Raw genomic sequence first — 72,089 nt, 5'->3', positions numbered from 1 at the left:
CCCCCCCGACACAGAAACCCTTCCACCACCCCAGGTAAAGAAATCCTTCCACCACCCCGGCACAGAAACCCTTCCACCGCCCCCGGCACAGAAACCCTTCCACCACCCCCTGGCACAGAAACCCTTCCACCACCCCCTGGCACAGAAACCCTTCCACCACCCCCCGGCACAGAAACCGTTACACCTCCCAGCACAATAACCCATACACCCCCGACTCTCCATGATGCATACGCACCCCTCTCACGCTACACATTCTGTATGTACACAAACAAAGGACCTTGCATAATTTCTGGGACCTTATCTATTCGGCACATACCCGGAAAACTAAAGCATAAGCAGCAGGGCACATAGGGAGGGGGGGGGGAGGAGGGACAGTGAATCCCGTTACTGAGACCCTCAGAAAACGATTCTCTTCCACGTGTGAAGAGGGCTGGAGAGTGGGTGGAGGGGGAGGAGGGCTTCAAAGTGGGTGGGTTGGGGGAGAGAGAGAAGGGCTGGAGAGTGGAGGGTGTAGAGGGGGAGGAGGGCTGGAGGGTGTAGAGGGGGAGGAGGGCTGGAGAGTGGGGGGGAGAGGAGAGGGAAGAAGGGGGGGTGTGCTCCTTCAAGAGCACAGCATGGAATATCTAGTCTATAAATAAGCCACAACGTATACACCCAGGAGTAACCCTTTCCCTGCCAGTCAGACCTGCAATCCTTCCAGTGAGTTGTTAAAGGAGCGGTTTAGCAGGGCCTCTCAAATAAGTGTGCCATACGTAGCGGCGTTTAGTAAATACAGCCCTCGCTGCCTTATTTTTCTTGATTTTCCTGTTTCGGCCACAGATCAGATCTTGCTAAAGGATCAGACTTTGCTTTCTGGTGCATTTTCCAGCGGACATCACATTCCCTCCCCCCCCCTCACTGTATTTTCTCCCTCCCCCCATTGTATTTTCTCCCTCCCCCCATTGTATTTTCTCCCTCCCCCCATTGTATTTTCTCCCTCCCCCCCCATTGTATTTTCTCCCTCCCCCCATTGTATTTTCTCCCTCCCCCCATTGCATTCTCTCCCTCCCCCCATTGTATTTTCTCCCTCCCCGCATTGCATTCTCTCTCTCCCTCATTGTATTTCTCCCCCATTGTATTCTCTCCCCCATTGTATTTTCTCCCTCCCCTCCTATTGCATTCTCTCCCTCCCCCCCTTCCATTGTATTCTCTCCCTCCCCCATTGTATTTTATCCCTCCCCTTCCATTGCATTCTCTCCCTCCCCCATTGTATTTTATCCCTCCCCTTCCATTGCATTCTCTCCCTCCCCCATTGTATTTTATCCCTTCCATTGCATTCTCTCCCTCCCCCATTGTATTTTATCCCTCCCCTTCCATTGCATTCTCTCCCTCCCCCATTGTATTTTATCCCTTCCATTGCATTCTCTCCCTCCCCCATTGTATTTTATCCCTCCCCTTCCATTGCATTCTCTCCCTCCCCCATTGTATTTTATCCCTCCCCTTCCATTGCATTCTCTCCCTCCCCCATTGTATTTTATCCCTCCCCTTCCATTGCATTCTCTCCCTCCCCCATTGTATTTTATCCCTCCCCTTCCATTGCATTCTCTCCCTCCCCCATTGTATTTTATCCCTCCCCTTCCATTGCATTCTCTCCCTCCCCCATTGTATTTTCTCCCTCCCTCATTGTATTCTCTCCCTCCCTCATTGTATTCTCTCCCTCCCTCATTGTATTTTCTCCCTCCCTCATTGTATTCTCTCCCTCCCTCATTGTATTCTCTCCCTCCCTCATTGTATTCTCTCCCTCCCTCATTGTATTTTCTCCCTCCCCCCATTGTTTTTTCTCCCTCCCCATTGTATTTTATCCCCCCCCCCCCCATTGTTTTTCTCCCTCATTGTATTTTCTCCCTCCCACACTGTATTTTCCATCCCCCAGGCTAATATATAGGGGCCTATTCTAGTAGCTTCGATGGTATCACTGCCAAATGGAAGGGTGTGGCCTGACCCTTCCTCCCGGTCTGACATTTGTGTCATCGCGAGTCACAAACCGTGAGGCAGGAAATGCCAAAACCGCTCGGGACAGCAGTGTCCTTATCTCAGCCGCGTTCTACATTCTGCCCATGCGATCTTCCCGCAGTCTGTGAGAGCCGCACCGAGAGAGTGCTGCACCGAGAGCTCCGCACCAAGGGAGAGTGCTGCACCGAGAGAGAGCCGTACCGAGAGCTCCGCACCGAGAGAGAGCCGCACCGAGAGAGAGCCGCACCGAGAGAGCCGTACCGAGAGCTCCGTACCGAGAGCTCCGTACCGAGAGCTCCGCACCGAGAGCGCCGTACCGAGAGCGCCGCACCGAAAGAGAGCCGCACCGAGAGCTCCGTACCGAGAGCGCCGCACCGAGAGCGCCGCACCGAAAGAGAGCTGCACCGAGAGAGCCGCACCGAGAGCGCTGCACCGAGAGAACCGCACCGAGAGAGCTGCATCTCCCTGCACAGCTCTTAGGCTAAGGCCCCAGTGCGCGCTCGTTCCCGGCAGCAGCACAACCTGGTGGACTCCAGGCAATGCGCGAGGTGGAGGTGTGGTGTGCGTGGCCATGACGGTTCTCCCTCATTGGCTGAACGGCCGTCGTGATGTGGCCAGTGCTCCGTCTCCTTGTCTTTACAAAATGTGGAGCGAAATCACATTCATTTCAGCCTCGGGGACACCCTGCTGCTCGAGTTACAGGCACCGCTATGGGGTGCCGGTATCTCCTGTCCATTTAAATCTCCCGGTCACGTGACGCAGGAGATTCCCAGACCTGAAATTAATGAGGTTCTGCTCCGGAGACCCCCTGCTTCAATAATGTGTTATTAAAATCAAATAAAAACAGCTTCATTAAGGTATTGAAGGGGTTAAGCCAGAGTACCTGGTTTCTTGGGGGGGAGGGGGTGGGTGAAGGGGGTAGTTGCCACAGGGTGGGTGGTTATGCCTACTGGGAAGGATGGGGGAGGAGTTAACCCCTTCACTACATAGCAGTGGTAAGCTCCTTTTGCCACCCACCCGAGAGGTCTAACCACCCACCCTGGGGCAACTACCTCCTTCACCCAACCCATCTACCCCCAAAAAACATTAAGATACAACAACCCTACTACCCACCCTCTCTACCCCCAACAACCCCCAGCACCTATCACCTGAGATCTGACTCCAAAAGACTGCTCATGGTCCCAAGGCTCAACAAAGTATCCGGACGTTCCTCCTTCTCTTACCGTGCACCCCAAAACTGGAACAACCTACCAGAGACTCTCACATCCACCACCAGTCTAAATTCTTTCAAATCTAAGGCTGTCACACATTTTAATCTGGTCTGTAACTGTTTCATACGCTCATAATATATATTATCTCTAACTGTGCACGCAATGTCTTGTTTATAATGTATACCCTGCTCATTTATGTAACTGTATTTGTAAACATGTATTTGTCATTATAGCTGTGTGCCCAGGACATACTTGAAAACGAGAGGTAACTCTCAATGTATTACTTCCTGGTAAAATATTTTATAAATAAATAAACATATGTACAATAATGGGCAAAATCCCTATTATCCAGATCTGGATAATAGCGCATTTGCCCATTAAGAATAAACACTATCCAGCCAGCATAAAACAAAAATTAAAGTTCTACTTACCCCTGCCAGGATGAAGGTCGCCCTCGTCCTCATCACCGTCTTCCGCGGCTAGCAACATTAAAAAAAAACCTAACTACTGGCCACTAAACCCTTAATCACCTTAGCGGTTAGTAACCATTATGGTAATTAAGGGGTTAACACCACCTCTCCCCGCTACCCACCGGAGAGGCTTAACCACCCTCCCCGGGGCAACTACCCCCAACCCCCACCCCATCTACCCATTGATTGTCACTGTGGTAAACCATGCCCCCAATATGGACATGGATTGCCACAATGGCAATGAATGGGCAAGATTAAAAAAAAAAATACATAACAATTAATTAAAAACAAGCATTTGCCAAAAAATATCTATACCCAGAAAGGGTTACTAACCGCTAAGGTAATTAAGGGGTTAGTGGCCAGTAGTTCGTTTTTTTTATTTTAATGTTGCTGCACAAGGAGGACGGTGATGAGGACGAGGACGGCCTTCACACTGGTAGGGGTAAGTCCAACTTTAATTTACTTTATACTGGCTGGATAATGTTTTATTTTTAATGAGCAAATGAGCTACTACCCAGATCTGAATAATAGGAATTTTGTCCATTACTGTATGTGTTAGGGGGGGGGGGGGATTGAGGGGTGGGTAGTTGGGTGTCCATTTATGTCTATTGGGGTTTTTTTGCTCCCATTGACAGCGAACCACACTGGCAATCAATGGGTGTACTGGTGTTTGTATTGTATTTTAATGTTTATTGGGGGTAGAGGGGCTGGGTGAAGGTGGTATTTGGCCCGTGGTGGGTGTTTATGCCTACCGGGTGGGTAGCGGTACAGGTTAACCCCTTCAATACCTTAGCGGTAGTAACCCCTATATAATATATAGGGGGCATTGCAGGACAATCTAATATATAGGGCGCATTGCAGAATAATATAATATATAGGGCGCATTGCAGTATAATATAATATACAGTATAGGGGGCGTTGCTTTATAAGGGATTCACAGGATATTATTTCATGATTTTTGCCATCAATAAAACTTACTGTCTGCCTAAAATAAAAGCTATGTTTGGGTTCAGTGCAGGTTGTATTGCCTTTTAATGGACCGACCGTCTAGAGCAGGGGAGCGCAAACTTTTAGTTCTGCGCCCCCGTCTCTCTCCCCCCAGCTCTCACGTCCCTCACCTACCTTCGTCCGCGTCAGATGACGACATGTCACAGAGCTGTGGAATCACGATAAGTTAACAGTTGCAGAGGCCTCACGCGATCCCCCGGCATTAAATTAAATGTGAGAGGAAGTGAAGTAAAGTTTGCAACTACATTCAATTCACAAGCGTGAGGTGATAAACAGTGATGAATAAAATAAATACGTGACCTTGTGGACACTGGAAAAATGGAGCGTCTGCAGCCGTGAGACCAGGGATGGCTCAAAACACCCCCTAAACGTTTAGACAGAATACACAAAACCATTGTAATGTTGTTTGCTTGATTAAAGTTATTATTGTTGTTAATGTTGTCCATAGCGACAGTATGTTGTGATACATGGGGTCATTGACTCCTCCCCGCTATCTCTGTATTGGCTGGAGGACCCGACTGGCGGGCCAATCAGATGATAGCGTGGGGTATTTCAATGCCGCATGTTTTAACCTTTCATTATACCCTGATGAAGAAACCGTGAGGTTTCGAAACGCGTTGGAAAGGTTCTATGTGCTTTTTTCAACTGGACAATTCATCCTACTATTGCGGGCTAAAACTCATCTACCGGAGAAGAGATCGTGACGCGAGTTGCGGTGTCGCTATCCAGTGACGTCACAGATCCGTAGTGTAAAGGATTGGAGGGCTGTGAGCGTGTACCCAGCCATCGCAAGAGTTTTACCTGCTCCAACGGTTACCATCCTTGTCTACCACGAGTCTGCTGGACTTTCCATCTATAGGAGTGGGACTATCCAGGATCTACACACTCTGACTTGTGACTGAGAGTTCCAGAGACGGGAAGCTGCTTTTACCACTACTGATGACATCTTATCTGGCGATTTGTCTGGCGCATGGGTAACATTAACCCCTGACATGCCTGTTTATTTCCTTTTTGATGTACGCACAATACTTACCTGTACTGCTTGCTATGAATAATATCTCTTTTAATGCACTATGAGCGTTGTGCGCTGTGTTTTTGTGTATTCTCATTAAATTAAATGCCTGGGGAAAGAGCGTGGGACCTCTGCAACTGCCCACGACCCCCCAGAAATTTTTTCTTTCTCCAGGACGTATACAGCCGTGAGTATTGTCAGGGCCGCAGATGGATTTCCTGGGGGCCCAGGACTAGAGTTACATCCCCCTCTCCCCCTCTGTGGTCTTGCGAGCCCCTCCCCACACTCCTTCACACCTCACAAGCCCGCTCTATTTCCCCCCCCCCCTCTTCCCATGTATCTCTCTCGTGTGTGTGTGTGTGTGTGTGTGTGTATAGAGAGGGACAGGAGAGAGAAGGAAGGAGAGGGGAGAGGAGGGAGAAAGGAAGAGGAGGTGGAGAGAGAGAGAGAGATCCGCGTGGGGTGATGTAAGTTGAGGGGAGGGGGGGAGGGGGTGATGTGAGATACAGGAAGGGTGATGTTTAAACCAAAATCATTACAAAATATATACACATTGTTTATTCAATAGAGGAGCTGTGCCGGCAGCAGGGGGGACGGGGGACGACACGTATTCAATATTACATTCCCCGGGCGAAGCCGGGCACAAAAGCTAATATCTCATAAGGGGAAAAATACATTCCTTCCTGACTGCCAATTCTTGGAATCAGATTACTCCCTGGATCAGCCTCCTTCCTGTGTTTACTTATGTGGTATATCCCTGTATACCTTTCCAGGGGAGAGAGACAGCCACATCTTTATACCTGGAGAGTGGATAACCCGCTCCCCCCTCCCCCGCCACCTGCCCCCCCCTCCCCCGCCACCTGCCCCAGTAACAGGGCAGATCTAACTGTAGGAAGACCACTCACCTTGGCATATGAATCCGCATCTTCCAGACAAGCGTGTACCTGAAAGTGCAACAATGTAACAATAACGGTGTGATCTCACATGTACAGCCCTGTGACTGATTAACACTGGCACTGCCTGCTGTTACCAGGACTGCCATGCCAGAGACATATACTGCAGGGGGCTGCACAAACCAGCACAGGGTGTAACCAGAGCCGAAAGTAAATGAGTTGCTCACTTTGCAACGGCAGCAAGATGCCAGATCGCAGCATTGTGGGAACAGGAAGAAATTCCGCCCATATCTAAAATTAGACACAGAATTTGGTTTGTGTGCCAGGTGGAAAAATTAACGAGTTTGGTTAATGATACTGGCGCTAAATTCCAAAAAGTCTGGCTGCCGCGGCTGCCTCGGACATCCCGGGGCGAGTAACACCACAATCCCGCTGTGATAGTAATAAATACTTTCTCCTCTGACTGTGGGACGCTCAGGAGCGGGGTAGGATGGGGCAGACCTAGTAATAGAAGTAACAGAACAGGACAGCATTGGGGAGATGAAACGGTGAGCAAGACATAGGGAGATGCAACTCCAAGAAAGATAAAATACCCCCCCACTCCCCGCGATGTGTGTTCCTTATTTGTTGTTTGATGTTACTTGTTGTTACCAGAAGGAGGAGATGTAATGTTATTTGTATACGGTACTGAAACTCAATAAAAGTTAAGTTAAAAAGTTTTTTTTACAGGCAGCCCTGTCTCAGAGGCAATGATGTCACAGAGGCAAAAATGTCACATGAGGTCATAATGCCAGTGAGTGTATATAACCTGGCTGTTGGTGCCCTCAAGTCAGAAGTCACCTGCTTCTTGACTGGTAACATCAAGAAAATGGCCTAAAGTAGCAGGAGGCGCGGCCCGCGGCCCAGAAGCAGATCAGCCACAGGAGCCATAGAGGAAGGATACATGTCGGCAGAATAGGTACCAATCTATTTAGTACCATTATCTCTTACCAATACCAACATAGTTCCCCTGTAAGCTTGGGCGTAAATAGTAGATATTTTGCCAGCGTTTTGACCCAACAGTTTATTTTTGCAAAGCCTTGTTGATTTGTTAGAAGACTCCTCTTTAGCTCTCGCTAATTTTCAGTGAGTCTCACTTAACGACAGCCTTCACTCATCGCTGCTCCCAGACATCAATGGGGTCTCAATCATTGAAGGCAACACTTCCATTGACATGTCATTTTGGTGTTCGGAAAAACCCCCAATATTACTTGCTGTGATGATTATAACCAAAGAGAATATAAGCTCAGATCAGCTCTTGCTTCTGGTATAAATCTTTGCTTTTCTCATTTCTCTCCGTAGGACGTAGAAGCAATCGCCATTAATACAGTGTTTGAATGGACCTTAGCTGCCCGTTCCTGCTGCCACGGTGCTTGGTGTCCCGTTCCTGCTGCCACGGTGCTTGGTGTGCGGTGACACTGCTGCTAAGCTGATGGGCATCAGTGGAAACCTGAGCAGCTAGATAAAGATCTTGGAATGGAACGCAAAAATCAAAAGGAAGAAGCAGAAATCGTCCTTATGGGCATGCCACGCCCTTGGTGCCATTCCTATGGGGCATGCCACGCCCTTGGTGCCATTCTTATGGAGCATGCCACGCCCTTGGTGCCATTCTTATGGAGCATGCCACGCCCTTGGTGCCATTCTTATGGAGCATGCCACACCCTTGGTGCCATTCCCATGGGGCATGCCACGCCCTTGGTGCCATTCCTATGGGGCATGCCATGCTCTTGGTGCCATTCCTTTGGTGCCATGCCTTGCCAATGAGTATATAACCTGGCTGTTAGTGCCCTCCAGTCAGAAGTCAAACTGTTCCTGCTTCCAGACTGGTAACATCAAGAAAAGGCCCGCGGCACAGAAGCAGATCAGCCATAGAAGAAGGATACATGTCGGCAAAACAGGTACCAATCTATTTAATACCATTATCTCTTACCAAAACCAACATAATCCCCTGTAAGCTCGGGCATAAATAGTAGCTATTTTGCCAGCGTTTTGACCCAAAAGTTTATTTTTCCATAGCCTTGTTGATTTGTTAGAAGACACCTCTTTAGGTCTCGCTAATTTTCAGTGAGTCACCTATTGAAAGCCAGCCCTTCACTCATCGCTGCTCCCAGACATCAATGTGGTCTCAATCATTGAAGGCAACACTTCCATTGAAATGTCCTTTCCGTGTTAAGAACCCTCTAATATTACTTGCTTGTGATGAATATAACCAAAGAGATATACGATCTGCTCAGCTCTTGCTTATAATAAATCTGTGGTTTTCACATTTATCTCATTAGGACGTAGACGCATGCGCCATTAATACAGTGTTGGAATGAATCTTAACAGCCCGTTCCTGCTGCCACGGTGCTTGGTGTGCTGTGACTGCTGCCACGTTGCTTGGTGTCCCGGTCCTGCTGCCACGGTGCTCGGTGTGCTGTGACTGCTGCTACGCTGATGGGCATCAGTGGAAACCTGAACAACTAGATAAAGAACTTGGAATGAAACGCGCAAAAGTCAAAAGGAAGAAGCAGGAGGCATCAAGCCTGAACTTCAGATGAAACCCAAAAAGCAAGATAAGAAAAGCAACCCCGTCTGAAAGGCAGGGTTTCCATTTGGTATTCAGGCAGGGCTGGCTTGGGGGTCCAGGCGGCTAGTATGTGTTGTCTGTGTGTATATATACATAAATATACATACATATACTTATATATATGTATAATGTATATATGTATATATAACACACACACACACCAGATACACACCCCACATACAGACACCACATACACCCCCACATACACACACACCCCACAACCACACACGCACATCCTGCTCTCTTGCCCCCTCTCTTGCATGCCTGCTCTCTCTTGCTCCCTCTAGCCCTTTCTCTCTTGCGTGCCTGTTCTCAGGCCCTCTCTCTTGCGTGCCTGCTGTCTCTTGCTCTCTCTTACCCTCTCTCTTGCCCCATCTCTCTCTTGCGTCCCTGCTCTCCGGCCCTCTCACCCTCTCTCTTGCCCTTTTTCTCTCTCTTGTGATCTATATATCTATATTTTTATATGTATATATACACAACCCACGACGTATACTTGCCCCCTTGCCCCCAAGCCAGCCCTGCCTGAATGTCTAATGGAGACCCTGCTGCCTTCCAGGAGGGGGTTGGCTTTCTCATCTTATTACCTCAACCTCAATTTAAACTGAAAAGAAATTATCCTTGTTTGAAAATACAGATTCTTTGTATGTAGTTTACAATTCATAATTTATACTAATACTAATACTAAGCTTCAGGTATTACAGACTGTCACAGGAGACCAGCGCTTTTAAACACCTTTACCTTCCGGGATCAACGTCACTAGGCAGGACAAGGTAGTGGAACCAAATGGGGTTTATTCTGGTAAAAACAGCAGGCATACAAAGTGACACAAAACAGGGAAATACACACCTAACTGGGGCCTGGGGGGAGACACTACCCTCAACTAGGTGCAGGGCGCCTGCTTCAGGAAGGCTAAGGCTGCGCTTATACAGCCGGCGAAGGCAACGCGGCCGATGACGTCACCCGTCGCTGTTGCCATTGCGACGAGTTGTATTTGGAAGTTTAGGCGACGTCACTGGAAGACGTCATAAAGGGGGATGGCAGAGGCACGGAGAAGCTCCCGATTGGCTGCAAGGGGAGACCGTCGCCGAAAAAAATCAAATATCAGTGACTACCAGATTTTTGGTAGCACTGTCGCTTTGCCGCTTTATCGCCGTCGCGTGCACTGACGGTGAAAATGCATTTGTTTTGCCGTGACGTCGCCGGCACTATAAGCGCAGCCTTACCTCGTCCAGGTACAACACAGTACTATATACGGGATACCTGGCTTTCCCCGCTGGCCGAGTCTGTCCGTTTGTAGAACCTGGCTGTATCTCTAAAACGTGTCCTCAGCTTGGCCAGGCTTCTCCGGCACCGCAACGCCGAGTGCTTTGCTATTGCGAGCAAAGCACCTTTGAAAAGCCCGCCTCTGCTTCACCCGACCAAGCCTACGAATAGTCTTGTTCTCCGATCAGGCACTTCCCTTACATAGACCTCGGTGTTGTATAGTTACATAGTTACATAGTTACATAGTAGATGAGGTTGAAAAAGACGTACGTCCATCAAGTTCAATCTGTGCTAAATTTAGACAAGATACTTTATCCTATATCTATACTTCTTTATTGATCCAGAGGAAGGCAAACAAAAAACCCCAGAGTCACATCATCCAATTATATCTCATAAGGGGAAAAATAAATTCCTTCCTGACTCCAAGAATTGGCAATCGGATTAATCCCTGGATCAACATCCTTCCCATGTGTACTTATTTGGTATATCCCTGTATACACAGGCTGCTGCTTCAATAAGTATAGGATATACTTATATTTTTATCACACCTGCTAAAAAGGTACAGTTGGGGGGGAATGCTATTCTTACCCTTATACAATTACCTAATAATCCTTCCAAATTAAAATGTGAAACTAAAAGCCTAGTCCTGTGTATTTCATCATTAATACTAATCCTGTATATTGCATCATTAATACTAGTCCTGTGTATTGCATCATTAATATGCAAAGGGACTTTTCACTGCTAACCGCGTGGCGGATTCTCCGGGAAATTCTCCGCCCCGTATATTGCGACTGCGTTCTCGCTGCGGCTTTCAGTGGCAATGTTCCTTCTTCTGGTTTTGATATCTTTACCCAATCATGTTTCTTGCGCACTCCGTTTCCCTTCACTCCTCTGCCTGCGGCGTCTGTTTTCTCGCGTTATGAGGTTATATGTGTAATATACACATGAAGAGATACATAGGGGGGAGACACAGGAAGGAAATAGTGTGTAACAATTCCTATAGAACAAGGCGTAAAAATTCCTTTACAGTCCGTGAGTATCAATGTAATGTAAGCAATATATGTCAGATACTTATCCGGATCCTGGATGGTTGAAAAGTCCAGAAGTAGTCACCGTAACAGAAAACAGCTTCAATGGCTTCCAGCGGCATACCACTCTGTCTGCGTGAGTACAGTAAACAGTCATTCAGGCATGGCAGATCATCTCCTTGCGTGGCACAAAAACACCGCCGGGTTCAAAGGGCAAGTATGAACACGCAAGTCCCTGTGTTTTCAGGGGGGCATCTCAGCAACCTTAACAACAGAACTACCCCGACGTACGTTTCGCCGAGTACGTAGCTTCTTCTTGGGGGTCTGATGAAGTATGTTCAGTCGGGTATTTAAACCGGAGTGGCTTGATACTGCGCCAATCAGGAGCAGTGGAGAGGAGGCAGATCAGCTGGTCTGAGGTCTCCCGAGAAGATCTAAACATGGAAATAATTATGCCAGACATAAGAATACACAAATCAATACATGAGACAGTTGTAACTATAAAGATTACTACTTGACAGGGCAGGACATACCAAAATATTCTACCCTACTTATAAGCCCATACTAGATGACTGAAGGTTATAAACTCCAACAGTACGGTTACATGTACATACAAGTGACCTCTAATTTCACTTATTGGACCTCAAAGAGTAACTCATGTATCATGTGAGATGAAAGACGCATTAAAAAAAGATATGTATATACTGTATATATGAAAATTGCGTTGCTGAATCTAATATATGTCCTCGCACAAATGATAAATTAATATAATTTATCAGCAATGTAAGAGAGTCTGTCGCCAAATCTGTAATCAAACTGAATTCCATAAAACAAATTAAATATTAATTCCAATTATGAAATTTATATAAATGTTGAATTATTATAAGGGCAGCAGGTTTAGGAAAGACCTATGGACTAAAAAGAGCATATGGGAATCCCTGCTATGAAAACATTTCATATCCCATATACTCATTTAGACCCTGGCGCAAAAGTGTCCCCAATTGGCCGATCCATCTGCATTCACACTTGAGTAACGCTTTCTCTACCACCCCCCCCCCCCCCCTGTGTGGAAAACAGCCACGTGTGCGGCCGCAGGATGCTGTGCTTTCCTGGGACCTGTGATGCACAGGCTGGTGTTGTTGTTTGACTCAGACCCCGGTCCTCAGTCACCCCCCCTCCCCCGTAGCCTGGTTGGGCTGTGTCTACTCTGCGCAGCCTTGCAGGTTCCTTCTCCCGGTTGCGCTCAGGCTCTCAGCCTCCTCTGGGACTTTCCCCGACCTCTCTGCTCGGTTTCTGGTTCAGTGCCAACAACCTCGCGCCAAAATGTTGTGGAGTCTGGCTGTACCTCCACCGTAGCTCTGCGGCGCTTCCAGACCTCGCCTGCTCCTTTGCTGCTGACGGGGTATCAGCAACCCCCAAGTCTGCACCCCTCCGTCCTCAGGCACAGGATCCACGTCAGCCCGATCCATCCTGCGGCAGCCCGGTCAGGCCCACAACTTCCCCCCTCCCGCCACTGCCGTACAGACTGCCTCTGACAGCCCGCACGGTCTGACCTCCGGTGCACCCAGGTATAGTTCTGGGGTCGCCGGGTGGACCAGCACATGCGCGGGGTGCCAGGCAAGCCTGGCTCCAGCCAGATCAGCTCCCCGACTGCCCGCTCGCCCTCAGCTACTTCCTTCCAGTGCCGTGTCTGCTCCGAGGCTGGCTCCTCCTTGCCTTGACGCCGCGACGTCACGTAGCGTCCCGTTGGCATGGCAGCCATTTTCAATGCAGAGGAGGAAAATGCCAGTAGTCGCTGAACCACGCCGCCGAAACACCTCGCCAGCGGGTAAAATGCACTCACTCCAGGCGAGCGGGCGAGTGCATTTGTCGAGGCCTGGTAATAGCTACAGTATATTAAAAAATCCAGCTGTCATCGCCCCCAATGGATAAAAAATGTACCATTTGGCAGCACCGTAGGATAATTGCACCAAAAAAATGAAATCAGAAGTATTAAAAAAAAGAAATTAACAAAAAGTGAATATGATGATAACATTATAAAAACAGCTTTTGATAAGTTTATTACATTTAACAGAGAGGAATTGTTAACATAAAAATAGAAGGATAAAAATTCCATAATGGATTTTAAGACTACATGTATTACAAAATATAATAACGACGCCGGAAAGATAAAACAAATTTAAGAAAAACACTGGTCTTTTTTTTTTTTTAAAAGATCCAATTTTAGGAAACTCCTTACCCGAACACCCACAAGTCATTTAAAAAAAAAAAAAAGCCAGATTCTAAAAGATAAACTTGCACCCAGTGTTTTTAAGAATGGCAATAAAAATAAAAAAGATAACCCAAGAACTGGATCCCCAAAAAACCTAATGGTTTTTACAAGTGTATTGCTTGCAAAGCTTATAAGCATGGGTCCAATGAGAAATTGAATTTTAAATCTTCCAGGACAGGTGAAATATGTAAGAATGAACAATTTGCAAACAGTTAATCTAAGATTGTTATATATTTATTAGAACGTGCGTGTGGGCTCCAGTATGTCCAGTGCATGTCCGCATACTGGCGCACAGAGGAAATATAAGAAAACAATTGCGAACGCACAGTGTGGCCAATCATTATAGTCTGAAACATGGAAGCGATCCCCTGAGTCTAAAATTCAGTTTGACTGAATGTGTAAAAACATAACTGGAGGGGCGGATGTGACGATAGCCTACACAGGTATATTAATATTTACACAAAAATAACTGGGTTTGAACTGAAACGAGTCTTAGATATAATAAAGTGATTTTATTCCTTAGGATAGGTGAACACACGAATAATACAGTAACGGACAAGAAGTACACTTACTTTGGGGTTTGGGAATGAGAAGGTAGATGTAGCATTTCTCTTCAGCAATCAGGTAATCATTCAGGTGATATCAGGTAACCATACCAGCAAACTAAGACGAATGAAGACAGAATGAAGACCCAGGATATATGGGGAACAGCAGTTTATATACCTTTTGTCCCTCTATCCTTAACCTTAAGTACCTGTGATTGGTTTTCAATTATCTCCAGCCAATCTTTGATGGGGGAACACATCTTGGTACAGGCCCCCCTGCTAGCTGGCACAGGCGCAGTAGAACTCTGGGCCCCCCATAGGCAAAGGGAATGCCAGCCAGTCTACCCATCTGGATCTCTAGCAAGATAACCTTTGTTGGAAGGTGATAACTGGGACACTTGGAGACTGCTCTGGTTTGAGCCTCCCCTGCCCTTAAATCATCAGGGAGGGTGACAAGACCCTTTGAACAATACTTAAATCCTAGACATTGGGGCGCCTCTAGGGCCATCTGCTATCCTGGTATGCAAAGGAATTCCTCTGAGTCTTTGTCCATACCTTGGGACACAGTGTAAAACATAAAACATAAACGTATTAAAATATCCAGTTCTGTTGGGCCTAGCAGAACCAAACTTCATAGTTCTCATGGCCGGAACTGGGACACCATATGGTCCAAGAAGCGACTTGCTACGACCTAGGGAACCGGAGTTACACAAATGCACATTAAATCATTTTTCATTTTAATACAAAAATCTCCGCTAAAAAAGAAATCTCAGCTTTTCACTAAATCCCCATTGAAAACAACGGGCTTCTCCGCCATAGACTTTCAATGGTAAATTGCCGCCATTGAGGTCAATGGGGTTTCTCCGCCATTGAAGTCTATGAGAAAAGTCCAGAACCTTCAAGGGGGTCCATACTCCGTCGGGTTGGTCCAGGCGGGTCAAGGATGGTTCTGCAGTGATGCCGGAGCAGTGACTGCAGACACCCCAAACCTTGATCCGCTGGGCCCTCCGGAACCAGAGATATGGAGTACCAAAATACAGCATTTCACACTTAGTCATTTTTCTGAGCCGTTTCTGCCGCCGCCGGCAAAGCCTATGGCGCGACCCGTTCTTCTCGGTTCGACCCTTATCGGGGGTCCAGGATTTGGGGACCCGGTTGTGGTCGAGTGGGGGGAAGCCTAGGAACTAGGGGCAAAAAGAATTTTATTCCTAGGGGCCCTAGAACTGTTTATTCCCACGCCACTTCATGTTGACCTTGACTTGTAAGTGATCAAAGCTCTCCAATTGAAAATGTATCCGCTTTGCGGTTTGCGGTCTGGACGGCAGCCACCTTGTTCTTCGAAAGTTACTTCGAGGAACCTCCATTGAAGTCGATGGGCCCATTGACTTTCAATGGGAAACCGCCGCTCTCCCTCTCGGACGCCACCTGCTGGTCTTTACAGGAAACAGGACTAAAACAACAAGATTCTCCATTAGAATGCCTGGAGCCCTAATGGCGGCCAATGGGGACCTGCAAAATGGTGCCTGAAAAGGCGGGAAAACTTCACAAAGAGCTATAATCATTAAAGGACTATTAACCCTTGTTCTCCCGGATGGATTCTAGTGTGTGTGTGATGCAGACACTGAGTAAACCAGACATTACAATGGAACAGGAGAACAGGAGAACACACATGTACATGTCATTACAGGGGTTAAATCACTGTTCTGGGTCTTAGCCCAGTTAACCCTTTGACTCCCGGGTGAGGTCAGGGAATGGCCAAATGGGGTGTAACCCCTTTAATCCCGGGCCACCCCCTTTCTCCCTCTACAGCGGAGACATAGTTAAGATCCTCTCTATAAGAGAAACATATTGGATTGTTACGTTGAAAACTTTGATGCCAGATGGGTTAAATGCAGAATTGGATACTTGGTCTCAAGTTAACAGTGCTTTTTAAATTTTATTATTCTATGTATAATGATTTTATATTAATACCTATTTTTTATCTCTCTTTTCATCCCCAATTGTTGCACTTTGAGTCATCCATTGCACATTTTTTTATATGGATTCATCATTACTGTATGTACCAAATATAAGTGTAACATGGGAATTATGTAGTTAATTTTGTGAATAGCTAAATGTATTTAGTTCATATTCATAAATTGTTTCATGTAAGAATCTTTTATTTAACATTTGTATTCTGCATTTTTTAATATAGATAAAATTTGTATAATTTTAATTTTATAATATTGTTGTTTTAATTCAATATGTAATTATCAGAGACATTTGTGTCACTATTTTATGCATATCATAACATTTGCATCAATCATATCATTAATTTTGATTGAGTGTTGATAGTTTTAGAATTAAAGACTGGTTTTTGGAGGGTATATAAACATTGTAATGTGTATATTTAATTTTTTAATTTAGCTAATATTGTTGTTTCAAATCTAATATGTAACTATTAGAGACATTTATGTAAAGCGAAAATGTACTAAAAGTGAAGCACTCCCTTTTCTCCACTTATCGATGCATGTCCTGTACTGCAATCGTCATATATGTGCATAACTGATGTAAATAACGCATGTGTAACAGGCTCTATAGTCTCCCCGCTTGCGCACAGCTTCGGTACAGGTAGGGAGCCGGTATTGCTGTTCAGGACGTGCTGACAGGCGCATGCGTGAGCTGCCGTTTGCCTATTGGGCGATATGTCCTTACTAGCGAGTGTCCTTAAAGTGAGTGTCCTTAAAGCGGGGTATTCCTGTATTCAGTTTGTGTTAATCATATAACTAATTCCGATTGAGTGTAGATCGGTCTGAATTAAAGAGCAATTTTTTGGAGGGTATATAAACAATGAAAGACAGACCGTAAGGAACTCCTGACGAAGCCATCAGGCAAAACGCTTTGAGTTGGAGAGCCTGTCATTGTGAGGAGACGCGAGAGGAGCCCTGGAGGTCCACAGAGCAGCCAGAGAAGTCTAACCCCAAGTATCGCAAGATGCGACTCCATGATGTCACAAACCAGGAAGTGACTGTCTGGAGGGCAAGCCGGCGCTCCCCGGCGTCCTTCGGATCCACGGAGAGGGAGAAAGCTGACAACTAGGACTCTGAAGGACCACAGCATCAAAGAGACCTTTATGACGCCTGTATCTGAAGTTTTAAATGTAAGTGTACATTTTAAAGCTTATTTGTGTATATCAATATATCCGTTTCTATCCGCACCATTGGACGCGTTTCCTTTTTGTCTTCTATGACCCGGGGAGGAAGATTGAAGTCCACTACAGTCTCATATGAGCAAGAACATCCAAGCCGTGTATGGTTGAATATATACCATTTTTTTATTCATATATAACTGTCTCTTATGCACTTTTCACTTTATTTGCACAAAGAATTGTAAAGAATATATGGCTTTATAACCTATTTGCATATCACTGGATTACATGCACTATTTATTGCATCTTGCACATATTTTTGCACTTAGTTTTATGGCACACATGTCACACATCCGGTGTTACTGGCGGTATTATTGTATATTATAGTTTTGTTTCCTCTCTTCTCTGTGCAGGGAAAGAAATACAGACCGCACTGTATAATATAGGGTGATGTAGGACCCACAGATAGTGTGGTAGCGTGACATGGCTGCACAGTGACGTGGCCGCACGTGACATGGCTGCACAGTGACGTGGCCGCACCGTGACATGGCTGCACAGTGACGTGGCCGCACCGTGACATGGCTGCACAGTGACGTGGTGTCACCGTGACATGGCTGCACAGTGACGTGGCCATTACTGTGACATGGCTGCAGTGATGTGGTAGCACAGTGACATGGCTGCACAGTGACGTGGCCACATCATGACATGGCTGCACAGTGACGTGGCCGCACCATGGCATGGCTGCACAGTGACGTGGTGGCACCATGACATGGCTACACAGTGACGTGGTGGCACCGTGACATGGCTGCAGTGACGTGGCCACACCGTGACATGGCTGCACAGTGACGTGGCAGCACCGTGACATGGCTGCACAGTGACGTGGCCGCACCGTGACATGGCTGCACAGTGACATGGCTGCACCGTGACATGGCTGCACAGTGACGTGGTGGCACCGTGACATGACTGCACAGTGACGTGGTGGCACCGTGACATGGCTGCACAGTGACGTGGTGGCACCGTGACATGGCTGCACAGTGACGTGGCCATACCGTGACATGGCTGCAGTGACGTGGTGGCACCGTGACATGGCTGCACAGTGACGTGGTGGCACTGTGACATGTTTTGGTCAACGGATTGAACTAAATGACCCAAAGTTCTGAGAAGAAAAAATATAGAAAAAACAGATAATAATAAACTAAATCAGCGGTGCGCAAAGTGGTGGGCGCACCCCCCAGGGGGGGTGCTGGATATGTCTGGGGGGCGCGGGAGGTTACAGAGGCCCCGCGCTCTTCCCCGAGGCATTTAAATTACATGCCGGGGGATCACGTGAGGCCCCATGCAACTCTAAAACTTACCTGGACTCTGCCGGCGTCACTCGTGTCCATGGCAACGCGTCAAATGACGCCGCTGGGTCATGTGACGTGAAGTCACATGCTGCATAATTTGACACCACGCAAGGTAAGGAGGGGGGGCTCAGAATGGAGAGGAGCAGGCAGGGGGGGGGGGGCACAGCAACAAAAGTTTGCGCGCCCCTGAACTAAATAATGGTCCCAGACTGCCATTTGTGGATAAGATGTGGATAATATGATAAGATGGAAACTCGATGGTTAACATTACGAGTGCGCATTAAAGCTGTGAAATGAACCAATCAGAACGTTCGCTCAACAACTCGTGGGTTCGATTATTTTGCCTCTAGATGAACTGCGTCCACTCTTTGATAAAGTGGCGTCGAGGCAGGGGGAGAGGACTACCATTTGTTTGTATGTGGTTTGGCTCAATGCCGAATAAACAATTCATTTTAACCAGCCTCCAGCCCGATTTTGTTGCGCTGCTCGACCTTACCTCCGATTGGCTCAGACTGTTGTCAGGGCTACAATGACTGACTCACTGGAAGATTCCATTCTCCTGCAGTCTACAGGGGGGGTGGTTTCCATTTCCACCTTGACATATTTAATCTTTCTGATTCATTTTCTTCCGACCTTGACGTGTTAATTAGGTTAATAGTTTGATGTTCAACCTGCGTGATTCCTGGAAGTTACAGCAAAGCCTTAATTCCAGGAATCTTGCATACGGGTCCCCCTGTATCTTGTAATAATTAACTATTTACTATTACCACTAATAATAACCCATGACCGGGAGACTGCGAGGGAGCTCCCCTCCCCTCTACCCCAAGTAACCCATAACCCCACATCAATAACACACAAATAATGACCAGACAAGGTCTGGAGGTAGTAAGGCCGCTGCTTTTTATTTAAACATTAAATAATAATTTGGTAAGGGCTACCCCCTGCCACAGAGCTCGCTCAGAGGATTAAAGGTCAACGGTCCTTGAGTTGATGACCCGTGAAACCCAAGCCGGGCCCACTTGATCCGGGCGCCCACTCGCGTCAACGGCAGAAGTCACATTTAAATGAGCCCGGTCCAATCGCCACTCCCAGATCCGCCGGGCTTTACCAAGTACAGAGCCCTTCTGGCAAGGATAAGCACACTTACCGCCCAACTTCCGCCACCCACATGGCTATTTAACCCCCCCTTAAACTAGCCCCGTACTGCCAGAACTGCAAGGACCCTCACAAGCCCGCCTTGCATGGCATTATTAAATCAATCCGAACCAATGTCCGACAAGTGTACCCTATGGGAACAAACTGCTAGTCACTGAATCGAAGTCAGGAAGGTTTAATGCCAACCCCCGCACTGCGACACAAAGCTTCCCATCACCCCGTTAACTTTCTTACGCATGCGCTCGACGGCCAGTTCGACCCGCATCCCTCCCCACACATCCCTGTGAATAATATCAGACCATACGATCTGCATCCCTTGCAAACCCCTGTGGATTTGACCCGCCACCTTCCCTTGTTCGAAGTCCTTCAGCACTTTCTCCCTGGCTACATCCTCGTGCTCACACACCAACCCCCTCCCCCCCCTATACCCCCTGGGATCCCACCTGAACCTCGAACGGGATCCGGAACAGGTCAGAGAACCCGGCCTGTAGCAGCCGGGCCGCCTCCCTATTGGGGAACTTTCCCAGCCACGACGCCATCTTTCCTACACTCACCGAAGCCACCCATCTGACCAACCTGCTGCCCTGCTTTCCTGCACCCGCTCTTCTGGAATGACCTGGACGCCAAATGATGGCCCCCACAGGTGGAACAGATATGCCGGAATCGGCAGTCCTCAAACCTACTCTGACTATCGTTGAAGGACCAACAAACTCTCCCTTTGCTACCGCCGGCACAGTGGTACTAGCCCTGCCGTCGGCCCCCCAAGAATGGACACTGGCTTCTCTGTCCTGATCAACTCAATCCAGAGATTCATGTCCTTCGTGTCCCATGACATCTGCCGAGCATAATTGGGATGACACCTCCCCGATCACACCGGCCAAGATCGAAAAGGCCCGAGACCAATTTGAGAAATTTCATGGAAGGAGGAGCCTCTCCACATCCTCCTTTCTTGCTTCCCCTTTCTTAGAGGATCTCACCAGCGGTTCCCTCTATCCCGGCAGCAGCGGCAGCAACTCCACATACTCCCCCGTCCTCACTACATCCTTCACCACGGCTAACAGATGCATCCCCAGCGGGGTGGTGTGGCACGTGTACGCGTCCTTGTAAGATACATCCGCCATCTTGCTTGCATCAGCCGTTCCCGCCATTGCGACCACCGTCCCGCTCCCTACCTCTGCTGCCAGTACCACCTCCCTTCGGGAGCCACCAGTAACTGTGTAACCCCCACTGAAGCTGGGCTGACCCCCATGACCTTTGCCTGGCCCAGAGCCAAGCTGGCAGCCACTGACTGTGTGCCCCCTGCAACAGGGATTCCCTGCCCTTGCACTTCAAGGGATTGAAGTACACCCCTCAAAATTGTGGCTAGGCCCAAAGTGTCTGCCATATTAATCTCCCCTCCAGGGGCCCCTTGCAGCTGTGACTCCACAGCCTGATCCCCCAGGTCATGAGCCAGTCCTAACACCCCAGGCCCAGACACAGGGGGCAAAGCCCTCTTACCCCCAGCCCTTCTCTAACCTGCCACACCCCTCCTGGGGGCTGTTGGACATCTCCTGTCCCTTGCCGGCATCCTCCGCTCTCCTCTCAGTGTGATCCGCATCACGCGAGGCCCCTCCCGCCTCTTCCCCTCCGTCACTTCACACAGGCGCGTGGGAGGCTTCGCCGCGCTGTCCTCCGCACCCCGCCTACCGTCTGCACCGACCTGTGCAAGCGGCTGCGCCCCCCTGCATCCTCCGTCCCCCGCCGGCGGTGACGCGACTGCCCCTGGACAGTTAGCGCTGAACCTGGTGGTTCCACGCTTCAGCCTGGAGCCTGTCTCAAAGCTCTGCCACAGACATCGCTGCTTGAATTGCAGCGTGGGAGGGGAGCTCAGGATGCAGTGTTAGCAGAGATAGAGGTGATCGCAGGGTGCAGTGTTAGGAGAGATAGAGGTGATCGCAGGGTGTAGTGTCAGGAGAGGAAGCATAGGGTACAGTGTTAGTAGAGGAGAGGGGAGCACAGGGTGCAGTGTTAGGAGAGGAGAGGGGAGCGCAGGGTGCAGTGTTAGCAGAGATAGAGGGGATCGCAGGGTGTAGTGTCAGGAGAGGAAGCGTAGTGTACAGTGTTAGGCTGCGGTTCCACTAACTACTGTGCGATCAAGCCCCGCCCCCCCCAGTTCCTCCGGTCCCAGTCCCTACCTTGTCGCGCACCTTTCCCCAGCGGTGTGCGACAGGTTTTCAGGCAGGCAGGGGAAATTGAGATTGGCATTTGCGACGGAGGCGTGGCCACGCCCCCGCCGGCGGTTCAGCCAATGAGGGCGAACCAGCCGCGGGACGTCATGGCCACGCCCCCCGCAAACCTACCGCCACGCCCCCTCCCGTCGCAAACGCTCTCTCTCCACTCAGACCGCAGATCGCGGTGTAGCGCTGTGCACGCGCCGCTCCCCCGCCGGGCGCGCGTGCCACAGTGCTGACTGGGGACTCAGCCTTAGCAGAGGGGAGGAGCGCAGGGTGCAGTGTTAGCAGAGGAGAGTGCAGCGCAGGGTGCAGTGTTAGCAGAGGAGAGGGGAGCGCAGGGTGCAGTGTTAGCAGAGGAGAGGGGAGCACAGGGTGCAGTGTTAGCAGAGGAGAGGGGAGCACAGGGTTCAGTGTTAGCAGAGGAGAGGGGAGCGCAGGGTGCAGTGTTAGCAGAGGAGAGGGGAGCACAGGGTGCAGTGTTAGCAGAGAAGAGGGGAGCGCAGGGTGCAGTGTTAGCAGAGGAGGGGAGCACAGGGTTCAGTGTTAGCAGAGGAGAGGGGAGCGCAGGGTGCAGTGTTAGCAGAGGAGAGGGGAGCGCAGGGTGCAGTGTTAGCAGAGGAGAGGGGAGCGCAGGGTGCAGTGTTAGCAGAGGAGAGAGGAGCGCAGGGTGCAGTGTTAGCAGAGGAAAGGGGAGCGCAGGGTGCAGTGTTAGCAGAGGAGAGGGGAGCACAGGGTGCAGTGTTAGGAGAGGAGAGGGGAGCGCAGGGTGCAGTGTTAGCAGAGGAGAGGGGAGCACAGGGTTCAGTGTTAGCAGAGGAGAGGGGAGCGCAGGGTGCAGTGTTAGCAGAGGAGAGGGGAGCACAGGGTTCAGTGTTAGCAGAGGAGAGTGGAGCGCAGGGTGCAGTGTTAGCAGAGGAGAGGGGAGCACAGGGTTCAGTGTTAGCAGAGGAGAGGGGAGCGCAGGGTGCAGTGTTAGCAGAGGAGAGGGGAGCACAGGGTTCAGTGTTAGCAGAGGAGAGGGGAGCGCAGGGTGCAATGTTAGCAGAGGAGAAGGGAGCGCAGGGTGCAGTGTTAGCAGAGGAGAGGGGAGCACGGTGCAGTGTTAGGAGAGGAGAGGGGAGCACAGGGTGCAGTGTTAGCAGAGGATAGGGGAGCACAGGGTGCAGTGTTAGGAGAGGAGAGGGGAGCACAGGGTGCAGTGTTAGCAGAGGCGAGAGGAGCGCAGGGTGCAGTGTTAGTAGAGACGAGGTGAGCGCAGGATGCAGTGTTAGGAGAGGAGCACAGGATGCAGTGTTAGCGTAGGGGAGGAGCGCAGGGTGCAGTGTTAGCAGAGGAGAGGGGAGCGCAGGGTGCAGTGTTTGGAGAGGAGAGGGGAGCGCAGGGTGCAGTGTTTGGAGAGGAGAGGGGAGCGCAGGGTGCAGTGTTAGGCTATGCGTATAGTACTGGATACAGCGACGCGACCCGTGACATCACACATTGCCGTCGCTGTAGCGAAAGTTGCCCTCTAGTGTGCGATGTCGCTGGTGGCAAGGGGCAATGTGATTGGCTGCTGCCAGTCACATGGTGCGGCTGTCTCCGGAAATCGCAAAATCACACATCGCCGTCGCGCCCGCTATGGGCAGTCGCTATAGATTACATTGAGTTGCTTTGCGGCTGCACGCCATCGCCGTCACCGGGACTATAAACGCAGCCTTAGCCGAGCAGAAGAGAGCACAGGGTGCAGTGTTAGCAGAGGAGAGGGGAGCGCAGGGTGCAGTGTTAGCAACAGAGAGGGGAGCGCAGGGTGCAGTGTTAGCAGAGGAGAGGGGAGCGCAGGGTGCAGTGTTAGCAACAGAGAGGGGAGCGCAGGGTGCAGTGTTAGCAACAGAGAGGGGAGTGCAGGGTGCAGTGTTAGCAGAGGAGAGGGGAGCGCAGGGTGCAGTGTTAGCAACAGAGAGGGGAGCGCAGGGTGCAGTGTTAGCAACAGAGAGGGGAGCGCAGGGTGCAGTGTTAGCAACAGAGAGAGGAGCGCAGGGTGCAGTGTTAGCAACAGAGAGGGGAGCGCAGGGTGCAGTTAGCAGAGAAGACAGGAGCGCAGGGTGCAGTGTTAGCAACAGAGAGAGGAGCGCAGGGTGCAGTGTTAGCAACAGAGAGTGGAGCGCAGGGTGCAGTGTTAGTAGAAGAGAGTGGAGCGCAGGGTGCAATGTTAGTAGAGGAGAGTGGAGCACAGGGTGCAGTGTTAGCAACAGAGAGGGGAGCGCAGGGTGCAGTGTTAGTAGAGGAGAGTGGAGCACAGGGTGCAGTGTTAGCAACAGAGAGGGGAGCGCAGGGTGCAATGTTAGCAACAGAGAGGGGAGTGCAGGGTGCAGTGTTAGTAGAGGGAAGCGCAGGGTGCAGTGTTAGCAGAGGAGAGGGGAGCGAAGGGTGTAGTGTTAGTAGAGAAGAGGGGAGCGCAGGGTGCAGTGTGAGTAGAGGAGAGGGGAGCGCAGGGTGTAGTGTTAGTAGAGAAGAGTGGAGCGCAAAGTTTAGTGTTAGCAACAGAGAGGGGAGCGCAGGGTGCAGTGTTAGCAGAGGAGAGGGGAGCGCAGGGTGAAGTGTTAGCAGAGAAGAGGGGAGCGCAGGGTGCAGTGTGAGTAGAGGAGAGGGGAGCGCAGGGTGTAGTGTTAGCAACAGAGAGGGGAGCACAGGGTGCAGTGTTAGGAACAGAGGGGAGCGCAGAGCAGAGAAGAGGGGAGTGCAGGGTGCAGTGTTTGCTGAGAAAAGGAGAGCGTAGTGTGCCTGTATTAGCAGAGGGAGAGGGGAGTGCTGGGTGCAGGGTTAGCAGAGAGGGAGGAGAGTGCAGGGTGCAGTGTTAGCAGAGATAGAAGCGCAGGGTGCAGTGTTAGCAGAGGGAGGAGCACAGGGTGCAGTGTTAGTAGAGGGAGAAGCGCAGGGTGCAGTGTTAGTAGAGGGAGAAGCGCAGGGTGCAGTGTTAGTAGAGGGAGAAGCGCAGGGTGCAGTGTTAGTAGAGGGAGGAGCACAGGGTGCAGTGTTAGTAGAGGGAGGAGCACAGGGTGCAGTGTTAGTAGAGGGAGGAGCACAGGGTGCAGTGTTAGCAGAGGGAGGAGCACAGGGTGCAGTGTTAGCAGAGGAAGGAGCACAGGGTGCAGTGTTAGTAGAGGGAGGAGCACAGGGTGCAGTGTTAGCAGAGGGAGGAGCACAGGGTGCAGGGTTAGCAGAGGGAGGAGCACAGGGTGCAGGGTTAGCAGAGAGGGAGGAGAGTGCAGGGTGCAGTGTTAGCAAAGGGAGGAGCACAGGGTGCAGTGTTAGTAGAGGCAGACACAGACTGATAGGTTCAGGACGCTGACTGTGAAAAAAGCTTTGCATGAAAATCCAGAACGTTTAGTTTCTCCCTGAAATAGATTCCCCGGGTTTCACGCCATGAATGCACCTCCCCATTATCTCTCTGTCATTAAGGTTCCTGCTTCTTTCTTCCCTAAGAAATATCTTTATCTTCACCAGGACGGAACCAGGTAACAAATCCAGGACAGAACCGGGTGAGCCCGACACAAATACAGGGCAGAACCGGGTGAGCCCGACACAAATACAGGACAGAACCGGGTGAACCCGACACAAATACTGGACAGAACCGGGCCACCCCATCACAAATACAGGGCGGAACCGGGTGAGCCCGACACAAATACTGGACAGAACCAGGTGAGCCTGACACAAATACTGGACAGAACCGGGTGAGCCTGACACAAATACTGGACAGAACCGGGTGAGCCCGACACAAATACTGGACAGAACCGGGTGAGCCCGACACAAATACTGGACAGAACCGGGTGAACCCGTCACAAATACAGGACAGAACCAGGTGAGCCCGACACAAATACTGGACAGAACCGGGTGAGCCCGACACAAATACTGGACAGAACCGGGTGAGCCCGATACAAATACTGGACAGAACCGGGTGAGCCCGACACAAATACTGGACAGAACCGGGTGAACCCGTCACAAATACAGGACAGAACCAGGTGAGCCCGACACAAATACAGGACAGAAGCGGGTGAACCCGACACAGATACAGGACAGAACCGGGTGAGCCTGACACAAATACAGGACAGAACCGGGTGAGCTCGACACAAATACTGGACAGAAGCGGGTGAGCCCGACACAAATACAGGACAGAACCGGGTGAACCAGACACAAATACAGGACAGAACCGGGTGAACCAGACACAAATACAGGACAGAACCGGGTCAGCCTGACACAAATATAGGACAGACCTGGGTGAGCCCAACACAAATACAGGACAGAACCGGGTCAGCCAATAGAATAGACACAGAAAAGTAAAGTAGAAGTGAGACCTTTAATGACTAACTCGGGGTATAAAGGAGTGCAAGCTCCTGGGACCACAAAGGGCGCTCCTTCAGGCAGATTGTATATCACACTCACGTACAGCTGTATATCCAGACTCACCAGGCTGAAATCCCTATATAAACATGGCACGCAAGTTCAGCTTCATCCATACACCATCTGCCTGAAGAAGGGACCTTTGTGGTCCGCAGAGCTGGCACTCTTTTAACCCAGAGATCGCCATTAAAGGCACCCCCTCTAGCTTACTTGTCACCGTCTCTCCCAGGGACGTCCCCTGCGCTTTCTATAGAGACGATGATGATCAACACATAACAGGAGCGTTGATATTCTGCGCGGTCCCAAAGCACCGCCAGGGCGAGCGTGGCACAGAGATTACCAAGCGTGGCACAGTAATACAGGTCACATACACCATGCGTCCCAGGGCAGCGAGGGGTTAAATGAACCAACACCGTATCCGGGCAGATAAGAAGCGAGATCCCTTGTCCGCAGGCCCCAGTTCATGATTTGTGACTCCCCCCTCGCCCCCCCATTGAATAGGCATTGAGTTTCCATGAATACTAGAAGAGACTCCATGTGCAGAGAGAAGCCTTTTACCTGGGATCGGGGTCAGACGAGGCTGCAGCTGGTGGGGCGATGATGGCGACGTGGGCCCAGCTGGTCACCTTGCTAAGTCCTGCCTGCCAGCTTGGAGCTGGTGCCTGGCTCACAGAATGGAAAAATGTTCTCCTCCTCAGACACCAATATTTGATTTGTCTCGCAGGGCGCCTGAGATGAACTCTCTCAATGCCGCAGGGGCATTCAACACCTGCACAGGGGTTTAAGTGTGCCCATACACAAAGACCCTACACAAAACCAAACGTAGGAATGACACACACGTGTGTGCCTCAGTGGTACAGATTTAACATGGCTGACCTAGTGTGTAAATAGCAGTTCACAAAACATGAGATTATTTGAGTGTATGGTTGAAAATAAGCATAAATGTGTGTGTGTAATATATATCGGCAGCTCCTTCAGCCCGTGTCTCCCCGCTGCTGGATGAAGCCTCCCCAGTGATCTCCCAGGTGCTGCGGTTACAGCCTCTCTTCCCCACGTCGCTCCCACACACTCTCATCCCATCCTCCCATCTTACTTTTGTGCGTTGTTAGCGGTGGATTTCCAGACCCGCCGCCCCAAGGAACTTACCTGGTGCCGCCTCCTCCGTGCTGCCGCCCTACGTCTTCTTTGAAATGGCAGCGTCAAATGACGCTGCGGACGTCACACGGCGTCCCGCTGCCATCATGACGTCATTTGACGGCGGGCCATCGCGTTGCCATGGCAACGAGGCGCCGTTTCACGTCGCAGCGGCATTTGACGCTGCAGAGTAAGGAACTTCCCTTCAGGCGCGAGAGCGCGGCCTCTGTGTATGGGACAGACATTTTTGCCGCCCGGGCCTGTCAGCTTAATAGGAAATCCGCCACTGCGCATTCTCTTGCCCTTTTAATCTCTTGGAATCCAGTAGAGTACAATTTTTGTCCAATGTTGGGTCATTTCTTCTTGTGATATGTCCGGCCCACCGCCATTTTAATTTCTTCCCCCTTGTGTGATGTCACAGGCTTTTGTTTGGTTTCAGACACATGCATTCTTTTTCGGGTAATACCCAGCATGCATCTCTCCATACATCTTTGTGTAATACCCAGCACGCATCTCTCCATACATCTTTGTGTAATACCCAGCAAGCATCTCTCCATACATCTTTGTGTAATACCCAGCATGCATCTCTCCATACATCTTTGTGTAATACCCAGCATGCAGCTCTCCATACTGCTTTGTGTAATACCCAGCATGCATCTCTCCATACTGCTTTGCGTTGTCTGAAGTCTTTGAATTAACTTCACATTTATGGTCCGAGTTTCGTTTCACATCCAAACATGAGCACGGGCAGAATACAATATGTGTGTGTGTGTGTGTGTGTGTGTGTGTGTGTGTGTGTGTGTGTGTGTGTGTGTGTGTGTGTGTGTGTGTGTGTGTGTGTGTGTGTGTGTGTGTGTGTGTGTGTGTGTGTGTGTGTGTGCATGTGTGTGTGTGTGTGTGTGTGTGCATGTGTGTGTGTGTATTGTGACATAGTCCAAAGATGTTAGGCAACTTTCTGCCCCATTTTAGAGCAGAAAGTGCAGGAATAGTTACAAATGATCCGTTCCACAGCTTCCCATTACCTCAGGCAGCTGGATGGAAAATCCAGACCACAGATTACAATGGCTCTAGTTCTCCCTCACCTGCTCTTCTAATCACATGCACAGGTATTTAGAGCAGAGAGGTTTTGCATTTCACTCTCTCTCCTTGGAGCCTGGGGGCTGGGGGTGTCGCTGCTCCCCTGCATCCAGTATCGGGGTTGACGGCCCCTCCACGTATCACAGTACCAGAGGATTTGCCTGGACTCCACGAACAGATAAGACAAAACAAATGGTTACTGCTGTTGCTAAAAGACTGTGCTGTATCTTGTGTCCCTAAATGAGAGAGCATTGTTTTAAGCTGGGGAACCAGTTTAGTTGGCCAGCAGCTGTTAGAGAGACTGATTCTGATGTGTAGTTAGATCCCTGAAAGGGATAGGATTTTGCTTATATCATTTTGGTTTTATTTCTTGAAATAACAGTGTGGGAAATATGGAAACACTGAAATGTGTGAACTGCTGAATGAAAGTATCTGAGTACCTCTAACCTTCACATGTTAAAGCTGCAGTACCTTACTTGGATGAAAATAAAGCAGGCAGAAGCCTGAGTTAAGCAGCATAATACTTTGCATGATCCTGTTTGTTGTATAATTAACCCTAGAAGACTGTGTCGGGAAGAACCCAGACAGACGTCAGCACTACAAAAGAGGGGCGTTTGTCACAGTATATATATACAGTGGTCGACAAATCACCAAAAAATTTACTCGCTGAACAAAAAAATCTACTCGCCACCTAGTACCACACGTGTGCTGCTTGGGCCAATAGGAGCTCGCCACGATGTTAAATCCACTCGCCCGGGGCGTGCAAATGTATAGGTTTGTCGAACACTGTATATCTATCTATATATTTCTCAAACAGTCATATGTGTCCGTGTCTGTATGTGTATCCCTATGTCCCTCCCTGTGTCCCTAGAGGAAATCGCATTGGACCTGCCTCAGGCCAATGACATTGCTCCCTTGGCCCACCCGCCCCCGCACACCTCACACCACTGCCTCAGGCCAATGAGATTGCTCCCTTGGCCCCACACTCGCCCCCGCACACCTCTCATTGGCCAACACACCAACCCCACTGCCACACTCTCCCAGCCCTCACTGAGCTTTGGGAATGCTTCACAGCACCTAACCCTCACTGCTCTGGGAGATTTGGTAACGCTTCACAGCACCTAACCCTGGAAACGCTTCACAGCTCTCACCTCTCAACCCACAAAACCCTCACCGCCTGATACCACCAAAACAACTGCGGAATCAGGTACAGACTCTTAGCTATATATATATTGTTTTCACCACTGCAACACTACCCACCCTCACACAACACCGCACGATCACCTCCGCACACCGCACCATCACGGAACGCACACCACCTGTTAACAACCACCCCCCCAACAATGCACACCACGAACGCACGCCACACCTCTCACGGTACCGCAGCCCCTCTACCACCCGCACACACTCCTGCCTACCCTGCCAACTCAACCCTCACCTTCACCTCACGCCGGAACGCACGTTCACCACAAATACACCACACACCCCCCAGCAAACATACACACTCTGCTACTCACTTGCACCGCCACATAACCTGATCGCCAACCGGACACGCATCTCCTCCACTAACAGCCCATACCGAGGCCGCAACAACACCCTCACCTACACCACAACACCACCACACAAAATATACACACTGCTAATCACTTTCACCGACACCACCGGACAACACAGTCCCCACTCCGGAGCACGAAACACACACTCCCTTAGCCCGAACCCCCCCCCCCACAACACACACACAGCATCCCGTAGCCCGCATCACAACCCCTCCCGTACGACGCAAGACCTCCTCTATCCCGCTCCCGTGAAAACACCCCAAACCGCACGGTGGACGACACAACCCCTACCTCCCTAGAGGGCCCGCATCCCAACTGCGCACGTGGAGCGCTAACCCTACCTCCCTACACGGTCCGCATACCAACCGCGCACATGGAGCACCAACACTACCTCCGTTCAGGGCCCGCATCCCAACCGCGCACGTGGAGCGCTAACCCTACCTCCCTACACGGCCCGCATACCAACCGCGCACGTGGAGCGCTAACCCTACCTCCCTACATGGCCCGCATACCAACCGCGCACGTGGAGCGCCAACACTACCTCCCTACATGGCCCGCATACCAACCGCGCACGTGGAGCGCCAACACTACCTCCGTTCAGGGCCCGCATCCCAACTGCGCACGTGGAGCGCTAACCCTACCTCCCTTCACCCTGCTGCCACATCCGTGTTTCAATGTACACAACAAGCCCTCCTGGATACCGGCCCCCCCACCCCCCCAAACACTCCCGTCGAACGGATGCCCCCCCCCCAATAACACTCCCGTAGCCTGCACGCACCCCCAAACACTCCCGTACACCACAACACTCCACAAACCCTCCCGTGCACGCAAACACAGCAACACCTCCTGTAGGGCCTCACACATCACCTTAACACTCCTGCAACATCAGTGCTTCACAATATAACATAGCACTCATTCCATTCAACAACACCTCCTGACACATGTCTGCTTGATACAACAATATGGGATCACAGTGTCCCTTACACACACACAGAACACTCAAACACACACCCAAAAGCCACCCACATGCCCTCAACAACGCACCACACACACCCCTCTGCCACGTGCACACACACACCCTCAGCCACGCCACACGCCATCACACACACCCTCACGCACCACACACACGCACTCAGCCACGCACCACGCACACACGCACACGCCCTCAACCACGCCACACGCCCTCAGCCACACACACCCAAACCTCCTGTGCTGATACGCCACACAAAATAACACTTACACACACCCCTACCTACCCCCCACACAACAAACACCACAACGCATGCTGCGGCATATTCAACCCACCTACCCTACACAACACTTCAACACACCCGCACGGACGCAAAGACACACCCTCGCCATGCCAAACACACCTCACCTTCACACTCAACACAATGCACATTTACTGCTCTGGAACACCTCTCCCCTGGAACATGAACCCGCCACACCCCCAAACGTGCGCACAAACACACACCCACAACACAAAATCAGCTCTTAGGTGAAATAAAATATATTTGAAAAAAAAATCACATTCTCCCGTCTGTGTCATTTCTGCCACAAACACTCAACACACCCACCCACAACACCCATACAACCGTCGCACACACCCACACAACAATCCAACAACACTCAACTCACACACACAACACTCCCTCACCCACACAACACTCACACACACACACACACAACCCTCCTGTGCTCATACACCACACACAACAACAATTTAACACACCCCTACCCCCACAACACACTCAACTATGGAAAGACACCTCAACTTCACCATCATGCCACACACTACACTAAATAAAATACTGATTTACATGTCTATGCCCCCCTCCCCTTGCACCTCAAACACCACAACACCCTTCTGTACAACGCAAACACACCACCAAAACATCTACAACAACACACCCCCTCCACTACCACCACACCTCACACAGCCACTCGCCTCTTCCTTTCAATAACATCAATTACGGACACAATGCTAATTGACCCCTATCTGTCCTTTTATGCAACAATATTCATCACATACACACACAACCCTCACCCACACACACACAACACTACAGTAAACACACTCACCCACCCCACACTCACCCACCCACCCACCCCACCCTCACTCAACTACCCACACCACACTCAATCAACCACACAAAAATCACACACCCAGCACACACTAACTCATCCACCCACACCACACTAAAACAACAATCACACACATACACACACTATTCAGCAACACACACTCAACCACCCACCCCACAGTCACTCATCCACCCACACACCACACACTCAACCACACACCACACACACACAAGCAACAATCACACACAACACCCATACACACACTAGTCCCACACACACACAAAAAACATTAAACAAACCACAGCCACGCCACACGCCCTCAGCCACGCCCTCACACACTCACCCACGCCCTCACGCACCACAAGCACACACACACGCCCTCAGCCACACACGCACTCACACACGCAACACGCGCACACACACAAAAACCCTCAGCCACGCCACACGCCCTCAGCCACAACACAAGCCCTCACACACACACCCAACACTCCTGTGCTGATACGCCACACAAAACAATACTTCCACACACCCCTACCTAACACCCACACCACAAACACCACAACGCATGCTGCGCCATATTCAACACAACTACCCTACAATACGCTTCAACACACACACACACGAATGTAAAAACACAACTACACACCCTCGCCACGCAAAACACAACTCCCCTTCACCGTGCTGCCAAAAACACACTACACTCAACACAATGCAGATTTACAGCTCTGGGACACCTCTACCCTTGCACCTCAACCCAACACCCCCCCAAACGTGCGCAACAACACACCCTCCGCTGCCAACACACCGACTACATGAAATCAGCTCTTAGGTCAAACTAAATATATTCCTAACACAATGCTCATTCTGCCGTCTGTGTAATTTCTTACACAAACACTCAGCACACACACACACAACAGTCGCACACACCCACATAACAATCACACAACACTCAACACACATACACAACACGCCCTCACACACACAACACTCACACACCCCTCCTGTGCTGATACACATTACACAACACTCAAGTCACACACACAACATGCCCTCACCCACACAACACTCACTCACACACACACACCCCTACTGTGCTGATACACCACACACAACAACAAGTCAACACACCCCTACCACCACAACACAATCAACGCTGGAAACACACCTCAACTTCACCATCGTGCCACACACCCTACACTCAAAACAATGCCGATTTACACGTCTATGCCCCCCCTCCCCTTGCACCTCAAACACCACACCCCCCTTCCGTAAAGCACAAACACACCCCCAAAACATGCACACCAACACACCCCCTCCACTAGCACCACACCTCACACCGCCAGTCGCCTGTTCCTTTAAATAAAATCAATTAGCAACACAATACTAATTAGACCGTATCTGTCATTTGATGCACAAACATTCTTCACAAACACATACACAACACTACAGCAACCACACTCACCCACCCCACACTCACTCACCTACCCACACCACACTCACTCACTGTAAAATCACACACACACTCACACACACCACACACTCACCCACCCACCACACACTCACTTATCCACCCACGCACCCCACACCACACACACAAGCAACAATCACACACAACACACATACATACACTATTCACTCACACACACACACACACACAGAACACTACAGCAACAACACTCACCCACCCCACCCTCACTCACCTACCCACCCCTCACTCACTCACTCACTCAAAACACACACACTCACCCACACAGCACACACTCACCCACCAACACCACAAACACTCATCCACCCACGCACCCCACACTCAACCACCCACAACACACACACAAGCAACAATCACACACAACACACATACACACACTATTCACCCACACTCACCCGCCCACCACACGGTTCACATCACGGGCAACGCCAGGTCTCTCAGCTAGTATATTATATATATATATATATATATATATATATATATATATATATATATATATATATATATATATCAAAAGACTAAGACGACAAAAGTAGGATGGGAGAATGAGATGAGACAATGTGTGGGAGCGACGTGGAGAAGAGAGGCTGTAACCGCAGGACCAGGGAGATCACTGGGGAGACTTCATCCAGCAGTGGGGGGACACGGGCTGGAGAGGATGATATGTATGTGTATGTATTTATACAGTATATCATATTATGTTTATATGTTATACTACACTTGTGTGCGGTGTTGAGGTTGGCTGAGGATCAGGTCCGAACATGCTGTTTGTTGTGATACAAACTTAGCCTGATATTCAATACAGATTTAACAATGAATGAATAGGGAATGTTTTGGTGACATCTTCCTTATAAACACAGGTGCTCTGTCTGTGTTTCTTTATCCTTGCATGATAAATAATGTGATATAATGTCAGATAAGGACATCTCACTGCTCACAACTTGCACTTCTTTAGTTTCAATTTTTAACTTCATCTTATTTTTTTTCTTTCTTGTACATTTAATGTTTTACAAAATAATTTAATGGAAACAAGTATCCAAAATTATACTACAACCATTTCCTTGGTGGAATCACAGAATGGGGTGTAGGCCTATTCCACAGGTGGAGGGGGGAGGGGGGGGACCCCCCAAATTAATTAATCTAATTTTCAGTGCCTGAGACATGGCGAGTTTTAATAAATCTCTCACGGTGTCAAGGATTCTCTCCTAGGCTAGTCATTGGAAGGTAAAGTTGCCCAAAAACAGCAAATGTAAAGAAAAATGGTGGAAAGACTGCGTTGCGAATATATTTATTTTGGTACATGAATATATTATGTATATCATGGAGGAGGTGTGACGTGTTACTGAAACATCTCTTCGAGTTTCAAAGTAACGCTAACGATGGCCTCTTGATAGGACTCAGAAGCCGGTTTGAACTCGGCGAGGTACGTCTCGTATTCTTTCACCGAAGCCTCCAGCTTATCCCGTTCCACCGCCCCCAGGATGGCTCCAATGATGACATCAATACCCAGCCCCAGGACAGCGACCCCCACAGTACCCAGCACCGAGGCACTGATCTGCGCCAGCAGAGTCACCAGCTTGTTGATGATGACGGTGGTGACGTTGGAGCTGATCAGCTTGACGATGATGGCGCTTGCCGTTGAGGTGGCCTTGCCCAAAATAACGGAGACCACTTTCTGCGCGATCTCAATTTTTTGTGTCTCGGGCCCCTTGAGCTCATGGAGCTTCTGGTAGTGAGTGGGCTCCAAGAGGCTTCTCAGTTGCCCATCGATCTTCTGCACCTCCTGTTGGATCTCGGCCATGCTCTTGATGAAGATGTCGCAGTTTTCTTTGATGGTCCCACTACGTCTCATCTCAGTGGGGTTAAGCTGGCACTGCAAGTGCTTGTTAAGGGATAGAATGAGCTTGTTTGTCTGCTGGAAGTTTTCTGCCATGCAATCAAGTAGTTGCTGGTGCAGTTGAGTCACCTCGTCCCTCCTCTTGGGATTGTTAGGGTAGATCAGGTCCTTGAGGGTCATCCTATGGGGCAGTTACTGAAAAAGGGCAGAAAATAAGAGATGAACCCCTTCAGTTCTCCCAACCCTGACGGGTTAGTCAACACTGAAGATGACAGATGGTCCCCACAACTCACAATATATACAGGAAAGATCCTTTCTTTATTGACTTAGAACTGCCTGAGAAAGGTGATTAGACTCGTTTAAGAAGTAGCTTAACCACACAGGAATGACATTTAGTAGCCTAGGACAGTTTAACCTATGAGGAGAGGCTAGCTAAATTAGATTTATTTACATTAGAAAAGAGGCGTCTAAGAGGGGATATGATAACTATATACAAATATATTCTGGGACAATACAAGGAGCTTTCAAAAGAACTATTCATCCCACGGTCAGTACAAAGGACTCTGGGGCATCCCTTTAGTTGGAGGAAAGGAGATTTCACCAGCCACAAAGGAAAGGGTTTTTTTTTTTACAGTAAGGGCAGTTACAATGTGGAATTCATTACCCATGGAGACTGTGATGGCAGATACAATAGATATGTTCAAAAAAAGGTTGGACATCTTTTTTATAAAGGAAAGGTATACAAGGATATACCCAATAATTAAACATGGGAAGGATGTTGATCCAGGGATTAATCTGATTGCCAATTCTTGGAGTCAGGAAGGAATTTATTTTTCCCCTTATGAGCTATCATTGGATAATATGACACTGGGGTTTTTTTTATTTGCTTTCCTCTGGATCAATAAGGAAGTATAGATATAGGATAAAGTATCTGTACTATGTAACTATGTATCTATGTAACAGTTACTATCGCTATCAAGACTGGAGATAGATTCACCAATGTTTCCATCGAACTTTCCAAAAAGTTACAAAAAGCCGTGACAATGTCAATCAAACTTTCTAGCCAAACGACCCAAAGTGTTCAAAATCTGCCGTTTCGTGGCAAAATAGCAATCCTGCGACAGAGTGACAAACACACAGATGGTCATTCTCCGGGCACGTGCTCTGCATGCGTCTCATTCCCACGCGGTTTTCCATACGGCAGATTCAAAGTAACACATTTATATCGACCAAGCTCAACCTGTTGCTGCACTCAGCAAGATATTCTTATTCATCCACAGAAAAGCATCAACAATCGCCAGCAACAGCACCTCATTCCATCTCACAACGGAAGAAAACTAATTCCTTCCGAAGCAGCAAAAGGAACACGAAAACGTCCCGCTGGGAGTCGGGTTTTATTTAAGGTAGAAGAGCAAACCGCAAAATACGATCAATTTGGGAGACATGGCAACGGAAGATTTCACCGATGACGCGAACGGTGAAGGGTCTACTTTTCCTTTCCTCGTCCCGGTCTGACCCCGCTCAGCGCTGCGTGAGCGCGCAGGACGCCGTCTCTCCGAGAAAACGGGCTACAAGCCCCTGACTTCTGCAGTGTCCGACCTCATGGCATGGTAGCCATGTCATGAGGCACTCAAGGGGTTAAGCGCTCCCACTAATAAACACGGATTCAGTTTTGTTAGGGATTTGGCGTAATATTCAATATTTCAGGATAGGCTGCATACATTGCACCAATAAATAAAAAGAACGCATCACAAGAAAATGACCAAACAAATTAAAAATAAGATAGCCGGAACCTGAGGTTACATTGAACCTTTAGTACCCCATATGTATAGTTTGTGCGGTTCTTACCTGGCTCATATATAGGGTTGTCAGGACTGGCAGCTTTCTCTGGGATGTGTGCGCAGGGCAGGGGAGAGGGCAGAGTTTCCAGGCTTAACAAATGCTGACAAAACCCCTGTCCCACAGTTTCCCAATTAAGTTGCAGTCAGCAAATGTATTTTAAACTGGGAGCTTCCACTGAATTCCTGTCCCGTGTATTGTTTGTATGTGCGTGGGCATGGATGCATTTATGCATGTGTACACGCGTGCAACCACAACACGAGTGAAAGAAAAGGTTACCTTGCTCTGCTAGGTTACTGGGGGGCTGGCACGGGATTAGGTAGAGGGGACACCAATGCAGAGAAAAGATCAATCCTGCATTGTGGTGCATAGAAACGGTATAGAATGTACACTGCAAGGATACAGAACATTCTCCCAGGAGGAAAGGATAAAACGTAGCTTTTATTCAATGTAAACTTCCATAAAAAACCTCTTAGCTTTAGGAATATAACCAGACATTAAAAGAAAGTGTCACAAACCCTCTGCCGTGCAGTGTACAGCAAATACAATGTCATCCGTGAGCACGTTCTCAGGTCATACAGGGCTTCCACTGCAGCCCGGGATTCTGGGTAATGCGGCAGGCATACGCTTATAGGGCTCCATGTTAACATGGATAAGATGCAAAGAGTGAAACACGCTGCTGGTGTGCTTGTCATTAGCTACACACAGAAGGGGGGAGCCCTTGCTTGTCATTACCCAGAATCCCTGGCTGCAGTGAAAGCAGTGTATGCTAAGAGATAATGGGGAAAGCCAGGGCTGCAGACCAGGCTGAGACACGTGAATCACAAGTGGGATTTTCTAGTTGCTGTAACTTTAGGAAGTAGCGTAAAAAAAAAATGTTCAAATATTTTTTTTGCGTTAATATACGCCGCCTTTGATTACCTTTATTGAAAACTAATTAACTAAGCAGCCGGTCGATCAGCAAAGATCCTGCTTCCCAGGGTTCACTAAGGCCAGGTTCCCGCTGGCTACTGCGGCGCCCGCTGTGGCGGATGGTGCAGGGACAAGAGCCGCCCTACAATGGGGCCGGGGCCGCTGCGAGGGGGGGCCGCCGCGCTGCGCCGACAGAAACTCCTGCTCTCAAGAAAATTGAGATCAGGAGTTGCGATGGAGCGCTAGGCGACGCCCCCGGCAGCTCAGCCAATGAGGGCGAACCTGCTGGGTGACACCCCCGACACTCCCTCCCACTCCCCCCCCCTCTGTCTTTCCCCCTGCAGCTCACTGCAGACCGGGGGACTCGGCTGCACGCATCGCCTGCCTTGCAGGCGCGTGTGCAGCGCAGGCAGCACGGCCGCAGCCTAAATGGCCGCCTTTCAGTTTCAAATCAATCCATCAGTCAGTGTAACTCAGCAGCTACAATTTATTCTTATATTACTACGGTAACATTATCTATTGTTACAGTTTGCAGCTCAAACTGCTGGGAACATTGGCAACAAATGATCACAAACAGGAAAGTGTTGCAAAGCTCTTGCACTGCTGGAGAGGTGGGATAAATCCTGCTATAGAAATCAAAGGATGCTCAGTATATTAACACTCATTAAAATGGCATTAAGAGTTGAATTTTAAAATAAAAAAAGGCAGTAAGTATTATCTAATACTACAGGACTGATTGTGTATTTATTTTTTTAACCCTACACATGTAGGATATTGCTTGGATTGCTCCTTTAAAACCAACAAACTAACACAAAATTGTGTTATAAACGACAATCTGAGACAAAATGCTAGTAGCAAAAATAATAAACAGAGTGAAAAACAAAGTGACACAACTTAGGTTCTTTGCAATGTAGAAGACCCAAAGTAATCGTGCTGTGTTGCAATCAGCCACAGACGGCCACATATTGCACATCTAGCGTGCTAAGGTGCCCGCAGACGCTGTGCCACGATTACTCACTCATACTTCCCTATCACAATCATCCTTCCCATAGTGAGTAATGGCCAAGAGAGTTTGGGGCGTTTTGGGTTAAGGGAAGCAGTGGTGAAATGATATTGCTACTAGTATTTAGTCTCTCAGACTTTGTCGTTTATAACACTATTTTGTGTTCGTTTTCAAAGAGTGTGTTTTCCTAAAGCTAAGAGTTTTTATGGAAGTTTATATTGAATTAAAGCTACATTTTATCCTTTCATTCTGGAGGATTCTTTCTACCCTTGCAGCGTACATGTTGTACATTTGTTATGCTCCCTGGAGTGCATTACAATGAAGGATTTATCTTTTTTCTGTATTTGTGTCATCTCTGCTGACTGCTGTATACACGTGTGTAGGTACGTGTGCGTGCTTATGTATGTATACACACGTGTGTATAAAAAATATATACAAATTCAGCGCTACCTTATTTTAAATGTAAATCTGAAATATAGTGTGATAATATAAACTAGAATGTGTATATATATATATATATATATATATACACACATTTCCTTGCAGGAGTATGTCTCCTCCCTTCAGGAAAGAGCCCCTACCAATTTTTCCAATTAGCACAGGTATATTACACTCCAGTATCAGTCTGCACATCACCCTCCAAGAGTAGGTGAATGTATAAGGCCGACAGAAAGACATATATGTAAGTTGTATTATATTCACACCAGGGAATCTGTGCACCCACATACAGTAGTAAGGTAACTATGATACCGGCTTTGGCCAGCTTGTAATTACACTGCTCACAAGGGCATATGCTTTATTTAACCCCGTCAGGGCTTTCTCACATTTTTCACCAGTTCATGGGACAATAATTACATATATTCAGTGTAGGTTCCTGCAATCAGTTATGCCTTGACGTGGCTGCAGGCTTATAACGCTTTGGCCAAAGGGTTTAACTAAATAACTCTTATTCATGAGATTACTATTTTATTTTGGCCTAATTGCGCAGGAATCGTTCTTTTTGTTTTTGTATCTATTATATCTATCTATTCTATCTATTCTATCTATTCTATTCTATCTATCTATCTATCTATCTATCTATCTATCTATCTATCTATCTATCTATCTATCTATCTATCTATCTATCTATCTATCTATCTATTTGTATCTATTCTATCTATTCTATCTATTCTATCTATCTATCTATCTATCTATCTATCTATCGCCAGATACAATTTGACAGAGTTGTTTAGTGACAAATAATGAAGAATTGGTGAAGAAAAGATTGAAAAAAACATTTCTAAAATCAATAAGGATGGGAATTAGTGTAAAATGTCTGCAAAAATTAGAATTATATATCAAATATAAAAACATTGGAGTAAGTGCTTGTGAATACACACACATAATACATAGAATGTTGTGTATAGGTGTTGTGTGTGTTTATGTCAACCCATATGTAAGAACATTGTGACACGCACATACATAAATACAGTATATAACCCTATATGGAACGGCTACTTTAATACACGTATTTCTATGGGAGATTGTTGATATGTTATATAAGGGGGTGTAGGTGACACCCACTCAACAATATTACACATTACACATTAATTCACAATGATGTGCGGCTGGATCTTGACTCCAGTTCCTAAGGAGATTCCATGAAACGGGGGGGGGGGGGGGAAGCAAAATATGATTAAATTGCACTTGTGCTGCTAAAGACGGGAAAATCAAAACCAATACAAGCGTCGATAAATAATTACACCGCAAGGTGCCTGCGCTCTGCGTTTAAAAGAGAACAATTCTATTTTTAACCTTTTCGCTGCGTTGCGCAGGTAATCTCCAACTGGAAATACAATGAGCGTAAAAAACGTACACAAAAGGATGGTACCCCAAATTCCACCCGGAAGGTCACCACAATCCGGCCGCCCAGCCTGCCATGGTACCCCAACTAAAATACTTCCGAGGTCGGAGACCTCACTCCGGTAGCCAATACTGACTGAGTGTCCCCCCCCCCCCACAGGGTAACATTACTCCCGCCAACACAAACCCCAAGCTGCGACAAAAACAGCGCAGAATCACGATCTTTCTGTCCAACGCCAACATCCCTCATTCCTAAAAACAGGGTGGGTGGGACTTCGCTCCAATAAATCCTAGAAGAGAAAGCTGGGATCCCGCTCCCTTACCTTAAGTAGCCTTTACTCCCCCTGGCCTGAAATCACGGCTCCTTGGGGGAGGGGCCACGCAACCTTACGTCATGTGGCCCCTTCCTTAGGCCTCGTCCAGGGTGGCGCTGAGCGGGCGCGCTCATGCTCGCCACGATGAGACACATTGCGACACTGTGTGTGGCGAGCGGGACGGGCGCGCCTGCTCGGCGCTTAGCGGCTTGCCGAGCAAGCAAATTTGAATTTGCTGCTCGCAAGCGCGTCACGTGAGCGGTTCGCCCAATGAGGGCGAACCAGCTCCGTGACGTTGTGGCCACGCCCCCAGACGCGCGCGCACCTAGCCGGTCACGAATCGGCCGAGGCCTTACAAGTTCGGAGCTTTCATCTCGGTGGTTTAATGGCCGCCCTAAATATTTCCTATGCCGGTGGGAATGACGGACACACAGCGCGTCTTCTACAAACAGAATGCCCAGCTCATTATATATATATATATATTTTTTGTGTGTGTGTATGTGTGTTAAGTGAACGTGTGTGTGTGTGTTAAGTGAACGTGTGTGTGTGTGTAAGTGAACGTGTGTGTGTGTGTAAGTGAACGTGTGTGTGTGATGTATATATAACAGTGTGACTTACTCCTACATCTCCAGATATTGCCAAAGGCCAACAAATAAATGCTAAATTATTAAAGCCCCCTTATTATACAGAAATAAATATACATCAAAAACTCATAAATACAATGTGATTAATACTGCAGAACGCCCAGGGGGGAGAGGCAGGCCGGGTCGTGTTTAACGCTTTCTGCACTAAAGTCCGTCTGATGAATTCCCTTCCCCGTTTTTCCAGAAATACTGGGGGAGGCAGGAATAGGAGGGGTTACAGAGGGGGGGGGGATAAGGACAAACCCCAAATATCTGTGTCTAAACATCAGGATTATTACAACATTAAAAGCTGGGGCCTAAGGACTAACATTTAATTTTTAAACATTAAAGTGTTAAAAATCAAGCTTGTGTGCGCGTGTTCTTGCCAGCTGGCGCGTTATTGAAATTAAGTTTGACAGCCGCCAATGTTGTGTTGAAAAAAAACTTTTTTGCGATGCTTAGTATATCGGCCCCTCTCTGGAATAATAACTATTCCACCCCCCCACATCCCTTGGTAATAACCAGAATCTTCGATATAACCGGGACACCCATCTAACGTTCTGGGTGTCACGGAAACTGATTACCAACGAACGGAGCAGATATCGTGGAAGCGTGGCTGTCACCTGGAGGACAGGGCGCCTGTAATTACCTGTCATTGCTTCGCAGTGTAATCAGAAATATAATTGTTATGACGACAATAAAGAAATGGGATCAAACGGGAAGAAAATGTATTATCACTTACAGAAAGAAAGTGCTTTCAGATCAGACAATGTACAGTCGTGCACGTTCTCTGCTCCTACATAATGCTCCTTTGTAACCGGGATGTCACATTAACCCCTCGGCTGCCAGGGATGACACACAAGCAAATGCGTCTGCTTTTTTATTTATTTTTTAACCACATTTTCTAATATTTTCTCATTCTCATTTCCCTTTTTTTTGTTTCACATTTTTGACTATTCTTTCATTCTCTATTTGTTTTCCTGTTTTTTTTTTTTAATGGAATATTTAAAAATGTGAAGAAGAAAAGAAAAAAGAAGCGGGTGGCAGATTCCTGCCTCCCCCCGAACTCGAACGAAATGTGCAGAGAGTGCAGAGAAGAGCCACCAAATTAATAAAGGGGATGGACAATCTAACTTTTGAGGAGAGGCTAGCTAAATTAGATTTATTTACATTAGAAAAGAGGCGTCTAAGAGGGGATATGATAACTATTTACAAATATATTCGGGTACAGTACAGGGAGCTTTCAAAAGAACTATTCATCCCACGGGCAGTACAAAGGACTCGGGGCCATCCCTTAAGGTTGGAGGAAAGGAGATTTCACCAGCAACAAAGGAAAGGGTTCTTTACAGTAAGGGCAGTTACAATGTGGCATTCATTACCCATGGAGACTGTGATGGCAGATACAATGGATCTGTTCAAAAAAAGGTTGGACATCTTTTTAGAAAGGAAAGGTATACAGGGATATACCAAATAAGTAAACATGAGAAGGATGTTGATGCAGGGAGTAATCTGATTGCCAATTCTTGGAGTCGGGAAGGAATTTATTTTTCCCCTTATGAGACATCATTGGATTATATGTTATTGGGGGTTTTGTTTGCCTTCCTCTGGATCAACAAGGAAGTATAGATATAGGATAAAGTATCTGTTGTCTAAATTTAGCATAGGTTGAACTTGATGGACGCATGTCTTTTTTTCAACCTCATCGACTATGTAACTCTGAAATATAAAAAAGTGCCAAATAATTTGCCCTCACAGCCTGTGATGTCTCTCGTGCTCCCTAGTGGTGATGGTTGTTAGCGCAGTCCGATATGATATAGTGAAGGGGTGTCCAACCCCAGTCCTCAAGGGCTCAGGCCTTGACTGCACCTGTGCTGAAGCACCCATGGTCCTTGAGGACTGGAGTTGGTCACTCCCGATACAGTGCATTACAAGACAATGTTACGTATGCGTAATGTAGAAAATAATGGAACCGAGCGCTTCTATTGAGATGTAATACAACTGCGTCAAGTGACCAAATAGTGATTACACCCAAAACATAGTGAATTCCTTATATTATAAATACCTCACATATAATAAATGTGAACAATAAAAAACCTTCCCCACAAGTGAATTTCTTATATAAACAGTGCAGTGAAAGTGAGGTACAACATGAATAGCAGCTCTACACCCTTAAGATGGACTGTCCAATGATCCCAAAAGTCGGATGTCGTCTTCCAGGTAAGGGGATGAATCTCGTGATGGTGTATGTGAAAATGAAAAATAGAAATGCAAATAATAGTGCACCTTGTAATAAAGTGTTGTTAAATCCAAAAATAAATGTGTTGGTCTCACCGATTTCTTCTAAGAGAGATAGGCTTATCAGAGATCCATCTCTCTCTGATGGGAGCCCTTGGGTAAACCCTACGGGGTGGATATCTTGAGGTGTTTTCTATAGGTGGTTTTCTATAAGGTGAATCCTTATGTGTTTCTCCCAAGGAATAAAAAAAGAGAGAGCTCGCAATAGTGTAATAAAGTTAGGGTATATTGCACATTCTTACATGTATAAATAATGCACTCACATTTTACAATAAAGATATGTTCGTGGGAGAGAACCACAGATCACTGGATATTGTGGCCGGTCAGATTGCTGCTTCGTCCGTATCTACGGCAGGGACGCCATACTGCTCCTGATCCCACAATCAAAGAAAACACCCCAACTTTTAGCACAAGGAGAACCATCAGGAGAGTGGGCCGGAGATCGGCGGTATCCCATGCGCGAAGGCAAATCGACAAGGGGATCCAAGACGCAGCCGGCGAGACGGTGATATACAACCTGTCGGACTACACTCTTACTGCTGCGGAGAGAAGCGTCCGACAAAAGGGTCTATCCTTTGTGCCCACCCACCCGCAGGATGCTTTTACATGGGAGGTGGATATGTATAGACTACACAGGCACCTGAAGCTGAAGGATTTCTTCTCCAAGAGCGGTACAGCTGATCCATCTAGTGGCACCACTATAAATCCATTTAAACCCAGGAGTACCTTCGATCCCCATTCCACTAATCCGAATATTGCCACATTCATGAATCTGCTTACTAGGGATTCTTGTAACAGCTTGAAGAACCGCAAGACCAGTTTCTATAATTTGTCCAGAGAAGAGCGAACAGCCCTCAAAACATTACGGGACAATAGAGAGATCATGGTGAGGGCTGCAGACAAAGGTGGTGGGATAGTTGTTCTCAACTATCACTATTCCAAAAATGAGATTGAACAACAACTCTCGGTGGCACATCATTACAGACGTTTACCTGGGGATCCGACGGTAGCGTATAAAAGGCAAATTGATGGCATCATCCAACTTGGACTGAACAACACCTGGATATCAGAAGAAACAAGCAAATTCCTGACTCAAGATTATCCAGTGATGCCGGTGCTATATACTCTCCCGAAGATACACAAGAGCAGTGTTGCGCCTCCGGGTAGACCTATCATCTCGGCTCGGGGCTCATTATGCCACCCTCTCTCACAATTTGTGGATTTCTACATGCAGCCTTTGGTAGCCAAGATGGGTTCATACATCAAAGACTCAACGGATTTTATCAAGCAGCTTAGTGACCTTTCTGTTGACATAATAGACCTCATATTTGTCACTTTGGATGTGTCCAGTTTATATACTAACATCCCCCATGTTGAAGGCCTAGAAGCTGTGCGTATGAAGTTTGAAGAGTTTGGTGTACAACAAGGTCCCCCTGTAGAATTCCTGATGCTTCTCATTGAGGTTATCCTGCACAAAAATGTCTTCAGATTTGAGAAACAGCATTATTTACAGCTTACTGGGACGGCCATGTGTTCAAACATGGCGCCGTCCTACACGAATCTGTTCATGGACCTATATGAGCGAATGCACATTCTACACGATGGTACCTATGGACAACACATTGTCAAATATCTCCGCTATATTGATGATGTCTTTATCTTGTGGGATGGCAGTGAGGAAGAATTGATAGCGTTTGTGTCTGCTCTGAATGAGATTCCATCTACAATACGCTTCACCCTTAACTATAACACCAAAGAAATTGCCTTCCTTGATACAATTGTGTATAAATCTGGTGGGTTGTTGGCTACCAAACTCTATCGGAAGAGCACTGACAAAAATTCACTATTGTGTGCTGCTAGCAATCACCCACTGCCATTGAAGGGCCTTCCCTATTCGCAGCTCTTAAGAGTTAAGAGGATTACGACTGATCCGGAGGAGGCACAAAGGGCCCTCATACTGATGGCTGCACGCTTCCGGGAGAGGGGTTATTGTGCTAAGGACATCCAGTTCGCTTTACAGAAGGTTGCACAAATTGACAGGAGTGTGTTATTGACACCAGTGCCCAATAAACAGGTCACTAATAGATTCAATATTGTCAGCACAGCCTCAAATGAGATTAAGCGTAGCATCCGGGACAACTGGCGCATCTTGGCAAATGACGAGAAGATTTGTGCGTGACAAAAAAACACCGTTGTTCTGTTTTCGGCGGGGCCCCAGTATTGGTGCTATGGTTACTGGCTCTGATCCCATAGAAAAATATGCTGTCCCCAAAACCTGGTTGCCAAGAAACCCGGCTCGTATCGGTGCCACGGCTATACTAACTGCCAGTTCATGCAGCAGGGCCCGAGTTGCAATCACCTGCACACGGGCATATCTAGCAAAATCAAGCAAGCACTCAACTGAGAATCCAAATTTGTGGTTTATTACATCAGATGTCCCTGTGGACTCCTGTACATTGCAAGACTGTAAGGATGCTGAAGGAGCGGACGGCCATGCATCGCACGACTATCAGGAAAGCTCTAACATGTGGGGTCGATGACATGGATTTAACATGTCTCCCCGTTGCTAGACACTTTAAAGAACAGGGACATTCCTTGGCCACGCTCAGATGCATGCCTATCTTTCAGGTCCCTGTACCCACACGGGGTGGTGACAGGGACAAAATCTTGTTACAACAGGAGGCCAGACTCATTTATGAATTACGGACATTGTCACCTGGTGGCCTAAATGAGGAGATAAAGTTGGGGTGTTTTCTTGGATTGTTCTCTATTGCTTAAATCTGCATGTGTGTGTCTGTAGGATTATCTTTATTTATTATTTTTAGCCATCTGTGATTTCAAATGTTCACCATAGCTTCACTTCCCTTGCACATTATTCACTTCCCTTGCACATTATTCACTTCCCTTGTTTTCTATGTATGAAGATGCATTTGCACGCTTTAGACTTGTCCCTGCCTACCATATATACCCCTGTTCTGGTTTTTAATAGCTAGTAGTTTCATTATTAGCAATGTTGACACATTTATTCTTCCTGACGGTGCCGGCGATTGCGGTGTTGTGCCTGATGTTTATAATTACTAATGCGCATGCGCAAGCTGTCCGCTGGCGTCTGAGGTTGCCAGGGTTACTAGAGACGCGATCTGTGTCCTGATTCAGCACACAGCTGCGTCTCCTGCAATGGCTCCCCGGTTTACAGCATGTATTGACGCGCATGCGCAGTGGGTTATGCGCTGCGGACACCGGAACTAGTCGTCAGGTGATGACGTCAGAACGGGCCGTTCTGATTGCAGCATTGAATGCCATCCGGTTGCAGGTCGGGAGGGAATGACTCCTGTACAGGATTGGTTAGGGGTATGGGGCAGACAGGTAAGGTGCATCTTGATACTGATTGGGTGATGGTGATTGGTGTAGTTTGTTTGTGGTGCACTCTGGGTGGGGGTATATATGTTGGTCACTCACACTTGGTGTTTGCACGGCCCTGAGGAAGGTCTCCCTGTGGGACCGAAACGTTGGCTTTCGTGTAACTGTTTGTTTTTTGAATACAATTACCTTTTGGATTACTCCTTGCTGTATGCTGTCTCTTTCACCGGTTCTTGGACTGGTAACTATAATATAATATATATATATATATATATGACAGAAGGTGGCGCCAGCCTAAAACTACCTAGCATATAGTGGTTAAAATATGAAGAAAAAAAAGTATCTATGCTGTTCAGGACAAGAAAAATAATAAAATGAAATAAAAAAACAAAATAAGAAAATAATGTCCAGATACAATACAAATCAGTCCAGCTCCACACGCTTGTTCAATTGAGTCTTTGCTGCCTGAGTAAAAGGGGAACGCCTCTCCCTCCAAGATATCTCCAGAAAAAACAAACAAAAAACAGGTGCACTCGTAGCGCAGTAAAGTTACAAAAATGTATATGTAGAACTGGAAACGTAAAAATGCACACTCACAAACACAATAGGAATTAGGGCATTTATGAGCAATACTCAATCGCCAGCCGACGGACAGGATACCAGCCGCTCCTAGAAATAACCGTCTGAAGTAGAAGGGAAGCAGCAGCTCCTGCAGTGTACTCCGTGTACCGGCTGTAGTGAGAGATGTGTGCACAGGTACATATAACGGAGACCGGTTTGAGTGAAAATTTTATCTTGGCTTTATTGAGCCTGTTCCTTTATCCAGGCAAAATATACAAAAAAATACAAAATAACAACCGTGTCTGTCTGCAGGCTTCTCTGCTCTCCTTCTGTCAGCCCAAATTTGAGCTAAGGAATCTCTCTGCTGTTTCCAACAGGAGGCCTTTCTTACAGATTTAATTGGCCAGGTGGAGTCTGGTTAATCGCCTGCTGCTCTTAACCAGATCCCTGCTGGATTTTAGAGACAGTTTCTTTAACAGTGATAAGTCCCTGTTACACCCCTGAAGAAGGTCTTCTTGGGGACCGAAACGTTGGGCTCCTTTGTGTTATGGGTCAATAAACACCCTTTATTTTTGCATCTATTTTGTCTGGTGCTGATAATTAGACCATTATGGTCTTTTCTTTAATTGTATATATGTTTTTCTATCTAGCAGAGACACCTTCTGTAGGATACTTAACACTTAGTGTGCAGCGATTTCCTAAATGCATATATATATATATATATATATATATATATATATATATATATATAACAAACAAAGAATAGACTGCGCTCCTCAGGTGTAAACTCAGACTGATTACCAATTGATTGTATTAAGTGGATATAGCAAAGGTGAATGGCAAGGGTGAATGCAACAATAATATGGATGATTGACTCACACTAATAAAAATACATGCAATATGTTATAATAAAATGCTGAGTGCCAATGTTTAAAAAGCTGCTGTGAACACAAATATATGCCAGTGAACAATACAAATATAAAAAAATAGCATGTGTTGGTGGTTATGACTACTGCACTAATGAATCCCTCCTGGATGATACTAAATAATGGTGAATGGAAAAATACGAAAAAAATGACACTAAGTGTGTCAAAAATAAAAATTAAAATGAAAAAATATGAAAAATATAAAAATATATCAACCAAACCAAGGGTCCATGCTAGGATCTGGCTGCTCTCATCAAGGACCAACGAACTCCCAGAAATCTGTGAACAACAAGAAAAGAAAGCGCCCGATCCTAGTGCAGCATGAAAAAATACAATTTAATAAAAATGAATAAAACCAACAAATGCGAACTCACAAACACAGGATAAATAAAAGCATATAATGAGTATACTCATTCGCCAACCGCCCACGATGTGCCTTGGATGGCGCGCCCTCTCTCTGTCTAGGTTTTCTCAGCTCTTCTGAACCGACATCCAGCAGGGGATACAGGAAACAGCTCACCACAATGTGACCCGGAAGTCCTCCACAATGTTAGTGTATTCCGGATGTGAGGTCTGCAGTCCGTGACCCCGCGATGCAGGGGCTGATCAGAGAAGTCTCTCTGCACTCCCAAAGGCAGTCCGTAATGAGGTGGGCAGTGAGGATAGAGTAGAATTGTGTATCACAGTGTGACAGCAGCTGAAAAATGCTCTTCCCTACGCGTTTCTTCACATAAAGTGATTTCATCAGGGGATATCCCCTGATGAAATCACTTTATGTGAAGAAACGCGTAGGGAAGAGCATTTTTCAGCTGCTGTCACACTGTGATACACAATTCTACTCTATCCTCACTGCCCACCTCATTACGGACTGCCTTTGGGAGTGCAGAGAGACTTCTCTGATCAGCCCCTGCATCGCGGGGTCACGGACTGCAGACCTCACATCCGGAATACACTAACATTGTGGAGGACTTCCGGGTCACATTGTGGTGAGCTGTTTCCTGTATCCCCTGCTGGATGTCGGTTCAGAAGAGCTGAGAAAACCTAGACAGAGAGAGGGCGCGCCATCCAAGGCACATCGTGGGCGGTTGGCGAATGAGTATACTCATTATATGCTTTTATTTATCCTGTGTTTGTGAGTTCGCATTTGTTGGTTTTATTCATTTTTATTAAATTGTATTTTTTCATGCTGCACTAGGATCGGGCGCTTTCTTTTCTTGTTGTTCATATATATATATATATATATAGCATATGAACCAGCCCAAAGACCAGTAAAGAGACAGCAACCAGCAAGGAGTAATCCAAAATAAACTGTACTGAAGCAAACAGATACACGAAAGTATCTGTTTGCTTCAATACAGTTTATTTTGGATTACTCCTTGCTGGTTGCTGTCTCTTTACTGGTCTTTGGGCTGGTTCATATGCTATGTGGATTCCTATGGGACTAGCAACTGCCTTTTGCCCTACATTAGAGTGCTGACTGCTTGTTTTGTATATATATATATATATATATATATATATATATATATATATAGCATTTAGGAAATCTTTTCTATTATATATATATATATATATATATATATATATATATATATATAAAATAGAAGTTAGAGAAGTGTGAAATGTATATTATATATATAAATTTTTTTTTTACTTAATGTACTGTACATATTCATGCTTGCTATTAATGATGTTATTTAGAAAATGTTAAATATTAATGGCAAGGAGCAACTTTGGGACGTAGGATTGGAGTAAGGCCTAGAGATATCTCCATCATTAGCTCAATAATGACTGAACTGTCTCAGATCTGCAAGCCCCAAATTCCATGTGACTTTGTCCTGGGACCAGAGGAGGAACCAGGTTTGTTAATTACTGACTAACGAGGCAGAGGGGTGGGGGAGAAGCAGAACAATGAGCCCTGAAAAAGTCCCATAATCAGGGATCCCTGAAATAAAAGTGTTTCCCACTGGAAGCCTTGTGTATACAGTAATAATGAATACGATGTACAGTAAATGCAGGGAGGAATGCAGTGTCCGGGGGGTCGAGGAGGGAAGTGAGAGGCAGAGATAGCTGTACCCAGCCCCACCCGTTACATACAGCAATGATTAATATAATCCAGACCTTAGGCGGAGCCCCCCAAATACCCGGGGGCCCTCTCTCACTAACACAAGCAACGCGCTGAACGGAAGAAAAGGATCAATAGTATATTGTGTATCACACCGACGACACAAGATACGTCAGCGTTAAACGTCATCAGACAGTTTAACAGTCACTCAAGTCAGTGTCACTCATTGCGGGGCATTGTCACTCATTGACCTTACTCATATTCACTCTCACTCATATTGAGCCTTACTCATATTCACTCTCACTCATATTGAGCCTTACTCATATTCAGTCTCATTCATATTGAGCCTTACTCATATTTAGTCTCACTCATATTCACTCTCACTCATATTGAGCCTTACTCATTCAGTCTCACTCATATTGAGCCGTACTCATATTCAGTCTCACTCATATTGAGCCTTACTCATGTAGCCCTCTTACCCCCACCCTAAGTGAGATTGGGGTGGGTAGGTGTATCTGACTACTTATCAGTGTGGTGCTGTACCTGTTTGGCAACCAGGAGGGCTGAGCTTCCGCCACGGGGAACCTGGGGTATATACTTACACTCGGCGGTGCAGCGCCTCCACTGATGAGGGATCCCAACGTGGTGGGAGTGTGCCCTCACCAGAACAACCATACAGTAAATACACACAATGTGAATAAACAGTATTTACTGAGCATGAACAATAACTTCCATGAAACTCTCTTTACATAACATCAATACATCATTACATCATATGAATAACATTGCATCACCCTGAATGCATACCATCCCCTCAGTCCACATGTCCATCATCACATCACCCTCAGTCCCTTTGATAATAATGTGCTTGGGCACTTATCCCTTGAGTGTCCACAACAATAAAGAGAGTGTGAGTGTGAGGGATAGCGCTTCCCTGTGTTGGGGCCCGGTGGTGCACTTATTATACTACCTCCCTGATCACTGCTCCTGATCAGGATAATCCTTGGAACTCAGCAACACCGCACAGTGATCCCACGCCGCACTGCGCTGCTCTCTGCAGGAATGGATACACATGCTGACTCCACAGGGGAGGGATCCCCAGCCAGAATGATCCTTTACCACAGTCTCTGCTATGGAGTCAGATACTCTTCCTGCTACACGTTGTACTGACAGTCAGGCACTGTCATGCAGCATTCCTCTTTCTCTCTGAGTATGGTGAAGGAGTCCCTGTCTTAAGGCAGACCCTATAACATACAGTTATTCCTCTACAGTGTCTCAGGGGACTAACTGGTCCCTGGGGATATACCTCTACCCTAGTCCCTGCATGCAGAAGATCTCTTGCTGTAGATTCTGTCTGATCCCAGACTCTGGCAGTTCACCACGTGCAACTGTCACTGGTGATATTACACACACTGTATAACTTAGAAAGCAACCCCCCCTTCTTCCTATGAGGGGCCTTTACTGACACAGTCAAAGCTAACTGCTGTGGCTGCACTCAAAGCCGCACTGTGACGATGGGGAGGATTTGGTCCGGGATTAAAGGGGTTACACCCCAATTGGCCACCCTATAACCTCACCAGGGAAACAAGGGGTTAACTGGGCTGAGGCCCAGACGTGTGATTTAACCCTTGTCATAACCTGAAAATGTATATTCCCTGTTCCCCCATGTTTTATTGTTAATCAGTGTCTGCATCACACACACACTGGGATCCATCCGGGAGCACAAGGGTTAATAGTGGTATAGTGATTATAGCCCTTTGTGTAACTTTCCCGCCTTTTCAGGCACCATTTTGCAGGTTCCCATAGGCCGCCATTAGGGCTCAATGCATTCTAATGGTGAATCTTGCTGTGGAGTCCTGTTCCTGAGAAGACCAGCAGATGGCGTCCGAGAGGGAGAGCGGCGTTTTCCCATTGAAAGTCAATGGGCTCATTGACTTCAATGGAGAAATCCTCGAGAGAGCTTTCCAGGAACGAGTTGGCAGCCGTCCAAACCGCTTAACCGCAAAGCGGATACATTTTCAATAGGAGAGCTTTGATCACTTACAAGTCAAGTTCAACGACAAGTGGCGTGGGAATAAACAGTTCTAGGGCACCTAGGAATAAAATTCTTTCTGTCCCTAGTTCCTAGACCTCCCCCCACTCGACCACAACCGGGTCCACGTATCCTGGAGCCCCGATAGGGGTCGAACCGAGAAGAGCGGGCTGCGCCATAGGTTCCAATGGCGGCGGCAGAAACAGCTCGAGAAAACGACTAAGTGTGAAAAGCTGAATTTTGGTATTCCATAGCTTCGGTTCCGGAGGGCCCAGCGGATCGGGGTTTGGGGTGTCTGTAGCCACTGCTCCGGCATCGCTGCAGAACCATCCTTGACCCGCTTGGACCAACCTGACGGAGTATGGACCCCCTTGAAGGTTCAGGACTTTTCCCATAGACTCCAATGGCGGCCAAAACCCATTGACCGGCTACGGCGGAAAACTCCCATTGACTTCAACGGCGGCATCGCCCCGTTGAAAGTCTATGGTGGGGATTCCCATAGCCGCCAACGGCGGCGGTTTGCCATTGAAAGTCTATGGCGGCGAAGCCCGTTGTTTTCAATGGGGATTTAGTGAAAAACCATTGTTTCATTTACAGCGGAGTTTTATGTATTAAAAATGTGAAACGGTTTTAAGTGTACTGTATTTGTGTATCTCCAGTTTCCCAGGTCGTAGCAGGTCGCAAATTGGACCCTACGGTGTCCCAGTTCCGGCATTGAGAACTGGGAAGTTTGGACATGCTGGACCCAAAGGAACCGGATATTTTACTAGGTTCATGTTTTATCCAACATACTGTGTTTCAAGGTATGGGTAAAACCCAGAGGAAAGTCCTTTGCATACCAGGGTAGCATATGGCCTGAAAGGCGACCCAATGTCTAGGACTTAAGTATGTTTCAAAGGATTTTGTCACCTCCACTGTTTGCATGAGAGTGGAGACTACTCAAACCAGAGCAGTCTTCAAGTGTTCCATTTCACACCTCACAACAAAGGATTTCCTGCCAGGTACTCAGTTTGGTAGACTAGCTGGCATTCCTGAGGTAGAGGAGGGGTTATAGAAATGGGACCCCAGAGCTCTACTGCTCATGTCCCAACTAGGAGGGGGGCATGGATTAAAATATGTTCCCAGGTTAGTGAGTGGCTGGAGGTAATTGAAAACCAATCACCTGTACTTAAGGTTAAAGATAGGACCACAAAAGGTATATAATCTGTGGTCAACCCTTTATCCAGTGTTCAGTCTGTTCTATACCATCTTGATTGCTGAGAGAAACGCTATGCACTGTCTTCCTGCCAGAGGTCTTTTCATGTCTTTGGTGTAATGATGACTATGAAGAGTGCTGTATGAACTGCCAGTTCAGATATGACTGCTTCATCATTTCCATTTTAAGTAATTGTCTATATTTTGCCTGTTATTTGTACATTATTGTGTGTTCACCTTTATCAAGGAATAAATTATATTTTATCATATCTAAGTCTCGTCCCAGTTCAGACCCAGTGATAAATATATATCAACGGTTATATATATTTATGTGTGACTATACAGCCTGCCATAATCTCACCATGACAGGCTTGTATATTAACTGTCTCTTCTTGTCAGAGCACACAGCACTGCAGCTGTGTCACTGACTAGACTTATACTCACCTAAGGGCAGGGTCCCTACCTAAGGGGCCTTCCCTATGAACTTACCCACTAACCTAGTGGGGAGTGGGGCCTACCTGGGGCATGGGGGTAACCTGGCCTAGTGTAAGAAGCCACTTGCTCCTTACACACTTCCTCCCCCTTCCTTCTCCCAGCTCCCACTGACTAGCGTGGTCTCTGTGCAACATTGTATCCTTCTCCAACAGGAGAAGCTGCAAACTCTATTTGCTGGCTGGCTGCACGTGATGTGGGTGAAAGGGCAGTCCCCAGAGGCTGCTGGGAGTTGTAGTCCGTTATGGCCCTCTTTAACATTAGGGCCGCGTGCGCTATGTCTGCCGCACCTGTGCAACCCTGTAATGGCTGCCACTGCTCTCTTCTGCGCCTACGCGACCTTGGGGAGTCCCTGCGCTACGGAGCGCCATCTCTGCCCCTTCACTATATTGGCCGCCGCGTCGCGTCTGCGCATGCGTGAGCCTCTGCGCCCGTGCGGACATAACAAAGATGGCGGCGCCGTGCCTCTGACGCCACCGAGAGACGCGCTCGCCCCCGCAACTGCCTTCTCACTGGTGAAGGTAAGGGGAAGAGGAACGGGGAACCGGGGAGACAAAGGGGACCTGGCTACACTCATATTCACTCTCACTCATATTGAGCCTTACTCATTCAGTCTCACTCATATTGCGCCTTACTCATATTCACTCTCACTCATATTGAGCCTTATTCATATTCAGTCTTACTCATATTCACTCTCATTGAATCGCAGTCTTACTCCTCTGGGTCCTCACTCATTGGGATGGCAGTCTCACTCATAGTGAGTATCACTCATTTTTAGCACCACAGCTTTCACAAAACGGTATAAAATCTCACTCCATCATCTCCCACCTCCCAAATCTCACACTCCAGAGCCCATGAGCCCACTCTACTCTGTGTGACCAAAGTGCTAGCCAGATAACCCATTCAGGGACAGCCTTCGGACACTTCTGGTTCTGTGGTTTCACCCACGGTATCAGAGACAGAAAGGAAACAACCAGCAGGTGAGGACAAAGCATACGGGCTGATCAGAACCTACAGTCCAATCTTATTTCAGAAAGCCAGGGCTCAATCTCCTTAAGACCTGGAGCGATGCAGAGGCTTATGTGTTAATATCAGAGTCCTCACCTAAAGACAACCCTTCCTAACCCCTTCACTGCCACAGATGAGGGAGAGAGAGAGGGGGAGAGAGAGATAGGGGGGGGGGGGAGAGAGCGAGAGGGAGGGGGAGAGAGAGAGGGGGAGAGAGAGAGCGAGGGAGAGAGGGGGGGGGTTAGAGGGGGAGAGAGAGAGAGGGAGAGAGAGGGGGAGAGAGATAGAGGGAGAGAGAGGGAGAGAGAGCAAGGGGGATAGAGAGGGTGTGAGTGAGAGAGTGTGAGTGTGTATGTGTGTGTGCTTTGTGTGCGAGGTTGGTTGCTGGCATTTGCTCATTTGAGATTAAAAGTAGGTAATCACCACACCAAGCCCTTGCTTAAAAGCTGTGTCTAAAGCAGCATGCATTGGCTAAGGGTTGTTCATGTAATGTGAGCTTGAGATAAAAGGTGGCACTGTGTGCTCATTTGCATGTCATTTCCCAGAATCCCTTGCTGCAGTGGAAGTGCTGTGAGCTGGGTGATAATGGTGAAAGACAGGGTTGCAGACCTGTCTAAGACATGCAAATGAATATACAGGAATATTTACAGTTGCTTTATATATATAGAAAATAGAAGAAAAAAGCGCCCAATCCTAGTGCATTACTGTGCAAAAAAGTATTTAATTCCCAATAAAAGGCTCATAAAATGAACTCACAAACATAAAGGATAAAAAAGCATATTATGAGTTAATACTCATGCTCCAAAGGATCTGGAAGCGCCGCTGCTCTGCTACACTGCTCCGTGACCCCAGTATTAACTCATAATATGCTTTTTTATCCTTTATGTTTGTGAGTTCATTTTATGAGCCTTTTATTGGGAATTAAATACTTTTTTGCACAGTAATGCACTAGGATTGGGCGCTTTTTTCTTCTATTTTCTATGCAGGTGGAGAGGGAGGTCGTTGTGCCCTTTAAAGAAGCTGCCATTATCCTGTCAGTGCTTTTTTGTTTTTTTTTCCACATTGGACTTCATTTGGACTCCAGAGGACTTATTATAGAGTTTGTAATTAAGTGGGTCCACAGCACATCTTTTTGTAACTATTCATGCATTTGTTGATTATATTGATTGCACAGTAGGAGATTATTATTGCTATATAGGTTTTTATATATATTTTTTTATTTTATTAATTATATAATTTTTTTTGTATCCATTGATGTCACACTATACCCAAGCGCAGTCCTTTACTGTATATATATATATAATCAGGGCAATGCTTTGCAGGCTGGCAGGGAAGGGGTTGGCTAAACCAACCCACAATTCAATTTTTTGCCACGATCTGTACTTTTTATACACTATTTTTAAAAGCAGTTTTAAAGAAGAAAATATAGGTCCTTATATACAAGATATGAATGTAAGGGTTCCAGTTCAGGCTTTAGCTGCAACCTGCCCATACCTGGCTGCTGTGGACATTTTGGTTACTGGCAGCCTGATTTATTGGCTGCACCTGTTCCAGGGCTTAAATAGCAGCCAGTGACTCCCAGACCCCGCCCGAGCATTGTATGCGTTTCGCTGTGTTCCTGGCCACCCTGAGCCTTCCAGTTCCTGAGCCTTCTATTTCCTGCGGCTTCCCTGTTCCCGAGCCTTCTGTGTGGCTGCCTATTGCTATGGTATGCCTATCGCTGTGGCGTGCCTATCCCTGTGGCGTGCCTATCCCTGTGGCGTGCCTATCGCTGTGGCGTGCCTATCGCTGTGGCGTGCCTATCCCTGTGGCTCCCGTTCATCGGATTTCTCTGTTGCTGACCCCAGACCGTGACCCCGAGCTCGCTGCCTGCCCTGACCCTTTGCCTGGATTCTGCACCGCTGCCGCAAGCCCTGACCCCTGCCTGCATACCGACTACGGATACTCTTACAGGACTCTGTCCCGGGGCCCTGGTCGGTTTCTTTGCATCCCTACCTCAGCCCAGGGGATCCGCTTCCTGATTGGAGATGAGCACCGTCACAATGAATGTCTATCTGCATTATTAATGCATTTATATCTGTATTATGAATTACCTGTACGTCAATGTGGGGATACCGGCATCCCATCCCATACCGGGGCCTGTAACTCAGGAAGTAGGGAGTCCCAGAGGTTGAAATCAATGCAGCTTAGCTCAGGAGACCCCCTGACCCCCCTTTACACTATTAGTAAAAATCACATTAAAGCAGCTTCATTACCTTAGCGGCTAGCTGCTAAGGCAATGAAGGGGTTAAGGCACAGTAGCTGATTTATTGGGAGCAGAGGGGGTGAGTAACCGTAACCGCTATGGTAATGAAGGGGTTAACTCCTCCAGCTACCCACAAGGTAGGCCTAACCACCCACCCTGGGCCAAGTACCCCTTTCACCCAATCCCTCTACTCCCAATAAACATTAAAATACCTACTACCTACCAATACAAAACCTACCCACCCCCTGTACCCAACAACCCCCCCCCTCCCCTAACACATACAGTACAGTAATGGGCAAAAGTACTATTATCCAGATATGGATAATAGCGCATTTGTCCATTAAAAATAAAACATTACACAACAAGCATAAAGTAAATTAAAGTTGCATTTACCCATGCCAGGATGAAGTTCGCCCTCGTCTTCCTCCCCATCCTTGTCCTCCATTGGCAGGAATATTACAATAAAAATAAAAAAAACTAATGGCCCCTAACCTCTCGATCTCCTTAGCGGTTAGTAACCGCTATAGTAATTAAGGGGTTAATCCCCCTCCCCCGCTACCCACCCAGGAGGCTTAACCACCCTCTTTGGGGCAACTACCCCCACCTTCCACCTCTGCTACCCATTCATTGGCACAGTGTTAAACCATGCCCATATAATATGGGCATGATTTGCCACTATTGCAGTCAATGTGAAACCTTAAAAAAAAAAAAAAAAAAAAAATTGAAGAAGAATTTAAAAAAAGCACCAAAAATAAACAAGAATTAAACAAACCAATCCCCAAAAATAAACCAGAAATAGAAAAACCAAACACCAAAAATACACAAGAAACAAAGAAAGCAATCAACAACAAAAAACCACACGAATTAAAAAACAAGCAATCAACAAAAAAACACAAATTTAAAACAAAAAGCAATCAACATAAAACATAACAATGAAATAGAAACAAGCATTTGTCAAAAAAAAATGCATTGCTTGTCACTGTTTTGAACTATAGCCCTAAAGGGACATAGATAAAAACATTGGCAGTCAATGGGCAACCAAAAAAATAAAATTGGATTAGGAGATATACCATGTGAGGCATCACATGGTACACAGCCAATCTGACTGGTTGTTGTACCACGTGACAGCTTCCATTTTTCCCCCCAAGAATGTGACATAATCTGAAAGGGAGGGACGTCACATCCTTAAAAAAAATCAATTTGGAGATGTACCATGTGATAGCAATCATTTTATTTTTGGTGACGTCGTTTTAAAGGGAGGGAAGCAGAGCCTTCCTGATTGGCTGGCTTCCCTCCCTTTTGATAACATCACATCCTTTAACCAAAACAAAAAGCTGTGTGTGCCGAGCACGCGCATTTGAAGTGCAACTTCTTTGTGTTTGTTACAGAAATTTTATTTGTGATGGTGATGTTTTTAATAAAGAATCAAAACAGAATTTCAGTGCCAAAACGGAAAGAAGTTTGACTTGGAACGTGCGTCCGCGGCCCCCCCCCCCCCCCTGTTTTACCTATTTCTAATTCTATATGTATAGTAACTGTGAATTCCTTATGTGTGTGCGCGTCTGTGTGTGTGTGTGTGCCGGCGTCTCTGTGTGTGCTGGCGTCTCTGTGTGTGCCGGCGTCTCTGTGTGTGTGTGTGTCTGTATGTCTCTGCGTGTTTGCGTCTCTGTGTGTGTGTGTGCGTGTGCTTGTGCATGCGTCTGTGTCCCGGTGTGTGTCTATATGTGTGTGTGTCGCGCCTGTACCTGTGGTGCGTGCGCGTGGCGCCGGCGAATACTGTGCAGGTGCATTCTACTGATGGCCGCGGACGACTGTGGGTATGGATGTAAGTGTTGGCCTCATCTGCCAGCACTGACGTCTCCTGGAAAATGGATTTGGTGCCTGCAAAGTTTCACTTCAAAAGAATCTGTCACATGGTACATCATCCAATCGGATTGGGGGTGTATCATTTGACAGTCAAATGTGACATCACAGGCCTTATATAAAGCCTGTCCCATCTCATTCGACCTTAAGAAGACGACGGGACCACATGCGCCCAATGGATTGGATTACAAAACACAGAAGAGAAGACTCAAGAATGAAGACAGAAGAAAAGGAGAAGTCACCTGAAGTTGAGGAGCATTGCATCGCGGATCGAGATCTTTCTGCTGCATTCGAAATCCGAGGGTGAAGACATCAAAAGGGAAGAAAAAAAATAGACGGAGTGACCGCCAGGAACGGAGGAGCCGCTGAGCCCTAGATACACAGCAGACGCCTAAAAACATCTGAACGGAGGAAGTCCCAAAGACTGAAGACCGAAGGGTCCAGTTTCCCAGGACAGAAGACCGGAGGGTCCAGGTTCCAAGGACAGAAGACCAGAGGGTCCAGGTTCCAAGGACAGAAGACCAGAGGGTCCAGGTTCCAAGGACAGAAGACCAGATGGTCCAGGTTCCAAGGACAGAAGACCAGATGGTCCAGGTTCCAAGGACAGAAGACCGGAGGGTCCAGGTTCCAAGGACAGAAGGCCGGAGGGTCCAGGTTCCAAGGACAGAAAGCTGGAGGGTCCAGGTTCCAAGGACAGAAAGCTGGAGGGTCCAGGTTCCAAGGACAGAAGACCAGATGGTCCAGGTTCCAAGGACAGAAGACCGGAGGGTCCAGGTTGCAAGGACAGAAGACCGGAGGGTCCAGGTTCCAAGGACAGAAGACCGGAGGGTCCAGGTTCCAAGGACAGAAGACCGGAGGGTCCAGGTTCCAAGGACAGAAGGCCGGAGGGTCCAGGTTCCAAGGACAGAAAGCTGGAGGGTCCAGGTTCCAAGGACAGAAGACCAGAGGGTCCAGGTTCCAAGGACAGAAAACCAGAGGGTCCAGGTTCCAAGGACAGAAGACCAGATGGTCCAGGTTCCAAGGACAGAAGACCGGAGGGTCCAGGTTCCAAGGACAGAAGACCGGAGGGTCCAGGTTCCAAGGACAGAAGACCGGAGGGTCCAGGTTCCAAGGACAGAAGGCCGGACGGTCCAGGTTCCAAGGACAGAAGGCCGGACGGTCCAGGTTCCAAGGACAGAAGGCCGGACGGTCCAGCCGTGCATACATACACCTGACTCAAGGCGCATTTTTTATTTACACTTTGTATGTGAGATTTCAAAAGTCTCTGTTTTATTATGTTATTGTACCATATGATCTATCTTTTTCTTTACATGATCTGCTCATAACTGCCCCCTTCACAAGGGACAGTTTAGTATTTAATCATTTCAGCTGTTTTTACACAAGCATGATTATTTGTGATAAGGACATCAAGTCTATATTTAATCCTTATTTGGGTGAAGTTACGTCTACAAGTAACACAGTTTGTGAAACATTGAATACCACTCAATTATTTTCTCACTGTGTGGGAATACGGAATAACTGGTCACTGTATATTATATTTATTCACTGTGAGGTGTTTCACAAGTATTTAATTAACACTAAGAATGCACACGGAGATAATTATTTGTGTATTTCTTCCCATGTTCACATTAAACTGTGAACAATACTGGAGATCCAGCGCCAAGGATAACCACTTGTCTTCAAGAAAAACATTGCATGTATGTCATTTTTGTTTTTCAGGTATTTTTATTGTATCTTTTTGTGGTTGCCCATTGACTGCCAATGTATTTATCTGTGCCCCTTCAGGGCTATAGATAAATACAGTGACAAGCGGTGCATTTTTTGGCAAATGCTTGTTTTTATTTTATTGTTATGTTTTTTTTGTTGATTGCTTTTTTGGTTTCTTGTGTATTTTTGGTGATTGGTTTGTTTAATTCTTGTTTATTTTTGGTGCTTGTTTTTTGTTTTCCCATTGACTGTGATAGTGGCAAATCATGCCCATATTATATGGGCATAGTTTAACACTGTGCCAATCAATGGGTAGTGAAGGGTGGGGGTAGTTGCCCCGGGGTGGTTGGTTAGGCCTCCCGGAGGGGGGGTTAACCCCATAATTACTATAGCGGTTACTAACGGAGAAGTACGCGGAGAAGTACGGTCTTCATCCTGGCAGGGGTAAGTGCAACTTTTATTTGCTTTATGCTGGATTGTTTTATTTAAAATGGGTAAATGCACTATTATATTTATTTATATATTTATGCTTTGCACTGTCATTTTTTTTAGAATGGGGAAAAGCGCTATTAGCCATCTTTGGTTAATAGGACTTTTACCCATTCCTGCTGTTGGTACAGGGGTGGGTGTAGGTGGTAGTTGCCCCAGGTTGGTGTTTCGGACTTGCGGGAGGGTAGCGTGAGGATTAATCCCTTCATTACCTTAGCGGTTTTAACCGCTAAGGTAATTAAGGGGTTAACTTCTACTGCCACCCTCCCGCAAGTCCGAAACACCAACCTGGGGCAGCTACAAGCTTCACCCACCCCTGTACCAACAACAAAGCAGTGTCTGCTATTTAACCCTTTCATTACCTTAGCGGTTAGCCGCTATGGTAATGAAACTGGCTGAATTTATTTTCACTGAACAGGATTGATACCGGAGGCCTGCGGAAACCCGCACCCCTCCACTCCCCCCTCCCCCCCCCCAGGCAGACCCCTGGATCTCCAGGGGTCCCTGTGGGTCATCGGTATCAATCCTGTGCAGTAAAAAGAAAAGGCTTTTATGCATCTTGCAATATCTTTATCCTTTAGTTGGCGACAAAATATTGCAAGATTTTCACGTTCGATAAGCTTAGCAATGCTTAGTGAATAGCAGTTAGTGGCCCAAAAAAAAGTGATTTGGGGCTTTTTTGGGCTTGTTAGATGACTTTTTTTGCTCAGGATGTTAAAGGTCGTAAAAAATCCGTTATAGCGCGATACTGCCCTGTTATCACTGTTTAGTGAATAGCAAAGCAGGCAATATTGCACTATAAGGGCATTTACAGTACTATAAACCACTTAGCACTGTTTAGTGAATAGGCCCCTACATGCGAGGTAAAGACATTAGATGACCAAACTTTGAGTTTTAGTCAGTGTGACCCAGCAAGCAGTGAGAACCGTGAGTGGGGGAGGGCGGCAGACAGAGGACACAGCAGTAGACGCAGAAGTGGCTGGCGGAAGAACGGCGCGTGGCCTAGTTCTTGGAAACGCAGGCCTGATATAATTAGGCAGCTACCAAACAACAACAGAGTTAACCTGACCTGTTCCAGAATGTTCTCTTATCTCTGCGTGCCGCTGGCATCTGTATACTGATGAAAGGACGCAGTGTCTCCACTTACCGTACAAATTAAGCACTCCACAGCTGCGTGATTCTCCTCTGCGGGCAGCTGGAAAATATTCCATCAATTTACCGTGTAAACAAACCCTCCGCTACCCCCGCCGGCAGCCGCCTGGGCTCATTCACTGCCCGATAACAGGGACTCGTCACTCCAAGTGTTTGAGGACCTCTTGTATCGCAGTTGACGTCAAGCGCAGGTGCGGCCTCAAATGTGAATGGCCCACTTCAAGGGCCAGCGATACCCACCTCTTCGCCCCATTCATTTAGGCTGTGGGCGCAGAGGTTTTTCATTCATTCCCGGACTTCTGTTTATCCTTTTTCATTTAAAATGACGGAGCTTATTTACAAATACTGTAAATATTTGTTCAACAAAGGGAAACATGGAAAGTCCTTGACCCAAGAGCTTGCAATCTGGGTGAGTATAACACAAATATAGTGTATATAGATATACTATGTGTGTGTATGTATGAATATATATATATATATATATATATATATATATATATATATATACAAATATAGCTGTATGCTCATCTGCATGTCTTAGGCAGGTCTGCAACCCCGCCTTTCCCCATTATCACCCAGCATACAGCACTTCCACTGCAGCAAGGGATTCTGGGAAATGACATGCAAATGAGCACACAGTGTCACTTTTTGCCTCAATAACCATTTTTAACATGGTTCCCTATAGGCTTAAGCTTGCTGCATGGTCACAGCTTTGAGCACAGCCAGGGTTAAGGTGCATACCCAGAAAACCACCCACAGACAGCTGTTTCGACCTTGATGGGTCTCATCAGTGTGGATATATATACATATACATATATATGTGTATGTATACACACACATTATTACAACAAATATATATGTTTTTATATATAATATATATATATATATATATATATATATATTATATATATATATTATATAATATATATATATATATATATATATATACATACACACACACACACACACACACACACACACACACACACACACACACACACACACACACACACACACACATACATTATAACAAGTATTACACAGACAATTTCAAATGCGTGAAAATAATGATCAGGACAGTGAATATACCAGAAGAGAGTCTCTGTTCCAAAGAGCGTACAATCTAATATAATGAAAACAGCAGGATAAGTATTTCAGTCCCCCACGCGCTTCCTTATCGATTTGCAAAATGATTAAGGGCTCGGCGTATTCCCGGGGCCCGCGCTGGGAAGTGACCATGAGAATACTTCCTGCAGTTAATACTGACTGTGTGATTGGTTCCCGTGTGCACCAGTGGCACACAGTAGTAATAGCATCACGGCAGGGGTACAGATTGGGGCAGAGACGAGGGGCTCTGATAGGTCAGAGATCTAATTCTGCAGAGGGTCAGAAAACATGTGGGAGAAGGATTAATGTAAGGTCATATAATGAACTGATTATATTTTAATATTTTCTGTACCATACAGGCATACCCCGCATTAACGTACGCAATGGGACCGGAGCATGTATGTAAAGCGAAAATGTACTTAAAGTGAAGCACTGCCTTTTTTCCACTTATCGATGCATATACTGTACAGCAATCGTCATATACGTGCATAACTGAGGTAAATAACGCATGTGTAACAGGCTCTATAGTCTCCCCGCTTGCACACAGCTTCGGTACAGGTAGGGAGCCGGTATTGCTGTTCAGGACGTGCTGACAGGCGCATGCGTGAGCTGCCGTTTGCCTATTGGGCGATATGTCCTTACTCGCGAGTGTACTTAAAGTGAGTGTCCTTAAACCGGGGTATGCCTGTATAAGTTAACATTACCTTCAAAGGAGCAACCCGCGCCAAAACCCCCCCACCCCCCCACCACAACCCATGCCTTGCACCGCCACCATGCCTCCGCCCCCAACCACCGCCTTTCAACCCCCCACCCGAAAAAACATGCTCCCCCCCCCTAGCTGGCTGCTCAGCGTCCCACGCTGCCAGAAGTAGAAACTGCGATCCGCCTCTTCTCTCCCAGCCCGGCACAGAGGCTGCGATCTGCCTCTCCTCTCTCAGCCCGGCACAGAGGCTGCGATCTGCCTCTCCTCTCTCAGCCCGGCACAGAGGCTGCGATCCGCCTCTCCTCTCTCAGCCCGGCACAGAGGCTGCGATCCTCCTCTCCCAGCCCGGCACAGAGGCTGCGATCCGCCTCTCCTCTCCCAGCCCGGCACAGAGGCTGCGATCCGCCTCTCCTCTCCCAGCCCGGCACAGAGGCTGTGATCCGCCTCTCCTCTCTCAGCCCGGCACAGAGGCTGCGATCCGCCTCTCCTCTCCCAGCCCGGCACAGAGGCTGTGATCCGCCTCTCCTCTCTCAGCCCGGCACAGAGGCTGCGATCCGCCTCTCCTCTCTCAGCCCGGCACAGAGACTGCGATCCGCCTCTCCTCTCTCAGCCCGGCACAGAAGCTGCGATCCGCCTCTCCTCCCTCAGCCCGGCACAGAGGCTGCGATCCGCCTCTCTTCTCCCAGCCCGGCATAGAGGCTGCGATCCGCCTCTCCTCCCTCAGCCTGGCACAGAGGCTGCGACCCGCCTCTCCTCAGCCCGGCACAGAGGCTGCGATCCGCCTCTCCTCTCTCAGCCCGGCACAGAGGCTGCGATCCGCCTCTCCTCTCCCAGCCCAGCACAGAGGCTGCGATCCGCCTCTCCCCTCTCAGCCCGGCACAGAGGCTGCGATCCGCCTCTCTCAGCCCGGCACAGAGGCTGCGATCCGCCTCTCTCAGCCCGGCACAGAGGCTGTGATCCGCCTCTCTCAGCCCGGCACAGAGGCTGCGATCCGCCTCTCTCAGCCCGGCACAGAGGCTGCGATCCGCCTCTCTCAGCCCGGCACAGAGGCTGCGATCCGCCTCTCCTCTCTTAGCCTGGCACAGAGGCTGCGATCCGCCTCTCCTCTCTCAGCCCGGCACAGAGGCTGCGATCCGCCTCTCCTCTCTTAGCCTGGCACAGAGGCTGCGATCCGCCTCTCCTCTCCCAGCCCGGCACAGAGGCTGCGATCCGCCTCTCCTCTCCCAGCCCGGCACAGAGGCTGCGATCCGCCTCTCCTCTCTCAGCCCGGCACAGAGGCTGCGATCCGCCTCTCCTCTCTCAGCCCGGCTAGGGAGAGGTATTAGCAGTGGGGTGTTAGAGTGTATAGGGAGAGGTATTAGCAGCGGGATGTTAGGGTGTATAGGGAGAGGTATTAGCAGCAGGATATTAGGGTGTATAGGGAGAGGTATTAGCAGTGGGGTGTTAGGGTGTATAGGGAGAGGTATTAGCAGCAGGATGTTAGGGTGTATAGGGAGAGGTATTAGCAGCGGGATGTTAGTGTATAGGGAGAGGTATTAGCAGCGGGATGTTAGGGTGTATAGGGAGAGGTATTAGCAGCGAGATGTTAGGGTGTATAGGGAGAGGTATTAGCAGCAGGATGTTAGAGTGTATAGGGAGAGGTATTAGCAGCGGGTTGTTAGGGTGTATAGGGAGAGGTATTAGCAGCGGGGCGTTAGGGTGTATAGGGAGAGGTATTAGCAGCGGGATGTTAGGGTGTATAGGGAGAGGTATTAGCAGCGGGATGTTAGGGTGTATAGGGAGAGGTATTAGCAGCGGGATGTTAGGGTGTATAGGGAGAGGTATTACAAGCGGGATGTTAGGGTGTATAGGGAGAGGTATTAGCAGCGGGTGTTATGGTGTATAGGGAGAGGTATTAGCAGCGGGATGTTAGGGTGTATAGGGGGAGGTATTAGCAGCATGGTGTTAGGGTGTATAGGGGGAGTTATTAGCAGCGGGGTGTTAGGGTGTATAGGGAGAGGTATTAGCAGTGGGGTGTTAGGGTGTATAGGGGGAGGTATTAGCAGCGGGATGTTAGGGTGTATAGGGAGAGATATTAGCAGTAAGGTGGATAGGGAGAGGTATTAGCAGCAGGGTGTTAGGGTGTATAGGGAGGGGTATTAGCAGCGGGATGTTAGGGTGTACAGGGAGAGGTATTAGCAGCGGGATGTTAGGGTGTACAGGGAGAGGTATTAGTAGCAGGATATTAGGGTGTATAGGGAGAGGTATTAGCAGCAGGATATTAGGGTGTATAGGGAGAGGTATTAGCAGCGGGTGTTAGGGTGTATAGGGAGAGGTATTAGCAGCGGGATGTTAGGGTGTATAGGGAGAGGTATTAGCAGCAGGATGTTAGGGTGTATAGGGCTTTGTGTTTGGGGGGGGGGGTTCGTGCTGTTTGTGGGGTGAGGGAAGGTATGTGGTGTAAGAATGAGAAGGGTATTGTGAATGTGGTGTATATGACTAAGAAAGAGGGTGAGTGCTGTGTGAGAGGGGGGATAACTGTGGAGTGTGTGTTGAGTCAGTGAGAGGGTGTGTGGTTGTGAATATGAAGAAGGGAGTGTATGTGTATATATATATATATATATATATATATATATATATATATATATATCTTTATCTATATTTTTTAAACCATTGTATGTCCATGTCTAGGGGGAATCTGATTGGTCCGTCGGCCGCCGCCCTCCCACGGCTCTCATTGGCTCACGCCCTCCCACGGCCCTCATTGGCTCACTCCCTCCCCCCCCCCTGTGTCCCCCCCCCCCCCCCCCCCCCCGCTCTCATTGGCGGGTGTACCTCGCCCCCCCCCCCCCCCCGTGTGTCCCGCCCTCCACGCCTGCACCGCGTGCCCCTCTGAGCGCAGTGCAGCCGCAGATTCTCCTCACCGAGCGCCCCTGCAACACCCCCAGCCGCACCTCACACCCGGCCCGCCATCTGCCGCGAAACCTACCGGCCACACCCGGGCCGCAACCTCCATCCGCACCCCCGCCGGATCAGTCCCTCACACCCGCATTACCACCCTCCCTCGAAGCGCACCATCAGCCCCTCTCACCGTCGCCTCTCTCCCTGCCGCTCACCACTCACGGCAGCACTGCGCGTACTCCAGGCCGTGTCCTCTCTCCCGCACGCCGCACACTTCCGGCCCTCGCCTCTCTCCCGCACGCCGCACACTTCCGGCCCTCGCCTCTCTCCCGCACGCCGCATACTCCGCACAGGCCTGCACAACACGCGGCCCCACTGTGCGGACCGTGGCGGCGGCTGATTTCCTCCTCCTCCCGAGCCCGCTCTCCCTCCCCCTGCGAGCAGAGCCCGCTCTCCCCTTCCTCTCCGGGGGAGCCGAGCCCGCTCTCACCGCTCTAAAGTTCGGCACTTCCGGTGCCGAGCGAGCGAGCGCAGTCCCGCAGTGATGTGAGGTGCAGGGGGATTTGTGCAAGGGGGGGGATTTGTGCAAGGGGAGGGGGGGGGATTTGTGCAAGGGGAGGGGGGGGGGATTTGTGCAAGGGGAGGGGGGGGGGATTTGTGCAAGGGGAGGGGGGGGGGATTTGTGCAAGGGGAGGGGGGGGGGATTTGTGCAAGGGGAGGGGGGGGGGATTTGTGCAAGGGGAGGGGGGGGGGATTTGTGCAAGGGGAGGGGGGGGGGATTTGTGCAAGGGGAGGGGGGGGGGATTTGTGCAAGGGGAGGGGGGGGGGATTTGTGCAAGGGGAGGGGGGGGGGGATTTGTGCAAGGGGAGGGGGGGGGGATTTGTGCAAGGGGAGGGGGGGATTTGTGCAAGGGGAGGGGGGGGGGATTTGTGCAAGGGGAGGGGGGGGGATTTGTGCAAGGGGAGGGGGGGGGGATTTGTGCAAGGGGAGGGGGGGGGATTTGTGCAAGGGGAGGGGGGGGGGATTTGTGCAAGGGGAGGGGGGGGGGATTTGTGCAAGGGGAGGGGGGGGGATTTGTGCAAGGGGGGGGATTTGTGCAAGGGGAGGGGGGGGGATTTGTGCAAGGGGAGGGATTTGTGCAAGGGGGGGATTTGTGCAAGGGGGGGGGATTTGTGCAAGGGGGGGGATTTGTGCAAGGGGAGGGGGGGGGATTTGTGCAAGGGGAGGGGGGGGGATTTGTGCAAGGGGAGGGGGGGGGGATTTGTGCAAGGGGAGGGGGGGGGGATTTGTGCAAGGGGAGGGGGGGGGATTTGTGCAAGGGGAGGGGGGGGGATTTGTGCAAGGGGAGGGGGGGGGGATTTGTGCAAGGGGAGGGGGGGGGGATTTGTGCAAGGGGAGGGGGGGATTTGTGCAAGGGGAGGGGGGGGGGGATTTGTGCAAGGGGAGGGGGGGGGATTTGTGCAAGGGGAGGGGGGGGGGATTTGTGCAAGGGGAGGGGGGGGGGATTTGTGCAAGGGGAGGGGGGGGGATTTGTGCAAGGGGAGGGGGGGGGGATTTGTGCAAGGGGAGGGGGGGGGATTTGTGCAAGGGGGGGGATTTGTGCAAGGGGAGGGGGGGGGATTTGTGCAAGGGGAGGGATTTGTGCAAGGGGGGGGATTTGTGCAAGGGGGGGGATTTGTGCAAGGGGGGGGATTTGTGCAAGGGGAGGGGGGGGATTTGTGCAAGGGGAGGGGGGGGGGATTTGTGCAAGGGGAGGGGGGGGATTTGTGCAAGGGGGGGGATTTGTGCAAGGGGAGGGGGGGGATTTGTGCAAGGGGAGGGGGGGGGATTTGTGCAAGGGGGGGGATTTGTGCAAGGGGAGGGGGGGGGGATTTGTGCAAGGGGAGGGGGGGGGGATTTGTGCAAGGGGGGGGATTTGTGCAAGGGGAGGGGGGGGGGATTTGTGCAAGGGGGGGGATTTGTGCAAGGGGAGGGGGGGGGATTTGTGCAAGGGGGGGGATTTGTGCAAGGGGAGGGGGGGGGATTTGTGCAAGGGGGGGGATTTGTGCAAGGGGAGGGGGGGGGATTTGTGCAAGGGGAGGGGGGGGGATTTGTGCAAGGGGAGGGGGGGGATTTGTGCAAGGGGAGGGGGGGGGATTTGTGCAAGGGAGGGGGGGGATTTGTGCAAGGGGAGGGGGGGGATTTGTGCAAGGGGAGGGGGGGGATTTGTGCAAGGGGAGGGGGGGGGGATTTGTGCAAGGGGAGGGGGGGGGGGTTTGTGCAAGGGGAGGGGGGGGGATTTGTGCAAGGGGAGGGGGGGGTTTGTGCAAGGGGAGGGGGGGGATTTGTGCAAGGGGAGGGGGGGGATTTGTGCAAGGGGAGGGGGGGATTTGTGCAAGGGGAGGGGGGGGATTTGTGCAAGGGGGGGATTTGTGCAAGGGGAGGGGGGGGGGATTTGTGCAAGGGGGGGGGATTTGTGCAAGGGGAGGGGGGGGATTTGTGCAAGGGGAGGGGGGGGGGATTTGTGCAAGGGGAGGGGGGGGATTTGTGCAAGGGGAGGGGGGGGGATTTGTGCAAGGGGAGGGGGGGGGATTTGTGCAAGGGGAGGGGGGGGGATTTGTGCAAGGGGAGGGGGGGGATTTGTGCAAGGGGAGGGGGGGGGATGATGTGCAAGGGGAGGGGGGGGGATGATGTGCAAGGGGAGGGGGGGGGGATGATGTGCAAGGGGAGGGGGGGGATGATGTGCAAGGGGAGGGGGGGGGATGATGTGCAAGGGGAGGGGGGGGATGATGTGCAAGGGGAGGGGGGGGGATGATGTGCAAGGGGAGGGGGGGGGATGATGTGCAAGGGGAGGGGGGGGGGATGATGTGCAAGGGGAGGGGGGGGGATGATGTGCAAGGGGAGGGGGGGGGGATGATGTGCAAGGGGAGGGGGGGGGGATGATGTGCAAGGGGAGGGGGGGGGGATGATGTGCAAGGGGAGGGGGGGGGATGATGTGCAAGGGGAGGGGGGGGGATGATGTGCAAGGGGAGGGGGGGGATGATGTGCAAGGGGAGGGGGGGGGGATGATGTGCAAGGGGAGGGGGGGGGGATGATGTGCAAGGGGAGGGGGGGGGATGATGTGCAAGGGGAGGGGGGGGATGATGTGCAAGGGGAGGGGGGGGGATGATGTGCAAGGGGAGGGGGGGGGATGATGTGCAAGGGGAGGGGGGGGGATGATGTGCAAGGGGAGGGGGGGGGATGATGTGCAAGGGGAGGGGGGGATGATGTGCAAGGGGAGGGGGGGGGGATGATGTGCAAGGGGAGGGGGGGGGGATGATGTGCAAGGGGAGGGGGGGGGGATGATGTGCAAGGGGAGGGGGGGGGGGATGATGTGCAAGGGGAGGGGGGGGGGGTGATGTGCAAGGGGAGGAGGGGGGGGATGATGTGCAAGGGGAGGAGGGGGGGGATGATGTGCAAGGGGAGGGGGGGGGGATGATGTGCAAGGGGAGGGGGGGGGGATGATGTGCAAGGGGAGGGGGGGGAATGATGTGCAAGGGGAGGGGGGGGGGAATGATGTGCAAGGGGAGGGGGGGGGGAATGATGTGCAAGGGGAGGGGGGGGGGAATGATGTGCAAGGGGAGGGGAGGGGAATGATGTGCAAGGGGAGGGGGGGGGAATGATGTGCAAGGGGAGGGGGGGGGAATGATGTGCAAGGGGAGGGGGGGGGGAATGATGTGCAAGGGAGGGGGGGGGAATGATGTGCAAGGGGAGGGGGGGGGAATGATGTGCAAGGGGAGGGGGGGGGAATGATGTGCAAGGGGAGGGG

The 72,089-nt window shown here is 48.8% G+C and overlaps 2 protein-coding genes and 1 long non-coding RNA gene across 4 annotated transcripts in view; 1 reads left to right on the top strand and 2 right to left on the bottom strand.

Annotated features, from left to right (window-relative positions):
• Nucleotides 1–6,715, bottom strand: part of LOC142470059 (dipeptidase 2-like) — a 113,410-nt gene extending 106,695 nt beyond the window's left edge. The window contains exon 1 of the mRNA XM_075576960.1: nt 6,599–6,715. The gene's annotated coding sequence lies outside the window, so the exon portion shown is untranslated. The remainder of the gene's footprint in view (nt 1–6,598) is intronic.
• A 605-nt stretch (nt 6,716–7,320) lies between these two features.
• On the top strand, nt 7,321–11,091 carry LOC142470062 (uncharacterized). The gene is made up of 3 exons (XR_012789156.1): nt 7,321–7,544; nt 7,928–8,523; nt 8,905–11,091. It is a non-coding gene; the product is annotated as an uncharacterized LOC142470062 (long non-coding RNA).
• A 24,036-nt stretch (nt 11,092–35,127) lies between these two features.
• On the bottom strand, nt 35,128–68,621 carry SMCO3 (single-pass membrane protein with coiled-coil domains 3). Of its 2 annotated transcripts, none has more exons than XM_075576962.1 (2): nt 68,492–68,621; nt 35,128–35,887 (listed from the first exon to the last, which is right to left on the bottom strand). In XM_075576962.1, the coding sequence occupies exon 2, from the start codon at nt 35,870–35,872 to the stop codon at nt 35,195–35,197; it is 678 nt and encodes a 225-aa protein (XP_075433077.1). In that variant the 5' UTR covers nt 35,873–35,887; nt 68,492–68,621; the 3' UTR covers nt 35,128–35,194. The 2 variants fall into 2 exon arrangements, with proteins under 2 accessions (XP_075433077.1, XP_075433076.1); XM_075576961.1 differs by lacking the exon at nt 68,492–68,621 and adding an exon at nt 37,541–37,674.
• Nucleotides 68,622–72,089: the final 3,468 nt, after the last annotated feature.

The sequence above is a fragment of the Ascaphus truei genome, chromosome 19 (assembly GCF_040206685.1).
Source record: "Ascaphus truei isolate aAscTru1 chromosome 19, aAscTru1.hap1, whole genome shotgun sequence".
Classification (NCBI taxonomy): domain Eukaryota; kingdom Metazoa; phylum Chordata; class Amphibia; order Anura; family Ascaphidae; genus Ascaphus; species Ascaphus truei.
Note: the sequence above shows the minus strand (reverse complement) of the source record. Positions and strands in the feature narration are given on the sequence as shown.

Bases quoted from the DNA above. Each gene is read 5' to 3' on its own strand.
- SMCO3 (XM_075576962.1), bottom strand. From the start codon at position 35,872: ATGACCCTCAAGGACCTGATCTACCCTAACAATCCCAAGAGGAGGGAC.